Source organism: Salmo trutta, chromosome 38, assembly GCF_901001165.1.
Source record: "Salmo trutta chromosome 38, fSalTru1.1, whole genome shotgun sequence".
In the NCBI taxonomy this organism is placed as follows: Eukaryota; Metazoa; Chordata; class Actinopteri; order Salmoniformes; family Salmonidae; genus Salmo; species Salmo trutta.
Genome location: NC_042994.1, coordinates 21,371,074 through 21,443,162, shown reverse-complemented (window position 1 = coordinate 21,443,162; position 72,089 = coordinate 21,371,074). Strand labels below are relative to the sequence as shown.

At 42.9% G+C, this 72,089-nt stretch overlaps 3 protein-coding genes across 3 annotated transcripts; all 3 read left to right on the top strand.

The window, feature by feature from the left end:
- The first annotated feature begins 7,402 nt into the window (after positions 1-7,402).
- On the top strand, positions 7,403-16,237 carry LOC115178809 (TOG array regulator of axonemal microtubules protein 1-like). Its single transcript, XM_029740139.1, has 7 exons — positions 7,403-7,490; positions 7,880-8,612; positions 8,811-8,916; positions 9,068-9,303; positions 14,894-15,052; positions 15,753-15,884; positions 16,217-16,237. The coding sequence occupies exons 2-7, from the start codon at positions 8,416-8,418 to the stop codon at positions 16,224-16,226; spliced, it is 840 nt and encodes a 279-aa protein (XP_029595999.1). The 5' UTR covers positions 7,403-7,490; positions 7,880-8,415; the 3' UTR covers positions 16,227-16,237.
- Positions 16,238-40,719: 24,482 nt separating this feature from the next.
- LOC115178014 (uncharacterized) lies at positions 40,720-42,462 on the top strand. Its single transcript, XM_029739024.1, has 3 exons — positions 40,720-41,018; positions 41,206-41,757; positions 42,241-42,462. The coding sequence occupies exons 1-3, from the start codon at positions 40,878-40,880 to the stop codon at positions 42,460-42,462; spliced, it is 915 nt and encodes a 304-aa protein (XP_029594884.1). The 5' UTR covers positions 40,720-40,877.
- An 8,054-nt stretch (positions 42,463-50,516) lies between these two features.
- LOC115178650 (G2/M phase-specific E3 ubiquitin-protein ligase-like) lies at positions 50,517-51,416 on the top strand. Its single transcript, XM_029739901.1, has 2 exons — positions 50,517-50,849; positions 50,947-51,416. Exons 1-2 carry the CDS (start codon positions 50,645-50,647, stop codon positions 51,213-51,215), a joined length of 474 nt encoding a protein of 157 aa, XP_029595761.1. The 5' UTR covers positions 50,517-50,644; the 3' UTR covers positions 51,216-51,416.
- Positions 51,417-72,089: the final 20,673 nt, after the last annotated feature.

Here is a 72,089-nt window from a genome sequence, read left to right as displayed (position 1 = left end):
TTGTGTTACAGTCTGAATTCAAAATTGATTAAATATATGTTTTTCTCTCACCCAGCTACACACAGTACACCATAATGAAAAAGTGAAAACATATATTAGGAAATGTTTGCAAATGTATTGAACATTTAATACTGAAATATCTAATTTACATAAGTATTCACACCCTTGAGTCAATACTTTGTACAAACACCTTTGGCAGTGATTACAGCTGTGAGTCTTTCTGGGTAAAGTCTCTAAGAGCTTTCCACACCTGGATTGTGCAACATTTGCCCATTATTCGTTTCAATATTCTTCAAGCTCTATACCAGGCAGTGTCAGAGGAAGGCCTTAAAAATTGTCGAAGGCTCCAGCCACCCAAGTCATAGACTGTTCTCTCTGCTACTGCACAGCAAGCGGTCCCGGAGTGCCAAAAGGCTCCTTAACAGCTTCTACCCCTAAGCCATAGCACTGCTGAACAGTTAATCAAATGGTTACCCGGACTATTTGCATTGACCCCCTTATTTTATTCATATTTGTTCTTATTTTCTGCACTGACTCTCTTCCACAGGCTCGATATACACTCACTGGACTCTAACCATACACTTACATATACTACACTGACACTCCAAAACACACACACAAAATGGTTTAAGGGCAACAAAGTCAAGGTGTTGGAATGGCCATCACAAAGCCCTGACCTCAATCCTATAGGGCAGAACTGAAAAAGCGTGAGCGAGCAACGAGGCCTACAAACCTGACTCAGTTACACCAGCTCTGTCAGGAGGAATGGGCCAAAATTCACCAAACTAATTGTGGGAAACTTGTGGAAGGCTACCCGAAACGTTTGACCCAAGTTAAACAATTTAAAGGCAATGCTACCAAATACTAATTGAGTGTATGTACACTTCTGACCCACTGGGAATGTGATGAAAGAAATACAAGCTGAAATAAATCAATCTCTCTACTATTATTCTGACATTTCACATTCTTAACATAAAGTGGTGATCCTAACTAACCTAAGACAGGGGATTTTTACTAGGATTAAATTTCAGGAATTGTGAAAAACGGAGTTTAAATGTATTTGACTAAGGTGTATGTAAACTTCCGACTTCAACTGTATACGGTATATATATATATATATAAACTCAGCAAAAAAAGAAACGTCCTCTCATTGTCAACTGCGTTTATTTTCAGCAAACTTAACATTTGTAAATATTTGTATGAACATAACAAGATTCAACAACTGAGACATAAACTGAACCAGTTCCACAGAAATGTGACTAACAGAAATGGAATAATGGAAATTGAATAATGTGTCCCTGAACAAAGGGGGGGTCAAAATCAAAAGTAACAGTCAGTATCTGGTGTGGCCACCAACTGCATTAAGTACTGCAGTGCATCTCCTCCTCATGGACTGCACCATATTTGCCAGTTCTTGCTGTGAGATGTTACCCCACTCTTCCACCAAGGCACCTGCAAGTTCCCGGACATTTCTGGGGGGATTGGCCCTAGCTCTCACACTCCGATCCAACAGGTCCCAGACGTGCTCAATGGGATTGAGATCCGGGCTCTTCGCTGACCATGGCAGAACACTGATATTCCTGTCTTGCAGGAAATCATGCACAGAACGAGCAGTATGGCTGGTGGCATTGTCATGCTGGAGGGTCATGTCAGGATGAGCCTGCAGGAAGTGTACCACATGAGGGAGGAGGATGTCTTCCCTGTAATACACAGCGTTGAGACTGCCTGCAATGACAACACCTCCAAATCGATCCCGCTTCAGAGTACAGGCCTCGGTGTAACGTTCATTCCTTCGACGATAAACGTGAATCCGACCATCACCCCTGGTGAGACAAAACCGCGACTCGTCAGTGAAGAGCACTTTTTGGCAGTCCTGTCTGGTCCAGCGATGTTTGGTGAGGACCTGCCTTACAACAGGCCTACAAGCACTCAGTCCAGCCTCTCTCAGCCTATTGCGGACAGTCTGAGCACTGATGGAGGGATTGTGCGTTCCTGGTGTAACTCGGGCAGTTGTTGTTGCCATCCTGTACCTGTCCCGCAGGTGTGATGTTTGGATGTACCGATCCTGTGCAGGTGTTGTTACACGTGGTCTGCCACTGCGAGGATTTTTAAATGTATTTTATTTATTTCACCTTTATTTAACCAGGTAGGCAAGTTGAGAACAAGTTCTCATTTACAATTGCGACCTGGCCAAGATAAAGCAAAGCAGTTCCACAACATACAACAACACAGAGTTACACATGTAGTAAAACCAACATACCGTCAATAATACAGTAGAAAAATAAGTCTATCTATATACAATGTGAGCAAATGAGGTGAGAGAAGGGAGGTAAAGGCAAAAAAGGCCATGGTGGCAAAGTAAATACAATATAGCAAGTAAAACACTGGAATGGTAGATTTGTAGTAGAGGAAAGTGCAAAGTAGAAATAAATAATGGGGTGCAAAGGAGCAAAATAAATCAAATAAATAAATACAGCAGGGGAAGAGGTTGTTGTTTGGGCTAAATTATAGATGAGCTATGTACAGGTGCAGTGATCTGTGAGCTACTCTGACAGCTGGTGCTTAAAGCTAGTGAGGGAGATAAGTGTTTCCAGTTTCAGAGATTTTTGTAGTTTGTTCCAGTCATTGGCAACAGAGAACTGAAAGGAGAAATGGCCAAAGGAGGAATTGGCTCCGGGGGTGACCAGAGATATAACTGCTGGAGCGCGTGCTACAGGTGGGTGCTGCTATGGTGACCAGTGAGCGGAGATAAGGGGGGACTTTACCTAGCAGGGTCTTGTAGATGACCTGGATCCAGTGGGTTTGGCGACGATTATGAAGCGAAGCCCAGCCAACGAGAGCGTACAGGTCGCAGTGGTGGGTAGTATATGGGGCTTTGGTGACAAAACGGATGGCACTGTGATAGACTGCATCCAGTTTTTTGAGTAGGGTATTGGAGGCTGTTTTGTAAATGACATCGCCGAAGTCGAGGTTTGGTAGGATGGTCAGTTTTACGAGGGTATGTTTGGCAGCATGAGTGAAGGATGCTTTGTTGCGAAATAGGAAGCCAATTCTAGATTTAACTTTGGATTGGAGATGTTTGATGTGAGTCTGGAAGGTGTCGGGTCGCGTCAATTCAAATCTGATATTACAACAAAATAGTTAGCAAAGAGTAACTCCTGTTTTCTTTGTACTTTAATTAATGCAAACACTTGAATGGAAAATATGATGTTCGTATATACGGTCTCACTGTAACACCACGCAGGGCAAAACAGCGAAGAGAACGTCACATCCTTTGTTCTCCCTTATATACTCTGACAGAGATAGTTCCTGCTCACTGCTGGCCTGTCAGAGGGAGGATGAGCATGGTTTAAACTTACTCATCCTATCGTTGGCGTGCAGGCTGGTCCCAACCTCGTGACGCACTTCCTGTTGCCGGGTGTAGTTATTGTCTTTAGCAGTTGACTTATCTATAGTTTATATACTTAATATTGTATCATAGCTTCCCTGGTATATTATATAGGTTATGCAAACAAATAGCCAGTTCAATCCTAACAAAGGAGAGTTTACAGTCTAACCAGACACCTAGGTATTTGTAGTTGTCGACATATTCTAAGTCAGAACCGTCCAGAGTAGTGATGCTGGACAGGCGGGCAGGTGCAGGCAGCGATCGGTTGAAGAGCATGCATTTAGTTTTACTTGTATTTAGGAGCAGTTGGAGGCCACAGAAGGAGAGTTGTATGGCATTGAAGCTCGTCTGGAGGGTTGTTAATACCATATATATTTTTTTTTATCCAGATTTTTATTTCTTCATTTTCGTGACCCAAAATTGGTGACTCGGTCATGCCGAACTAGCGACATTCTGAACTGGCCTAAAAAAAAAACATTTTAAAACCATTTTCAAAAAACATTTCAGATTTTTATTTTTGTCACCCAAAAACGATGACTCCGATCATGCCGAAATAGCGACATTTAATTAAACCATTTTCAAAAAAAAGTGCAGATTTTTTTTTTTTTTTCGTGACACAAAAACGGTGACTCCGGTCATGCCGAACTAGAGACATTCTGGAAAGGCCTAAAATAACATTTTAAAACCATTTTCACAAAAAAGTACAGATTTTTATTTTTATTTTTGTGATCCAAAAACGGTGACTCCGGTCATGCCTAACTAGCGACATTCTGGACAGGCCTAAAAAAATATTTTAAAACCATTTTCAAAAAAGAAATCCAGATTTTTATTTCTTGATTTTCGTGACCCAAAATTGGTGACTCAGGTCATGCCGAACTAGAAACATTCTGGAAAGGCCTAAAATAACGTTTTAAAACCATTTTTACAAAAAAGTGCAGATATTTATTTTTATTTTTGTGATCCAAAAACGGTGACTCCGGTCATGCCGAACTAGCGACATTCTGGACAGGCCTAAAAAAAGATTTTAATGCCATTTTCAAAAAAAGTGCTCATATTTCCCCTTCATATTCATGACACAAAAACGGTGACTCCGGTCATGCCGAAATAGCGACATTCTGGAAAGGCCTAAAATAACATTTTAAAACCATTTTCACAAAAAAAGGCAGATATTTTTTTTTTCATTTTTGTGACACAAAAACGGTGACTTCGGTCATGCCGAACTAGCGACATTCTGGAAAGGCCTAAAATATAGTTTTAAAACCATTTTCACAAAAAGTGCAGCTTTTTATTTTTGTGATCCAAAAACGGTGACTCCGGTCATGCCGAACTACCGACATTCTGGAAAGGCCTAAAATAACATTTTAAAACCATTTTCACAGGTGCGGGCAGTGATCGGTTGAAGAGCATGCATTTCGTTTTACTTGCATTTAAGAGCAGTTGGAGGCCACGGAAGGAAAGTTGTATGGCATTGAAGCTCGTCTGAAGGTTAGTTAACACAGTGTCCAAAGAAGGGCCAGAAGTATACAGAATGGTGTCGTCTGCGTAGAGGTGGATCAGAGACTCACCAGCAGCAAGAGCGACATCATTGATGTATACATAGAAAAGAGTTGGCCCAAGAATTGAACCCTGTGCCACCCCCATAGAGACTGCCAGAGGTCCGGACAACACCCTCCGATTTGACACACTGAACTCTATCAGAGAAGTAGTTGGTGAACCAGGCGATGGAATCATTTGAGAAACCAAGGCTATTGAGTCTGCCGATGAGGATGTGGTGATTGACAGAGTCGAAAGCTTTGGCCAGGTCAATGAATACGGCAGCACAGTATTGTTTCTTATCGATGGCGGTTACGATATCGTTTAGTACCTTGAGCATGGCTGAGGTGCACACATGACCAGCTCTGAAACCAGATTGCATAGCGGAGAAGGTGCGGTGGGATTCAAAATGGTCGGTAATCTGTTTGTTGACTTGGCTTTCGAAGACCTTAGAAAGGCAGGGTAGGATGGATATAGGTCTGTAGCATTTTGGGTCAAGAGATTCCCCTTCTTTGAAGAGGGGGATGACAGAAGCAGTTTTCCAATCTATGGGAATCTCAGACGACACGAGAGGTTGAACAGGCTAGTAATAGGGGTTGCAATAATTTCGGCAGATAATTTTAGAAAGAAAGGGTCCAGATTGTCTAGCCCGGCTGATTTGTAGGGGTCCAGATTTTGCAGCTCTTTCAGAACATCAGCTGAATGGATTTGGGAGAAGGAGAAATGGGGAAGGCTTGGGCAAGTAGCTGTGGGGGGTGCAGTGCTGTTGACTGCAGTAGGGGTAGCCAGGTGGAAAGCATGGCCAGCTGTAGAAAAATGCTTATTGAAATTCTCAATTATAGTGTGTTTATCGGTGGTGACAGAGTTTCCTATCCTCAGTGCAGTGGGCAGTTGGGAGGAGGTGTTCTTATTCTCCATGGACTTTACAATGTCCCAGAACTTTTTTGAATTTGTGTAACATGAAGCAAATTTCTGCTGAGGATGATCAGCTGTCCGTCCTGTCTCCCTGTTGCGCTGTCTTAGGCGTCTCACAGTACGGACATTTCAATTTATTGCCCTGGCCACATCTGCAGTCCTCATGCCTCCTTGCAGCATGCCTAAGACACGTTCACGCAGATGAGCAAGGACCATGAGCATCTTTCTTTTGGTGTTTTTCAGAGTCAGTAGAAAGGCCTGTTTGGTGTCCTAACTTTTCATAACTGTGACCTTAATTGCTTACCGTCTGTAAGCTGTTAGTGTCTTAATGACCGTTCCACAGGTGCATGTTCAATAATTGTTTATGGTTCATTGAACAAGCATGGGAAACAGTGTTTAAACCCTTCACAATGAAGATCTGTGAAGTTACATGGATTTTTACGAATTATCTTTGAAAGACAGGGTCCTAAAAAAGGGACGTTTCCTTTTTTGCTGAGTTTATATATATATATATATATATATATATATATATATATATATATATATACACACATATTTATGATTTTATATGGGAATCAAAAAGTTTCATGAATGTTCACCATGTGCTGATGTGCTCAGCACTGTCAACAGACCCCATTATGACATCACAATGTAATGGAATCCTTGCCATGATATCATTGCTGGTTCCATCTGACAAGCAAAATATCATTTCCACTCATTTCATGATAGATCTCTCACAGAGATAGGTTAAGTTCTTATTTTGATAGTGTTAATATTTATCATCAATGGCTTATCGAGGAAGAAAATCAAGTGAGTTTGACAAACTCCAGAAGGAGAACTCTCAGATGAAGAGCGTCATCAAAAACTTGAGGAAGCAAAACATGGCTTTAAACCAACAGGATGACCAGGACAAGTTTTCAAGTTTTGTAAGGCTCATCAGTTTTTCAAAAATATCACTGTGTTTATTTTGTGGTTTCATCGACATACAGTAGGCCTATATCCATAACATCTTTAGCTTAAAAGCTTTATATGACACACTGTAGAAACTATTTTGACTACTTCACTTCTGCTATTCATTTCATACTATACCATTGTGATCCAGGGCTATCAGGAGAGCTACCCAACCCCAGAGGGCCATCGTGGCTTCATCAGTGATGCCAGACTTCTGCAGATGCAGAGAGCTGAGAGAGAGGCCATGGAAGCAAAGCAAAGAAAGATAAGTGCTATCCATGAGAATTATGTCCGGACTGCTCTCATCGGGGTTGGCAGCACCTTCGCGCACCACTTCGTCCCCTCTATTCAGTGCATTCCGCGGCCGAAAGCTCCACCGAGGCCTTTGCCACGAAGGCTTGAACACATAGCTCTGGCCCCACTGAAGAACGTGGTGGGGGTGGACGGAGCCCAAGTTCGACCCGGATCTCACTCTCTGGAGTCCATCCAGGTGAATAAGTCATTCAGCAGCAGTAGCGTGCGGCCTGTTCCCGTCCCTCCCACTGGAGCTCCCTCCAAGAGGGGCAAGAAGAAGAAGGGCAGGCGGGGAGTCAAAGCCCTGAAAGTCCAGTTGGACCAGGGCTGTGCTGACAACAACAGACCCATTGACCTGATGGAGGAGGTGAGGGACATCGAGGCTCACCTGAAGGAGGAGGCCTGGAAGGTAGGATGGACTTTGAATTTATTGTAAATGTGAAAATTTGTGAAAACACAAGTGTAGACCTTACTGTGAAACCAACAGTGCAGTTCAAGAAGAGTTAGGAAAATATTTAACAAATAAACTAATGTAAACAATAATAATAATAAAAGTAACACAATGACATAACAATAACGAGGCTATATACAGGGGGTATCGGTACCGAGTCAGTGTGCGGGGGTACAGGTTAGTTGAGGGGGTACAGTGTGCGGGGGTACAGGTTAGAAAGGATACTCTCTTTGACGGCATGATATAATAGATCCTAGAATACAGGATCTCTGTGTATTAGTTTATGTATATACTAGTTCTATATGCATTTCTATGATGGGAGCAATCTTTTCTGGTCTACGCCAAAGGTGGTACATGAGGTGAAGGCCATGGGCAGGAGAAGTTTGGGCTCGGCCATGTCCATGGGGGAAATAGCCACCAGCTCTCTGGGAAGCCTGAGCTCAGTGGATATGAACACCCCTGCGGAGCTCCGTGACTACTTGGATGTTGGGACCCCGGTAAAGTCGCGTGACAGCCCACCCAGGCCTGCTCCCCCTCCTACCAAGCCCAGGAGCAAACTGCCTCGGCCTACAAGGTTCCTTAGCCTTCAAAAGGCTGCCACCGGCTCAGGTCAGTCCCTCTCATGTACTCACACTAATTTAAATTAGACAGGGAGATGAAGCTAGGTAGACTGATAGTAGGAAGGGAAGGGACACAAATGGCTTTAGCCCAGGGCTAAGACATTTTTCCACACTTGCTTTGCCTGTTGCACAGTGAGATAACCTTTGCTCAAGGCGAATTAGACCCTGCTTCTGAGCAGGGTGAGCACCAAAAAATGTGTGCTAAATTTAAAATGATATCATAATGAACTAAGATGTTCTAGTGTTAAAAGCTACAAACAGATATGGAAATGAGTAAATACATAAATACAGTTCACAGAGAGATAGATGTCTGCTGTCAACCCATAGACAAGAAGGCAGCCAGTGAGCCAAAGGGCCAAATAAAGAAAAGTCAGGACCAGGCCAGATTGCAGCCCCTGTCCAACCCAGAGCAGGCCCTGACTAAGACCTTCAAGCTGCTCCACTCTGCCTCTGATGACTGGTGAGCATTCACTGTAGACAAGACCAATGGAGCTAGGCTAAAGGAAGCACAGTGTAGTGTCCTTGGAAATGTAGATTTGAGCTACAGAGCGTAGAAACTTCTGAAATTAAGAGACCAGAGTCCTAATTGATGAACATCATTATAATGTTTTTGGAAAATGTTGTGGAAATTGCTTACGTTTCTTTCACTGAATTGCAGGGAGAAGAAGATCGAGGGCTTGACCTCTGTCCGTGTGATGGCTCAGAACCACATGGACATACTGATGCCTAAACTCCATGATATCTGCCTTGCCATTATAAATGAGGTGGCTGTATTCATTCACTGCCCTATTCATTCATCTGCACCAATCTGCTACATTTGGAGAACAAGTCAAATTATTGTGTCACGTTTCTGATGTTCGTGGGTCGTACTGCTCAACATTAATAGCTGGTCCTGTGCATGTTATTATGATTCAGGTGAAGAACCTGCGCTCTGCAGTGTCCTGTGCTGCCATGGCCACACTGGGTGACATGTACGTCCACCTCCAGAGGGCCATGGACAGTGAGGTGGAGGGGACGGCACGCGTGCTGCTGCACAAAGCCAGCGAGGCCAACACCTTCATCCGGCAGGGCGCCAACTGTGCCCTGGGTCACATGGTGCAGAGCTGCACCCCTACCCGTGTCATGAATGCCCTGCTGGTCGGTGGGCTGAGGTAAAGAGGGAGAGGGGTCAATTAACACTCACTAAGGGGTAGATCCGGACTTCCACAAATGTTCACTTTGTCTCACATTGAAAGTTTGACTCGAGTGGAAGTTAGGATTCACTCCAAACAGACCTGAACTTTCTGGTGCAAAATGGTCACTGCTCGCTTAGGTATACCACACATTAGATTAGATTCAACTTTACTGTCATAGTACAAGTACAGTACAACGAAATGCAGTTAGCATCTGACCAGAAGTGCAAATAAAAGAGTGCAAAAAATGTACAAGTAAAACAATTAAGTACAATGTATGTTATTAAGTGGGATGTATAAATGTGCAATGAAGGCAAATGGCAAGTACAAATGGCAAGTCTAAATGTGCAATGAAGGCAAGTATTAGGGCCGGGACAATGCCAGTATCGCAATATATTTTCAATGGCAAAAATGAAAACACAAAGCAGATCTCACTCTTTGGTCCTTTAAAAACCTGCTGTATAAATCCGCTTCGTGTTTTGGATACTGGTATCGTCCCGGACCTAATTAGCAGTGGATGTATGTCATCTCTACACAAGAACATTTGTTAACACTTTATATGAAAGTGATGCTCCAGAGCAGGGCCGGCTCTAGCCTCTTTAGCCTCTTGGGGAGGTTTGGTTGGGAGGCCCCCACACCAAGCGGGCCCCCAAAAATTATGGCACCCCTCTTGACGGCGGAGAGAAACATGTGCATATTAAAGTTAATTTCCTGTAATTCGACACTACAGTAAATGGTGACCCCGATGTGATATATCTTACAGATACTTTGGACTAAATTTGAGTTTATTCTATTCTATTATTCTATTGGGGCAGCAGGTAGCCTAGTGGTTAGCGCATTGGACTTGTAACCAAAAGGTTGCAAGATCGAATCCCCGAGCTGACAAGGTAAAAATCTGTCGTTCTGCCCCTGAACAAGGCAGTTAACCCACTGTTCCTAGTCCGTTATTGAAAATAAGAGTTTGTTCTTAACTGACTTGCCACATGCAGGCAGAACAGCAGAAACAGGGTCAGCAGCACGACCAGGTGGACTAGGGACGGGGACAGCCAGGAGTCGTCAGGCCAGATAGTCCTGAGGCATGGTCCTAGGGCTCAGGTCTTCCGAGAGGGGAGAGCGAGAAAGATAGGAGAATTAGAGGGAGCATTTATATGATCACACAGGACACCAGATAAGACAGGAGAATTACACCGGATTATAACATAATGACCCTAGCCCCACGTTCAAAGGCACTTAAATATTGTCTTGCCCATTCACCCTCTGAATGGCACACATACACAATCCATGTCCATATTGTCTGTCACGACTTCCGCCGAGGTCGGTCCCTCTCCTTGTTCGGGCGGCGTTCGGCGGTCTACGTCACCGACCTTCTAGCCATCGCCGATCTACTTTTCATTTTCAAATCAAATCAAATCAAATTTTCCATTTGTTTTGTCCTTGTCTTACACACCTGATTTAGCCTTCCCTGTAGCTCAGTTGGTAGAGCATGGTGTTTGCAACACCAGGGTTGTGGGTTCAATTCCCACGGGGGGCCAGCACAGGAAGAAATAAAAAATAAAAAAATGTATGCATTCACTACTGTAAGTCGCTCTGGATAACAGCGTCTGCTAAATGACGTAAATGTAATTTCATTCCCCCAATTACTTGTTCATTATTTAATCCTCTGTTCCTCCATGTTTGTTTGTGAGTGATTGTTTGTTTGTAATACGGTCCGTTATTGTGGCCTCGAATTATTGCGTTGTATTTGTGAATATTTGAGTAAATTATGTTTATTACTCATATCTGCTGTCCTGCGCCTGACTCCTCTACACCAGCTACACAAAGGCAATATTACATTGTCTCAAAACTTTAAAATCCTTATTTAACCTGTCACCTCCCCTTCATTTATACTGATTGAAGTGGATTTAACAAGTGACATCAATAATTGGATTCACCTGGTCAGTCTGTCATGGAAAGAGAAGACGTTCTTAATGTTTTGTATACTCAGTGTATTGACATGCATAAGAAAAAATACGAGAGAATGTTAATTCTATAGCTTGCTGTGCTTTTACTCGGGAAAAACTAATAGCAACACAGCAAACTACTGATGAACTTCCCAGAGGAAATCAGAGCGCAGCATAGAGCAATTGGAAGCAGAACTTCAAGCATATGAAAAAGAGCATGATCAGACTAGGTCATTTCTACATGATGCGCAGCGAGATTTGTTAGAACAGAGCACAAATAGGCTCCAACGCGACATGTCTGACTGAGATGCAGATAGCTGCAAAGTCAGTCCCACCTAGGGTGTGGCCATGCCAGAGTATGTGAGCGGAGTGAGGAGTGGAGCTTGCCCTATTTGACTGGATCGTGGAGCAAGTTTCCCAGAGGCTGGAGCTTCGACTTTCTCGCCCCCTTCAATTTCGCTCCAGTAGTGCTCCAGTAGCACTCATTTTACAAGCTCAGGGCATGCCCGGCCCAACATGCATTTGTAGTCTACTTGTGTGCTGCTATAGCACCTTGCTTTAGCTACTGTCATCTAATATTCTAAATATCTTCATAAAGAAGCTGATAAAACACACAGGTGAAAAATCAAGGAGACTTACAAAGATGAGGAGGACCAAGAGCAAGAGAGGGAGTGCGGTTATGTAGTGTCCACAACTAAAGAATGAAAAGACAGGTATCCCGAAAGCATGTACTTACTACGTGTACATGCTAACAGAAAGGAACGAGGTGGGTAGCTAGGTAGGTGTCATTTTAGCGCATTATTTATAAACAAAAAATTATCTCTAAAAAGTTCAGTTAATTTTCCTTCTATTATCTACACAATAGGCCATCATTGATGGCATGTTAACTAACTCTATTACCTCTTTCAAGGAGCGTTCTGTTTTGATAGGGATATTTGACCTAAAATCCTTTAGGCCTACCTACAGAACAAAATAAAAATAACTACGCATCCCTGCCCAGCCGGGCATTAGTGGCCCAAACGGTGTTTAGCATCCCAAGTGGCTCTGCAAGAGCTGAGAGCGTATTCTCTGCGGCTGGCCTGCTCTCCAGGCACAATCACATGAGCCTGAAGCTACAGACTCTGGCCAAACTCGTGTTTCTAAAAATGAATTCAAAGGCACTGTAGACTGAGCCTAATGAGGCATTTTTATTTAATTTGTATTTCATTCTAAGTAAGTCAATCAGCATGTATGTGCAATTGATAGACTATAACGATTTAATACAACAAAATGCTGTTTAAATGCTGAGCTTACACGGAACCCAAACTGCCTGCGCGCGTGCGCCATAGTGTTGACAGTACCAAAATACAACAACTCATTTACAAAAAACACTGCAGCACAAACAAGTTACAACGTGAAATCGCCACTATCCCATTCATACCTTAGAGGACCAAACTACATCTCCCATAATGCAACGCCCGTACTGTTAGCTCCCAGTCTGCATCACAGAAAGGCACGCTAGCTAGCAACAGCAGCACTTTTAGCACTCTGTAAACTATATTAATAACAACAATAAAACTCACAGTTACATGTTTCTATAGTCTCACATTCCCTTATAACAACAATATCTACAGCATTAACCTTGGGATGTTTTATTTATTTCACGATATGGACTTCTACAAAGGAGTCATATCAAGACACACCTTTCTCTCTGGGTTTTCTCGGACTGATAAGAACGGCAGCTACGGGTAGCACCAGGGTGTTAGTAGGTGATGCATGCACCCAGATGAAATAAAATACATTAACAAAACCCGAAGATGTTAACATCATTCAGCTACTGTAACTGCCTACCTAACATCAACAGGCAGCACCAGTAGCGCAACAATTAAAAATAGACACCAAAAGTAAAGTTCCTGGCGATCAAAGCGATCTGACTCCCCCCTTCTGTCTGAACTTGGAATATTCCTGTTCGCGGGCTTTGGCTCTCAACCTGGTTGTTCTGTTCTGCGTTGTGTACTATTCTAATTATTTGAAGTTTGATGGAATAACCATTTTAACTCAACTACAAATACATTTCGTATCAGGCTACACGTCTGACTCCTGACCTATTTAGAGTGTTTATATGCTGTTTAATACGACATGTAGCCTATTTGAAATTATGAGTGCTTCTTAGTCACCTTTTCCTGTTGTTTACAAAAAAATACTTCAATATTTCAAAACCAAATGGTAGGTTATACGCCCCAGCTTTCAGCCAATCAGCATTCAGGGCTCGAACCACCCGGTTTATAATTTCAATTATCTCGCCAACCCCCTCATCACCACTCTGGGTAGCAGAGTTTCAGTTGTGTTTACATCTGTAGGTCTGATATCTGATTGGAAGTTCACTTTTATAGTAGCATATTGGTTAACAACTCACATTGTTTTATTTTAACAACTCAGAGGCTTTTAAGAGTCTTAGATTCATTGTATCTCTCTTTTTCTTTGTTCCTGACCTGCGCTAGTGAGATACGCTCTCTCTCTCTCCACCCCAGCGACTCTTGGGGCATGGCCTTTCAGGCTATGACTTCTCTCTCTCTCTCTCCCTCTCTGATCATGCATAAGGTATTGCATTGTAATGTTTGTTAATGCCTTGTATATGATTTCATAATGTTAAATACCTTTCCACTCTCAGTCCAATTCTTGCTAGTCAATGTCAACTCATTGCCTAATGCTTGCTTGCATATTTTAAGGATCTTTATAGCATAAAAGATAAACATTTTAATGTATAAATAGTTATATATCAAATACTACCACACTACAAAGTCAATCAATTTAATATACACCATCACAAATATTCACATGTTTTCATTTAGGCAGGTCTTAAGAAACATTATGATATTAAACCTCTACGGGATCAGTGTCCCCCCCGCGGGACGGTTGAGCTAATGTAGGCAAATGTGATTAGCATGAGGTTGTAAGTAACAAAAACATTTCCCAGGACAGATATGGGCAGAAAGCTTAAATTCTTGTTAATTTAACTGCACTGTCCAATTTATAGTAGGTATTACAGTGAAAGAATATCAATCTATTGTTTGCACAATGTATTGATAAACCAATTAGGCACATTTGGGCAGTCTTGATACAACATTTTGAACAGATACACAATGGTTCATTGGATCAGTCTAAGATTTGCACTGACACTGCTGCCATCTAGTGACCAAAATCGAAATTGTGCCTGGGCTGGAATATAAATACATTTATAAATATGTATATTTATAGGCAATGAGTTGACATTGTCTAGCAAGAATTGGACTGAGAGTGGAAAGGTATTTAACATTATGAAATCATATACAAGGCACTATGATCAAATACCTTATTAACTATCTGATAAATCATGAACAAATCATTTAAAATAGCGTTTATAAATGTGTAAATAACTATTTATAGATTTCTCATTGACATTTACAAATGTAGGAATAATGATTAACAAATGGTAATTGAACTCTTCACAAACAGTTTATAAATGGTATATTAAGGGACTTTAATATAAAGTCTTACTGAACATTTTGATCCATCGATGAGACTTCATCAATACAATCCATTATCATTCGTCTCCTAACTCATGTATCTCTATGACATGTAACTGATGTGCTCTGTTTTTCCTTCCTCAGCCACCGTAATGCTGCGGTGAGGAGCTGCACTGCTCAGCACCTGGAGAGACTGGCTGAGGTCATGGGGATGGCTCGTCTCCTGTCGGGGAAGAAAGACCTCACTGACCGTTTCTTGATTGCCGTCAGTAAACTGGCTGTGGACCCTGCACAGGAAGTCAGGTGGGATGTTCCTCCTGTAAAGTCGCTTGCTTAAACATAATGGCCGGCCTTAATTTAGGCCGTGATTCAATCCATGGCTCGCTATAGCACTAGATCGCCGACAATGCAGCTTGTAAAGGTAATTTACTCTTGAGTCGACATCTGCAGCGTTTACCACGAATACAAATTGAAATTGCCTTTAAAAGCCACATTGTCGGCTGTCTACATCATCTATGCTAAAGGGTGTCATGGATTGAATTGCGGATTTTAGGTATTCCAAAACAACCACAGGTTCTCTTGGAGGGGAATAGTAATTGAAAACAAATAGGAAAAATTATAAACACAAATAAGTGCTACATGGCATAGGAAAATCCAACTCCAGGCACACTGTTCTTCTCCCATCGCCAACTAGCGACCTCCTGTGGTGACCAATGCACGCTGACACGGTCGCCAGGTGTATGGTGTTTTCTCCGACACATTGATGCAGCTGGCTTCCAGGTTAAGCGGGCTTTGTGTCAAGAAGTAGTACGGCTTGGCTGGGTTGTGTTTCGCAGGACGCACGGCTCTCGACCCTTTTGCATATTCGACCTAATGTATGTCTTATTTTGATGGGATATTTTTTCTCAGGTTGCCATCAATTGATTACTGTTTTTAATCACAGACAGCAGAAATGATTTGATATGTTGCACGTTTAAGATGATATTAAAATCTTTGTCCACAGGCATCATAGTCGCAATATCTTGAGAAACATGGCCACCAATGGCGACTTTGCTAAAATGTGGGACAAATTCGCTCCGAGGAAAGAGCGAGAATCCTTGAGGGAGGTCATCTCAAAGGTTAACCTCAAAGAAAGGTACATTCTCTCTGAATGATTAGAAGAAGTATGACAAATGAACTGATATGATTACAGAACTCCAATCCCGCTGGGCACAGACATCAGTTCAATGTCTAGTTTTGATTTAAATTTGGAAAATCAACCAATGTGAAATTAACCAAAAATGTTGGTTAAAAGTTGGGTGAAAAAAATCTAATTGTGTTTTCCACATTGATTTACCGTCATCACATAGATTTTTTTGGTTGTTGAAATGAGGTGGAAACAACGTTTATTCAACCAGTTTTGGCCCAATGGGATGAATTTAATATACTGTAAGATTATATCTTTCTCTCTTTTCTCTTTTTCAACAGGAATATCTGAATAATCCCCAAATTGACTATATGTTTGTATCTAAATATTTGCACATTTCCCAACTTGACTATTATCCCCTCCAGTCCCCAAACTCCAATATTTTCGCTCATTCTAAGAAATTTGACACTATCATCCAAACCCCATGTAAATGCATCTTTAAGCTGCATCGACTCCCTGTCCAAGTCCTGAATTCACTATAAGGCAATATGAACCACATTCAAAGCACTAAATGACCTTTCCTCGAAGCTCCTATCTGATCTACCAGCTCAATAGTGGTCTACTGAAACCATACTCACCATCTCAGGGGGTGCTCAGATCATCAACCACTGACCTCCACACCATCCTCAAAACCAGCAGTCCTCTTTTGGAGGCAGATTGGTCAGTGCTCCTGCATGGCACCAACATTGTGGATTTTCATCCAATGCTTCTGGACTATGAGAACATTCTTTGGACAATAAAATTAGGTAAAATGGAAGCTGGCTACAGTCTCAGTTTTATCCTCCAAGACAGTGTGAGGATGTGTAACAACAATACCTGTAGTTTAATTTCATGATCAGGGCCAGATTACCGAATGGGCATGCATGGCACCTGCCCTGTGGGCCCCGACCTCCAGGGAATATCATCATAACATCCAAAACTAAAAGTATAGTGGATGTATATTACAGTACGTGGACGTTTTACAATTCGTGAGCTCGTTTCATAATTTGTAGCCATGTTTAATATAAATTTGTGCTCATTTTGTAGAAATTCGTGAGCATTTAAAAACATTTAGTGGGGATGTTTTATATCAATTTGCTTACTGATGCTCTTCCATGCCGTCTCGAGGAGGGGTGCGTCACTTGAGTGGGTTGAGTCACTGACGTGATCCTTCAGTCTGGGTTGGTGCCCCCCCTTGGGTTGTGCCGTGGCGGAGATCTTTGTGGACTATACTCGGCCCTGTCTCAGGATGGTAAGTTGGTGGTTGAAGCTATCCCTCTAGTGGTGTGGGGGCTGTGCTTTGGCAAAGTGGGTAGGGTTATATCCTGCCTGTTTGGCCCTGTCCGGGGGTATCGTCGGATGGGGCCACAGTGTCTCCTGACCTCTCCTGTCTCAGCCTCCAGTATTTATGCTGCAGTAGTTTATGTGTCGGGGAGCTAGGGTCAGTCTGTTATATCTGGAGTATTTCTCCTGTCTTTTCCGGTGTCCTGTGTGAATTTAAGTATGCTCTCTCTAATTCTTTCTTTCTTTTTCTCTCTCTCTCTCTTTCTCTCTCTCTTTCTCTCTCTCTCTCTCTCTCTCTCTCTCTCTCTCTCTCTCTCTCTCGGATGACCTGAGCCCTAGGACCATGCCTCAGGACTACCTTGCCTGATGACTCCATGCTGACCCCTGTCCACCTGGCTGTGCTGCTGCTCCAGTTTCAACTGTTCTGCCTGTGGCTATGGAACCCTGACCTGTTCACCGGACGTGCTACCTGTCCCAGACCTGCTGTTTTCAAATCTCCAGAGACAGCAGGAGCGGTAGAGATACTCTGAATGAACGGCTATGAAAAGCCAACTGACATTTACTCCTGAGGTTCTGACCTGTTGCACCCTCGGCAACCACTGTGATTATTATTATTTGACCCTGCTGGCCATCTATGAACATTTGAACATCTTGGCCATGTTCTGTTATAATCTCCACCCGGCACAGCCAGAAGAGGACTGGTCACCCCTCATAGCCTGGTTCCTCTCTAGGTTTCTTCCTAGGTTCTGGCCTTTCTAGGGAGTTGTTCCTAGCCACCGTGCTTCTACACCTGCATTGCTTGCTGTTTGGGGTTTTAGGCTGGGTTTCTGTACAGTACTTTGAGATATCAGCTGATGTAAGAAGGGCTTTATAAATAAATTTGATTTGAAATTTGATTTGATATATGCTCCTTAAAACCAATGAGGAGATGGCACGTGGGTATATGCTCCTAAAAACAAATGAGGAGATGGAAGATACAGGACTTGCCACAAATAGAACCAAGTTGTATTTTAGCACCTGGCTAAGCAGATGCTTGCGCGCGTGCAATGATTGAATAACATGTATGTGTTCATTTATTTTGCAACTGGTCTGGTCAGCATGTCAGAGATAGACAGGACTCCAGTCATGTCATACTGCAAAACACCACTAGATGCCAGACATACCATTTGCATAGATGGGAATAACCAAGAATTCATGTGAAATCCATTCATGAGAATATTTAAAGAAAGGGAAAGGGGGATAGCTAGTTAGAGCACAAGTGGAAAAGGGTAGTCACTGGTGGGGACAAAAATAATGTTTGCTTCTTTCCGCCACACATTACAACAGTGGTTGTTGTATTTTCTGTTCTGTTTGATTATCACAGGATTTGGGCTTTGTTGCCCTTGTTTACAGTGACCTAAATAATGCTCAAGTAAAAGATGGTGCCTCACAACCACGACCACCCAGAATTTATACCATTGGTTTCTACATCCAGCTTCTAATGGTGCATTTCCATACAGGATTTACCCCAGTATTTTACACATGGATCTGGTAGACCTGCTCTCATTTGGGGCCAAGGCAATGCTCTGTGTTCTTTTCAGCTGTTTTTTACATAACAATGGCTATCTGTGAACTTTAACACCTTCTCACAAAGCAACAGACTTGAATGATGCAGAGATTGTTGATGCCGTCACCATAAGTCATTAGAGCTGACATTAACATAAAACCCTGGTTGAAACCCTGGAGTGTGGGTAAGTCTATATACCGCTAGAGGGAGCCACATCCCAACATGTGATCCTGGATCCACAAATCTATCAGCAAGTGTCAACATTTCTGCAAGGTCTCAGTCTCACATCAGAGTTAGACGTTCATCCATGTTTCTCAAACTTCAAATTTCAAAGTTGTTCCAAATGTTAAATCTCAAAGTGTTTAAGGTTAAATTTACGGATTAACTCCGGATTTTAAGGTTAAGTTTAGGCATTAACTCCGAAATCTTAAGGTTAGGCATTAACTCCAAATGGTTAAGGTAAGGGGTAAGGTTTGGGATAGGCTTATAACAAAACTATCAAAAATGACTTTCTATCGCTGGATTCAACCATGAAACCTTTGGAGTCAGAGGCAGATGCTTATCCACATCCACAATGTCCTAGAAAAACCAAAACTTACTTAAAGGTAACAGCGCTCACTGTTGCCCCTAGTGGCCGGTTTTCACGTCATATCCTGACATCCTCAGCCATGGATGGATGTCGAATACTGACTTGTATCACGGGTGATCTGCCTGCAAAACTCTGATTCCATTCCAGTCTGGCTCAGCTCAGCAAATGTAGCAATTGGACATTTGAAAACGTAGAAAATCCAATTCAATGAATTTGTTGTTTCCTGAACTGAGTGAACTCATGAACTGCATTTGACTTCATTTTCAGAGTTAATTGAGTTGAAATGGAATGGAGGCCAACCCTGCTAACCATGGTCCTTCCCTGTAAAGTCTAGAGCTTTCCCATCAAAACCCCAAGCCCCCATCCTTGTCTACAGTGCCTTCAGAAAGTATTCATACACCTTGACTTATTCCACATTTTGTTGTGTTACAGTCTGAATTCAAAATGGATTAAATATATGTTTTTTCTCTCACCAAGCTACACACAGTACACCATAATGAAAAAGTGAAAACATATATTAAGAAATGTTTGCAAATGTATTGAGTATTTAATACTGAAATATCTAATTTACATAAGTATTCACACCCTTGAGCCAATACTTTGTACAAGCACCTTTGGCAGCGATTACAGCTGTGAGTCTTTCTGGGTAAGTGTCTAAGAGCTTTCCACACCTGGATTCTGCAACATTTGCTCATTATTCTTTTCAATATTCTTCAAGCTCACTACCAGGCAGTGTCAGAGGAAGGCCCTAAAAATTGTCAAAGGCTCCAGCCACCCAAGTCATAGACTGTTCTCTCTGCTACTGCACAGCAAGCGGTCCCGGAGAGCCAAAAGGCTCCTTAACAGCTTCTACCCCTAAGCCATAGCACTGCTGAACAGTTAATCAAATGGTTACCCGGACTATTTGCATTGACACCCATTTTTTATTAATATTTGTTATTATTATCTGCATTGACTCTCTTGCACAGGCTCGATATACACTCACTGGACTCTAACCCTACACTTACACTGACACTCCAAAACGCACACACACACAAAATAGCTTATGGACAACAAAGTCAAGGTGTTGGAGTGGCCATCACAAAGCCCTGATCTCAATACTATGGAACATTTGTGGGCAGAACTGAAAAAGCTTGTGTGAGCAACGAGGCCTACAAACCTGACTCAGTTACGCCAGCTCTGTCAGGAGGAATGGGCCAAAATTCACCCAACTTATTGTGGGAAGCTTGTGGAAGGCTACTCGAAACGTTTGACCCAAGTTAAACAATTTAAAGGCAATGCTACCAAATACTAATTGAGTGTATGTAAACTTCTGACCCACTGGGAATGTGATGAAAGATATAAAAGCTGAAATAAATCATTCTCTCTACTATTATTCTGACATTTCACATTCTTAAAATAAAGTAGTGATCCTAACTGACCTAAAACAGGGAGTTTTTACTAGGATTAAATGAATTGTGAAAAACTGAGTTTAAAAGTATTTGGCTAAGGTGTATGTTAACTTCCGACTTCAACTGTATATTTCCACTATAGGAAACAATGGGACGATTTTTTGTTGTTGTTTATGTTACAACGTGGGCAGGTCTCATTGCCAACAATAGCGAAGCAGGCATTGTGATGTAGAACAATGGGCTGGGAATAGAACATTCGGAAAGCGAGTTGGTGCCACGGTGCTCAATAGAACTAATAGGAGCTGGCAGGGTGAAAAATGCCCTAAAATAAGGCCTGTTTTTTGTGATTATTTAAAAACTACGGCAAACAGCTGGGATATGGTAATATTGTGAAACTAGGCTCCACGGCGGATGCAATGGTATTCCTCCAAAGCTCCATTGTCCTGAGTCTGCACAACTCTGCCAGGACCTAGGATCAAGGGAGATACTAAAGTGTTTTAGTACTATATCTCTTGACACAATGATGAAAATAATCATGGCCTCCAAACCCTCAAGCTGCATACTGGACCCTATTCCAACTAAACTACTGAAAGAGCTGCTTCCTGTGCTTGGCCCTCCTATGTTGAACATAATAAACGGCTCTCTATCCACCGGATGTGTACCAAGCTCACTAAATGTGGCAGTAATAAAGCCTCTCTTGAAAAAGCCGAATCTTGACCCAGAAATTATAAAAAAACTATCGGCCTATATCAAATCTTCCATTCCTCTCAAAAATTTTAGAAAAAGTTGTTGCACAGCAACTCACTGCCTTCCTGAAAACAAACAATGTATACGAAACGCTTCAGTCTGGTTTTAGACCCCATCATAGCACCGAGACTGCACTTGTGAAGGTGGTAAATGACCTTTTAATGACGTCAGACCGAGGCTCTGCATCTGTCCTCGTGCTCCTAGATCTTAGTGCCACTTTTGATACCATCGATCACCACATTCTTTTGGAGAGATTGGAAACCCAAATTGGTCTACATGGACAAGTTCTGGCCTGGTTTAGATCTTATCTGTCGGAAAGATATCAGTTTGTCTCTGTGAATGGTTTGTCCTCTGACAAATCAATTGTACATTTCGGGGTTCCTCAAGGTTCCGTTTTAGGACCACTATTGTTTTCACTATATATTTTACCTCTTGGGGATGTCATTCGAAAACATAATGTTAAATTTCACTGCTATGCGGATGACACACAGCTGTACATTTCAATGAAACATGGTGAAGCCCCAAAATTGCCCTCGCTAGAAGCCTGTGTTTCAGACATAAGGAAGTGGATGGCTGCAAACGTTCTACTTTTAAACTCGGACAAAACAGAGATGCTTGTTCTAGGTCCCAAGAAACAAAGAGATCTTCTGTTGAATCTGACAATTAATCTGGATGGTTGTACAGTCGTCTCAAATAAAACTGTGAAGGACCTCGGCGTTACTCTGGACCCTGATCTCTCTTTTGAAGAACATATCAAGACTGTCACAAGGACAGCTTTTTTCCATCTACGTAACATTGCAAAAATAGTCTGGCCCAGGAGTGTGAAGGTGAACGGAAAGGCTGGAGCAACGAACCGCCCTTGCTGTCTCTGCCTTGACGGTTCCCCTCTTTCCACTGGGATTCTCTGCCTCTAACCCTATTACAGGGGCTGAGTCACTGGCTTACTGGTGTTCTTCCATGCTGTCCATGGGAGGGGTGCGTCACTGACGTGGTCTTCCTGTCTGGGTTGGCGCCCCCCCTTGGGTTGTGCCATGGCGGAGATCTTTGTGGGCTATACTCGGCCTTGTCTTAGGACGGTTAGTTGGTGGTTGTAGACATCCCTCTAGTAGTGTGGGGACTGTGCTTTGGCAAAGTGGGTGGGGTTATATCCTGCCTGTTTGGCCCTGTCCGGGGGTATCATCGGATGGTGCCACAGTGTCTTCTGATCCCTCCTGTCTCAGCCTCCAGTATTTATGCTGCAGTAGTTTATGTGTCGGGGGGCTAGGGTCAGTCTGTTACATCTGGAGTATTTCTCTTGTCTTATCCGGTGTCCTGTGTGAATTTAAATATGCTCTCTCTAATTCTCTCTTTCTCTCTTTCTTTCTTTCTCTCGGAGGACCTGAGCCCTAGGACCATGCCTCAGGACTACCTGGCATGATGACTCCTTGTTGTCCCCAGTCCACCTGGCCATGCTGCTGCTCCAGTTTCAACTGTTCTGCCTGCGGCTATGGAACCCTGACCTGTTCACCGGACGTGCTTGTTGCACCCTCGACAACTACTATGATTATTATTATTTGACCATGCTGGTCATTTATGAACATTTTAACATCTTGACCATGTTCTGTTATAATATCCACCCGGCACAGCCAGAAGAGGACTGGCCACCCCTCATAGCCTGGTTCCTCTCTAGGTTTCTTCCTAGGTTTTTGGCCTTTCTAGGGAGTTTTTCCTAGGGAGTTTTTCCTAGCCACCGTGCTTCTTTCACATGCATTGCTTGCTGTTTGGGGTTTTAGGCTGGGTTTCTGTACAGCACTTTGAGATTTCAGCTGATGTACGAAGGGCTATATAAATACATTTGATTTGAAAAATTTGATTTGAATGGACCATTTTTTTATCAGAAAAAAGCATTGTTAAAAATGTCATGAGTCCAGCCTAACTGGAGCATCTAGGCTAGTCACTTCCCAGGGAAAGGATGGTCTTCAGTCGGCCTGTTGTCCACGAAGTGATAGGAACACACATAGGGTCGGTTTGGTGGTTTCTTCAAGTTCAATGCTTTGAGCCAAAGCCGAAGAGACTCCTCATCCATAGGAGGTTGGTGCAAATCAAAAACGTTTGGTGGTCAAAACCGTCCTGCTCCATGAACAGCTTCCGTTTCTGCCAGTTGTTGTGGCATCCCCTTACCGAACATTAAATGCCAGTTTTGCATGAATACATGTTTGGGAAGTTATGCGAGTTAGTTAGCTAGCTGCGAACTTCTGGCTGGAAGTGCTTAACCGGAAAAAATATATAAACAGACCCTGCCCATATTTCCATTGAAAACGGGACAGAACCAAACCAATCAGTTCTAAGTATATAGTTGGTGAAGGCATTCACAGTCGACCGCTCAGACGGGTGAGGGCATTCCAGACACCCATTTTTTACTTGGTCCTTCTAGAAGGATTTAGTGACCAACAGTTTTTTACATGGTCCGTAATTTCTCCGGATTTAGCTACCAATAGATTTTCCAGATAACCAAGATACATGTAATACCATTGTTTGAACTAGGTATTGAGTTTATTCTTGTAAAAAACAAATATTGAGTTTATTTTTTATAATTAATTGGTATTATATTTAAAAAGTGATTGATTTGCTCCTAACTTGTAATGTTGTTAATGCTTTTCTTTTTGAATAAATATGTATTTAATGTAAAAGTGAATAGTTGGGTTTACTTTGAAGTTTAAGTTTTGACCAATAAGGTCGCTTGTTAAGCTGTGGCCAATGGGAGAGTGGACCTGGTTAATGGAAGCTTGGGAAAAAAGAGAGGGAAAGAGACGTTGAGAAGACGATGGTCGTTTTACATTAGGACCGTTGGTGAAGAAAATTATAAAAGAAGACGACAAAACTAGAACAAAACCCATACCTACTAAGACATGAAGGGAAATAACGATTTTATTTTATAAGAGAGTTGTTATAATTTTGTTAAAACTTAGTAAAGACTGAAGCTACCGTCTCATTGTGGAGGTTTTTGACAGCCTTGAGGTTAGCTTAGCATCGTGTAACACCGAGAGATAATTGCTTGGGAAAGCATAACAGTTCATGTTCCCATGGTATATCGGTTACGGCTAAGGAGTACTGTCTGCCTTGTAGCGGTGCTTGCTGTGGATTTTGTGAGGAAACCTGCAAGGAACTGCCATACTTCCCTGAAGGAATATCTACAAGTAGTGAGTAATCACAACGTGAGGTGCTTCTGGACTTTATGTGTGTCGTCGTTTTTTATTTATTTTTATTTTTTAGCTCCAACGCGCGTGTAACCGATGTGAAATGGCTAGTTAGTTAGCGGTGGTGCGCGCTAATAGCATTTCAATCAGTAACGTCACTCGCTCTGATACTTGAAGTAGGGTTTCCCCTTGCGTTGCAAGGGCCGTGGCTCTTGTGGCGCGATAGGTAACTATGCTTCGGTGGGTGTCAGTTGTTGATGTGTGTAAGGGTCCCTGGTTCGAGCCCGGGTTGGGGTGAAGAGAGGGACGGACCCTACACCCTGTTACACGCGCAAACGGGTTATTAAGCAAGCTTTAAATAATTTGGACATGGGTTGTGTAATAAATATATTCTTTATGTCTCTTGATACTAATGCGATATTGCCTAAACACTGCCAGTAACCTTACACAATCATTATACCAAGATAACATCTTGCAGAACAGTCAATCCTAACCACCCACACACACACACAATGCCTGGTTGTGGGGCCGCTCAAGGACAGGTGTACGGGAGGGGCTGGTAGCAGAAACTGTCTTAACTGTAGCATAAAAACAGGCACTGTCCTTGGGTGTCTGACTCTCGGGTACACACATGAAGATAAGCTAGAAGTAGTGTAGGCTGAGTAGACTCCTGACACACACACACACACACATCCCTGAGGGCTGGGTTTCAAGAACAAAGAACACTGTCAAGAGCCAATGAGAAGTCGACATTAGTCGGGGTCGGGACCGCCCTCAACACTCATCGACCAGTCAGGAGAGCGAATTTACCAGACTCAACTTACGTCATTTCATTATTGTTACACTGTATAAAATGTAAACACAACATGTTTTCGGGGCTCTCTTCTGCTGACTCCTTAAGAGGTGACAGAACGAGTCCGTGCACGCTACGCCAAATATCTTTATCTTAATAAAGCTGCCTTACGATAATTGAATCCACCCTGTCCGGCGTCTTGACTTGGTCTCCTTCTCAAGTAACTGATCATCAACAAAACTTGGTAGCAGAGGATGGTTTCATACTTCTGAATTCGGTCCATAGATGGTTGATGTGAGAGGGGACAAGTCCAGGACAATCTCGTGAGGACGGGTGACCTGTCCGCAGGAGCCATCGGCGATTCTGCTTGCCCCGGGAAACTGATCAACGAGCTCGACTAAAAAAGGTAAGCAGAGCCTGTTAAAACGAAATCTGCAGATTGTATTATAGTCTTATCCAAATTTTGATCAGTAGTACTGGGTGTGAGTATGAATTGTTGTTAAATTTAATGCAAATTGTATTACTCTGTTAAGGCTGATTACAAAGATATTTGACGGGATAGAGTGATCCTGTGTGGATCTGTGAGCCTGTCTGGCATAATAGTGAAGATACCGTGAGCCTGTGATCATGGCAATACCGAGAGAATATTGAGATACCGTGAGCCTGTGATCATGGCAATACCGAGAGAATATTGAGATACCGTGAGCCTGTGATCATGGCAATACCGAGAGAATATTGAGAGCCTGTGTGGCGATCCTGTGTGGGTCAAGGAGTCTGTGATCATGACTTTTCCCGGATAACTGATAGCCTGTGAACATGGCACAACATTGATAGTGACGACTGCTAACTAGAGAAGGCCTCCTGAACTGGCTGACCAGGAGGGAACACTCAGCATAAGTGGGTCGGTTAAAGTAGATATAACTCAAACAATAATAATCCTGTTAAAATTATTTAGTTTCGTCCCGGAGATCTGGAATTTATTCTGGTTCCGGTTTAAGACTTCATTTAGGGAATGATTGGAGTAGCAAGTAGCTAGATAAGCCGATTTTGGTCGGAAGTCCCGAAATTGTATTGTGATAACGTGTTTAGTTTCGTCCCGGAGATCTAGAAATAGTTCCGGTTTAAGACTTTGTTTAGGGAGGGATTCGTGCGCCTCCAGGGCGCCTGGAATCTGTTTCCGGCCCTGTTTTGAGAGCGTTTTGTTTGTACGTACCCCGAAGGCGCGAAGCGATACCAATAGTTTGGGTTTCAGCCCGGGTGTGCGATCTGTCTGTCTATAGAACTGAGTAAGGGTTTGATGTGTAAGTACCGAGGAGGACCTAAATAACATTGAACACCAAATTGAGGTAATCACCGGGGAGTTGGTATTGACCGGGTTAATGTTTTAGCCTATTCAGAATATTAGTCCTAATATTTCAAAATAACTTTGTTTACGAGGGTGGGGCACCAGAGGTAAGACAAGACTGTGCCGGCACCGTGAATACATCGTTGGTCTTGACCAACGACGGGCTAAGTATACAAAGGATAGTGGGTAATTCATAACTAAATATGGCGTCTATTCCGCCGACCAAACTTAAATTCAGTGAATATTTGGAACAAAAAATACAGGATAGAGTGGGAGGAGAAGAACAGTATAAAGCAATTAGAAAAGTATGGGAGGAAGTGAAACTGACATGGACACAGGCGGGCTATTTTAGCGGGGGAGCCCCCGCTAAAAGCCAGCTGATAGTGATGGAAGAAGGGTTGAAGGAGGCAGTGCAGAAAGGAATAGCAGGGGAAGTGGAAGACAACAGGAGGCATATGTTTAAGAAACAAGGAACTAAAAACAGAGAAAAGGCAGAAGCAGAATTGAGAATAGGAGTTAGGGCTATAGAGGAGACTAGAAGGGCGCTTCCATATAAAAAAAAACAGATATGCTTACCCAGTACCCAATGCCTGTTTCCAAGACATTAGTATAGATTACACAGACATGGGAGCAGATAACGTGGTGGGAGGAAAAAGGTACCTGTTAGTAATGGTAGACAGGTTCTCTAGGTGGGTAGAGGCAATACCAACGGCACGGGAAGATGCCAAATCAGTTCAATAAACACCTGAGACAGGTGGAGGAAAGGTTTGGAATTGTACACAAATTCGGGTCAGTGTACAGGCCACAATCTCAGGGCCTAGCGGAACTTGCAAATCAAAATCTTAAGGCTAAGATTGCTAAGGTATGTGCAGGTTCGAAGCTAACCTGGGTGGAAGCCCTACCACTGGCACTGATGGCCATGAGGGCCTCGCCAGGGGCGGGGACCCATCTCTCTCCCCATGAGATAATGACGGGGAGAGTCATGCCTGGCCCACCAAGGGAGGGAGGTCATATGCCCCCTCTTGATGTGCTGAGAATAGGAATGTCTGACTATGTGAGAACTGACAGAACTTTCTGTAGCTCTCTCTGCGCAGGTCCGGAAGGTCCAAGAGGGGGAGCTGTCGGGAGACTCGCCACCACTGAAGGTAAAAGTTGGGGACTGGGTGAGGGTCAAAGTCCACAAGAGAAAGTGGCTAGAACCCAGGTGGACTGGACCGTACGAAGTGAAGGAAGTTACTTCACACTCTGTCCAGGTCAAAGGTAAATCAGGCGCGCCTTGGCACCACCTTACACACTGCACTCCGGCCCCAACCCCTTCCAGAACTTTGACTGAAACCAGGGCCGATTTGCGCGCCCTAAAATTCGATTCCAACCACTGAAACCTTAGTTGGGGAAAATGGGACCACAGCTCCCGTTTCCACGACCTAAGGCGCCACGCCCAGGGTCGGGTTATCTCCCTCCCTGGGAGAGGCTGGGGATATCAGCTCCCCTGTTTGTTATTTTCATAATCATTGCCGGAGTATCCTTAGGAACTCTCACTGGTGGGGATTTGAACATTGCATGGAAAAATATTAAGTTAGTAAAGTGAATTGCAGGTGGAGTTAATTTTATTTTTACAGGGACGGTGCACATTAAACACAGTTGTGTATAATGGCAGGGTATTCCTAGCAAACAGAATGGGCCGGTTTGCAGACAAACTGAAGGGTTTAAGGTTTTAAGCAATCTTGGGTTAAATTAGTCAAGTAGTATGTTAAAGTAGGGGAGTTTAATAGGTTTGAAGTACAGTATTGTATCCAAGGGTAGCGCATGTTCAATTAAGTTTAAAACTAATGACCGGGGGGAGTATAATGGAATTATAAAGTATTTTTAGGTTTTGTTTGTAGTTAACGTTTGGGTTTTTGAATCGGTGTAGTATGAGGAAATGCTGACCAAGTGGTTATTTTATGGAAAATGGAGCGCTTAACTGTCTTTGGAAAAATCCTAGGGACAGGATATCTTAAAGGGGTATACACACATGGCATTTTGGAAGTTTTGTTTTCTGAGTTTTAATAAACACACGAAAAATTTTGATAAGGGATGTTCTGGGAACCTGGGATACAAATGTAGATAAAGTTCTTAGCTTTAATTTGTTTAATGTAGTAAGAAACACGGTTCTGAAAGGGTGGAATGACTTTTTAACCCCTCTGGTGACTTTTCCTGTGTGGTCTGATCAGCCACATTGAAAAGCCATTTGGATGGTGAATTTAAGGGCATTGGTGATATTGATTTTAAGGGAATTTGTAGAACTGATAATTATGATGAGTTAAAGTTCTTAGACACAATTGACAATTTGAACCAATGAGAAGACTAAAAGGGCAAAGCCTTAGACTAAGAGTAGGCTTCTTTAATTCTATTTTCCTAGAACAATAAGGGAAAAATATTTTTTCTGGGTGGAGTAAATCAGATGAGTTATTTTGATCTGATTATGTGATTTGAAAATATTTTGACCAGTAGCAGGGGTATTTTTTTACATGATGTAGATACATTTATTTTCCCTTAGGAAGTCAGCTGTTGTTGAATTCAGTATAAGAGATTTAACACAACAAGGCTGTGGAATTGATATATTAGTATTACTATATTTTGTTGTGAATAAGTTTAATAATGGTAGACTTATGTCAACAGGACAGGGATACATGACATCTGTAGGTGATCCAGGATTATTGAGGGTATCGAGATACATTTTAGTAGATATGCAATATCTAGACAGGTTGATTTTTCTAAAGTTCAGGAGTGCAACCAAGGAGGCAATGAGACATTTAGTCAATATTTGGAAACAACCCAGATTTGATACTTTCTGTTATGAGAAAAAGCTGGAGACAGATAGAAGGGCAGACAGAGAGATCCTCCCCTGCACTGCTGAAACCTTGAGAGTTGGGGGCCAGCAGGAGTAGATAGGAAGAGAATTTGGTTCACTTAGCTTTAGGATATTAATTCATGGAGAGACTATCGGCTCCATTGGCAGGCATGCATTTTAGGTTTGATTTTAAGTTTATGTTTGGTAAATTCGCTAGGAGGAGATATGATCATTTTGTTGAAAGTAATTGTTACCCTAACTAAAAGAGCAATGAAAGCTTAGTTGGTTTCAGGTGTTAGACACTGAACCATTGCCCAGACACTTTTCTGCACTGTAGGCCGAAATAGTAGCATTGACTAGAACTGGTGAGATAAGAAAGGAGAGAAAAGTTACTATTAATATAGACAAGCACATAGACATTTAAAACCATACAAAACAGCACAGATACATCTTAAAGAAGATAAAACACTTGACAGAGAATTGTTACAGAATAGCTGAGGATGAAGGCCCCAGGGAGAATTGGACATGTGGAAAATAAAAGGGGGCAATCCTACAAGAGAAGGGCTGACATAAGGATAATTTGTTTAGATATGCAGCAATATTGATACATGGCTTGAGCCATGTATAAATAGGGGGAGTATGGTAGAGCAGACGATAGAACAGGTAGGATAATTACTTAAACAAAAACATTTTTTGTAGAATACCCATTCCAACATTTGGAAATTGACTTATTGAACTATTCCAAATTGAGGGGAAGAAGGGGTGTTTCACAATAACAGATAAGTATAGCAAATGGGTAGAAGCGTTCCCAACTTACTTGGTGGACATGATTATGGTAGCTAGAATATTAGGTCAAGATATTATCCCTAGAGTTGGTTTACTGGGATCTCTCTCTTCAAATGATGGATGACATTTTAGCTAATCAGGTAGAGCCTATAGAATGACAGAGTTAGAGATACCAGAACAGGTACACATAGAAGTTGAAGAAATACTAGCAGAACACATGAGAAGGCTGTTTGTTAACCAAACCCGTATGTCCAAGATTTTGTGTCCAACAGGTTAATTACAGGAGAAGGTGATACACTCAATCCAACCAGGAGACTGGGTGTGGATCCAGTCCCTGAGGAGAAAAAAACTGGAAGCAGTCCCGTTGGGAAGGCCCATACCAGGTTCTGTTAAACCACTGCCTTTGCCATTAGAAAAGCTGAGAGAGTCACTTGGGTCCACGTTATCCACTGCAAGAAGGTATGTACACATATCCACTGCTGATCACACACAGAGTTAGGAGAAGAACCGATACCAATAGGGTCCGGGGGTTACCTCCTTAACGAAGATTTCCTATCCCGACCGTTCATCACTGTGTGTGCTCATAGAGGTGTGAGTATGGGGTGGTACCTAGCAGAGAGACTAAGGGCAGGAGAGGGTTGGCGGTTTTTGGGAAGAGTAGAGACTCTGAGCTGCATCATAGTCTAATCTTTCTGATACATTCAGATCCACCACCTTCTGGTACTAATCATACGATACCGTTGTCATTGAGAAGAAGTAGAAGATAAACTATATAATACACTGATGAGTGACATACAGAATAAGGCATTAAAGAAAATCAAGATGTAGAATTTAAGGTAAACATTAAACAATTTCCTGGGGAAGCAGACAACTGTACAGGAATTGGGGTTGGCCAGATTGAAGTACTCAGCCAACCCACCTCGGTTCACCTAAATTCCGGATGAATACCAGTGTTATAGATACAAGAATGGCACCGAGAACTTAGATGATTATAATGGCTGAAAGTAATCGTGAATGTGACTGACTTAGGTTTGAAAGATGAATAGGAAATGTTTAACCTCACAGCACCTATAACTGATGAAGGGTGGGCTAGTACCAGCAAAGGCCGCATACGACGGAAATTACCACAAAGGGTGGTTAGGACCTTGCGCCCTGGGGTTATTGGTCCAACCAGTTCGAGTTAGTCATCAGAGGCCAGTTATAGGAGGCTAAAGTAGGGACAGGAGGAGTTTTGACCAGGATGGGAGTAGCTTTGTCTAGATGGATGCTATTGGCATCCTCAGGAAAGTTCCAGATGAATACAAAGCTATGAATCAAATATGTGAAGTTTTTAACCCTACATTATTTTGGTGGTTGACAACAAATAAAAATGTGGATGGGATTAATGACATATTTTATAATCAACAGAGATTCATGAATGAAAACGGGGATGCAGTAAAGAGGTTCTCTGACCAATTATCCGCCACCCCCCTCATGACCTGGTAAAATAGACTGACTCTCGATATGTTATTGGCAAAGGAGGATGGTGTAGGTACAGAAGTGACCCCAGAGGACACTGAATCCAGCTCTGGGCAATGATCATTGGTTTACTGTTGAGGAAGCAGAACCTACTTACATATTTCAAGACTAGATGTGTCACGTCTCTTGTGAGACGTGAAGAGGGGGACTCACAAAATTTGTCTTTGACAAATTTGTGTTTTACTCCAACCTTGTGTAATCAGTTCGTGTAATGTTATTCTTCCGGGTGTGAAGGTTTTAAGTTCCTGGGTGACTGGTACCCAGCACATGTTAGGTGTAGCCGGAAGTTGTCACGTCTTTTAGACGTGAAGAGGGGGACTAAAAATGTGCTTCTGCAAATTTACTTTTAAACTTGTTTGGTGGTCACGTCTCTTTGGAGACGTGAAGAGGGGGATTTGTAATAAATATATTCTTTATGTCTCTTGATACTAATGCGATATTGCCTAAACACTGCCAGTAACCTTACACAATCATTATACCAAGATAACATCTTGCAGAACAGTCAATCCTAACCACCCACACACACACACAATGCCTGGTTGTGGGGCCGCTCAAGGACAGGTGTACGGGAGGGGCTGGTAGCAGAAACTGTCTTAACTGTAGCATAAAAACAGGCACTGTCCTTGGGTGTCTGACTCTCGGGTACACACATGAAGATAAGCTAGAAGTAGTGTAGGCTGAGTAGACTCCTGACACACACACACACACACATCCCTGAGGGCTGGGTTTCAAGAACAAAGAACACTGTCAAGAGCCAATGAGAAGTCGACATTAGTCGGGGACGGGACCGCCCTCAACACTCATCGACCAGTCAGGAGAGCGAATCTACCAGACTCAACCTACGTCATTTCATTATTGTTACACTGTATAAAATGTAAACACAACATGTTTTCGGGGCTCTCTTCTGCTGACTCCTTAAGAGGTGACAGAACGAGTCCGTGCACGCTACGCCAAATATCTTTATCTTAATAAAGCTGCCTTACGATAATTGAATCCACCCTGTCCGGCGTCTTGACTTGGTCTCCTTCTCAAGTAACTGATCATCAACAGTTGTGCATGACTCATTGGTGTTTATTATTTTTTATTATATTTTTGATGTTGTGCTGAGAAAATGTAATCATACACATATTGAACCATATGTATGTTGCCTTGGTGGAGTCATACTGTTTCAGTATGCATGGGCTTGCCTATCCTGATACAATATCAGAAACATATAATCATTTCATCTGAAGTTAATACCCTGTCGTCACCCTAGACAGTTTACAATAGGAATTCTTATTGGAGATGTCCTTCTCATCCCATGCTGTGGAGATACTCTACATAAGTTAATATTGTGAGAGTCATATTCGAGCCTGGTGAGAGGGTTACATACAGTATAGCCCAGTGGTTCCGAACCAGGGGTACTCATATTCTATTCTTATTTACAATAAAAGTTACCACAAAATTACCCCGACGGGGTCGTATTAGATTGTGTAGAAATGCAGGAAATGAGCTTTAGATTCCCCCAAAAAACGTAGGGAGGACCCCCAGACCTCCCACCACTTATAAAACCAAAGGCCTGCCCCTGGTAATCCATCTGGCCCTGCAGCCTTGTGGAGTTGTTAAGATACACTTTATAGCTGCCTGGTGCTTTTCTCAGAACCTGGAAGTGCCTAATACTGGAAGCGCCTGATATCTCGTGATAGCTTCAGATGTCGGTGTTGAGCAAGAAGAGAGTGGTCCAAAGAAGGGAGAGGTCCATAGAGTAAGGTCGGTTAAGTAAGTCAGGCAGGCAGACAGTTGAAGACTCGATGTGTCTCTTCGGTCTAATCGTACAAAACCCTTCCCATAGAAGATAACATTTCCTGATAGGTCTGTGCCTGAGAGAGAGACGTTCCGTATATGTAATCTGTAATGTATGTTGCGTGAGACAAGCAACTTGATCACATTTGTAGAGACAAAGTCAGTAGGTATCTGAATTGGAGCTTACATTTTCATGGGTTGCCACTCCATCACGTGGTCGAGTCGTTGCCATTGTTATCAACGTTCTACAGCCACATTGATGTCCAAAAGTAAATGACTTTGAATGGGAGCTATGACCGTTTCGCCTAAAATACACTATAGTGGCTTCGAAATACGATGACATTGCTAAAGTAGGCAAATATTTAGTAGGAAACGACTGCCATTATCATCATGTCATCGAATTTACTTTAGACAGATGGCAATGTTGTCATTGGCTAGCAAAGTTTGTAAGAAAAAAATGTGGTGGTCTCCACTCAATCTCTTAGCTAGCAAGCTAACGTTACACTGCAACTAAAGTCAATCTGGAGACCTCAAAATGAAGACGCAAGGTTTTGCTACTAATAAGTTGCCTTCTTTAGATATTGCATCGTGTTTTTAAGCCACAGTAATGCACTTTAGACCAAATCTTCATCAGTGCCTATTGAGGATGTATTGAGTAAATGTTCAGCTGGCTGTCCTGGCAGTCCTAAAACGAACGTTCAAAACAATATTGAAATGAAACGCGCAACACATGTATAGCTCAGTAGTCTCAGAAACCAGAACCAAGTTTTGCATGCATGCTGGCAATCTACTAGATTTTGTTCTGGGGGCAGACCAACCTGGTCTCAGAGCATTTTGTATTATTATATATATTTTTTAATGAACCTTTATTTAACTAGGCAAGTCAGTATGTGTTCTGTATGTAAATCTGAGACACCCCAGTTAGTATGATATTGTGCCTTTCGTATAGTATGTATTCATTTCTGGTTGTCCATCACCCATTTTGTATATGCTACAATTCGTATTATGTCCCAAATTTGCGAAACGTACAATATGTTACATATTTGGTACACATATTATTTGTTAAGAATTTGTGAAACGTAAAATATGCAACAAATTCTACCTAGGTGGATAGCGTTAGCTACCTGGTTGGCATTAGCTAGGCTAGGGGTTTGGGTTAAGGTTAGGGTTGAGAGTTAGGTTTAAATGGGAAGGGTTAGCTAAAAGGGTTAAGTTTATGTTTAGGGGAAGGATTAGCTAACGTGCTAAGTATTTGCAAAGTAGCATAAAAGTAGTAAGTAGCTAAAATGCTAAAGTTGTCCGTGATGAGATTTGAACTCGCAACCTTTGGGTTGCTAGACGTTCACATTATATGCCCACCTATCTACCCTGACCAACCACTGTACTTTCATTTTTGCCATAAGTAACCATTTGTCTTATTAACTATACGAAACATATACTAAATGGAGGTTTGGATTTCCATACAGAATAATACGAAATGCTCTGAGACCAGGTTGGGCAAACATAGTCATACTGTGTGTGTGTGTGTGTGTGCTATTACCAAATTCTTTAGACTTCACAGAGCAGCCTTGTATCAATCGGGAGTAGGCTAACTTTCTGGACTTTAGTGTTTCTTCAATATTTGCTTTTTAGAGTCACGGTTGGTCCAAGAGTAACACAAATGTTGAATTAAGCATACAGACCTAACGCTAAATCACTAGCTGTTCAGGCAGGGATTCAATTTATAGCGCAGCACACTGGAAAGCTGACGATGCAGCGCAGCGTTTAAATGAATTTTCCTCGATGTACGCAGAGATCGAGTTAGCAATATATTCTGCAGATGAATGCTCAATCGGAAACGACGTTTAGATGTCAAGCGTGTTTAAGGGGATTGAATCCCAGCCTAAATCCACATTTGCCTGAAACATGAGATAAGGACTAAGTTTGCCTAACCCCTAGTCGGAACAGTCCTTCTGAGATACTGTATCTACCACTATGCTAGAGTTATCTGCAGTCGGATTCATTGTGTAAATACAATTCATTTAACCTGTTTAGGATAGGGGGCAGTATTTTCACGGCCGGATAAAAAACGTACCCGATTTAATCTGGTTATTACTCCTGCCCAGAAACTAGAATATGCATACAATTATTTTATTTGGATTGAAAACGCCCTAAAGTTTCTTAAACTGTTTGAATGGTGTCTGTGAGTATAACATAACTCATATGGCAGGCCAAAACCTGAGAAGATATCATACAGGAAGTGCCCCCTCTGACCATTTCTTGGCCTTCTATAGCCTCTTTATGGAAAATAGAGGATCTCTGCTGTAACGTGACATTTTCTAAGGCTCCCATAGGCTCTCAGAAGGCGCCAGAATGGGGAATGATGACTCTGCAGTCCCTGGGCGAAAAACAGTAGGGGATTTGGAAAGTGGTCGATCTGAGAACAATGACACGGGTGCGCGCGTGCATGTGACGACTCCATTTTACTTCTTTCAGTCTTTGAACGGATACAATGTCTCCCGGTTGGAATATTATCGCTATTTTATGAGAAAAATCGCATAAAATTGATTTTAAACAGCGTTTGACATGCTTCGAAGTACGGTAATGGAATATTTTGCATTTTTTTGTCACGATACCCGCCGGCGCGTCACCCTTCGGATAGTGTCTTGAACGCAAGAACAGAACGCAGCTATTTGGATATAACTATGGATTATTTGGAACCAAAACAACATTGGGTGTTGAAGTAGAAGTCCTGGGAGTGTATTCTGACGAAGAACAGCAAAGGTAATCCAATTTTTCTTATAGTAAATCTCAGTTTGGTGGGTGTCAAAATAGCTAGCCATGATGGCCGTGCTATCTACTCAGAATATTGCAAAATGTGCTTTCACCGAAAAGCTATTTTAAAATCGGACACCGCGATTGCATAAAGGACTTCTGTATCTATAATACTAAAAATAATTTGTTTTTTGTGAACGTTTATCGTGAGTAATTTTGTAAATTCACCGGAAGTTTTCGGTGGGTATGCTAGTTCTGAACGTCACATGCTAATGTAAAAATCTGTTTTTTGAGATAAATATGAACTTGATTGAACAAAACATGCATGCATGTATTGTATAACATAATGTCCATAATGTCTGATGAAGATCATCAAAGGTTAGTGCTGCATTTAGCTGTGGTTTTGGTTTTTGTGACATTATATGCTAGCTTGAAAAATGGGTGTGTGATTATTTCTGGCTGGGTCCTCTCCTGACATAATCTAATGTTTTGCTTTCGTTGTAAAGCCTTTTTGAAATCGGGCTATGTGGTTAGATAAAGGAGAGTCTTGTCTTTAAAATGGTGTAAAAAAAGTAATATGTTTGAAAAATGGAAGTTTTCGAGGAGTTTGAATTTCGCGCCACGCTCTATCATTGGATATTGGCGAGGCGTTCTGCTAGTGGAACATCTAGATCTAAGAGGTTTTAAGGTTACATTTACGGATTAACTCCGGATTTTAAGGTTAGGGTTAAGTTTAGGCATTAACTCCAAATGGTTAAGGTAAGGGGTAAGGTTTGGGATAGGCTTATAACAAAACTATCAAAAATGACTTTATCGCTGGATTCAACCATGAAACCTTTGGAGTCAGAGGCAGATGCTTATCCACATCCACAATGTCCTAGAAAAACCAAAACTTACTTAACCTCTCTAGGGCAGGTGGCACCAAATCGTCCCACCTACGTAACAGCCAGTTGAATCCTGTAGCGCGATTTTCAAATACCTTAGAAATGCTATTACTTCAATTTCTCAAACATATGACTATTTTACAGCTATTTAAAGACAAGACTCTCGTTAATCTAACCACACTGTCCGATTTCAAAAAGGCTTTACAACGAAAGCAAAACAGTAGATTATGTCAGCAGAGTAACCAGCCAGAAATAATCAGACACCCATTTTTCAAGCTAGCATATAATGTCACAAAAACCCAGAAGATAGCTAAATGCAGCACTAACCTTTGATGATCTTCATCAGATGACACACCTAGGACATTATGTTATACAATACATGCATGTTTTGTTCAATCAAGTTCATATTTATATCATTTGAAAACGTAGAAAATCCAATTCAATGATATTGTTGTTTCCTGAACTGAGTGAACTCATGAACTGCATTTGACTTCATTTTCAGAGTTAATTGAGTTGAAATGGAATGAAGGCCAACCCTGCTAACCATGGTCCTTTCCTGTAAAGTCTAGAGCTTTCCCATCAAAACCCCAAGCCCCCATCCTTGTCTACAGTGCCTTCAGAAAGTATTCATACACCTTGACTTATTCCACATTTTGTTGTGTTACAGTCTGAATTCAAAATGGATTAAATATATGTTTTTTCTCTCACCCAGCTACACACAGTACACCATAATGAAAAAGTGAAAACATATATTAAGACATGTTTGCAAATGTATTGAACATTTAATACAGAAATATCTAATTTACATAACTATTCACACCCTTGAGTCAATACTTTGTACAAACACCTTTGGCAGCGATTACAGCTGTGAGTCTTTCTGGGTAAAGTCTCTAAGAGCTTTCCACACCTGGATTGTGCAACATTTGCCCATTTTTCGTTTCAATATTCTTCAAGCTCTATACCAGGCAGTGTCAGAGGAAGGCCCTAAAAATTGTCGAAGGCTCCAGCCACCCAAGTCATAGACTGTTCTCTCTGCTACTGCACAGCAAGCGGTCCCGGAGTGCCAAAAGGCTCCTTAACAGCTTCTACCCCTAAGCCATAGCACTGCTGAACAGTTCATCAAATGGTTACCCGGACTATTTGCATTGACCCCCTTATTTTATTCATATTTGTTCTTATTTTCTGCACTGACTCTCTTCCATAGGCTCGATATACACTCACTGGACTCTAACCATACACTTACACATACTACACTGACACTCCAAAACACACACACAAAATGGTTTAAGGGCAACAAAGTCAAGGTGTTGGAATGGCCATCACAAAGCCCTGACCTCAATCCTATAGGGCAGAACTGAAAAAGCGTGAGCGAGCAACGAGGCCTACAAACCTGACTCAGTTACACCAGCTCTGTCAGGAGGAATGGGCCAAAATTCACCAAACTAATTGTGGGAAACTTGTGGAAGGCTACCCGAAACGTTTGACCCAAGTTAAACAATTTAAAGGCAATGCTACCAAATACTAATTGAGTGTATGTACACTTCTGACCCACTGGGAATGTGATGAAAGAAATACAAGCTGAAATAAATCAATCTCTCTACTATTATTCTGACATTTCACATTCTTAACATAAAGTGGTGATCCTAACTAACCTAAGACAGGGGATTTTTACTAGGATTAAATTTCAGGAATTGTGAAAAACGGAGTTTAAATGTATTTGGCTAAGGTGTATGTAAACTTCCGACTTCAACTGTATATGGTGTGTATATATATATATATATATATGAACTCAGCAAAAAAAGAAACGTCCTCTCATTGTCAACTGCGTTTATTTTCAGCAAACTTAACATGTGTAATATTTGTATGAACATAACAAGATTCAACAACTGAGACATAAACTGAACCAGTTCCACAGAAATGGAATAATGGAAATTGAATAATGTGTCCCTGAACAAAGGGGGGGTCAAAATCAAAAGTAACAGTCAGTATCTGGTGTGGCCACCAACTGCATTAAGTACTGCAGTGCATCTCCTCCTCATGGACTACACCAGATTTGCCAGTTCTTGCTGTGAGATGTTACCCCACTCTTCCACCAAGGCACCTGCAAGTTCCCGGACATTTCTGGGGAGAATGGCCCTAGCTCTCACCCTCCGATCCAACAGGTCCCAGACGTGCTCAACGGGATTGAGATCCGGGCTCTTTGCTAACCATGGCAGAACACTGATATTCCTGTCTTGTAGGAAATAATGCACAGAACGAGCAGTATGGCTGGTGGCATTGTCACGCTGGAGGGTCATGTCAGGATGAGCCTGCAGGAAGTGTACCACATGAGGGAGGAGGATGTCTTCCCTGTAATACACAGCGTTGAGACTGCCTGCAATGACAACAAGCTCAGTCATATGATGCTGTGACACACCGCCCCAGACCACGACGGACCGTCCACCTCCAAATTGATCCCGCTCCAGAGTACAGGCCTCGGTGTAACGCTCATTCCTTCGACGATAAACGTGAATCTGACCATCACCCCTGGTGACACAAAATCACGACTCGTCAATGAAGAGCACTTTTTGGCAGTCCTGTCTGGTCCAGCGACTGTGGGTTTGTGCCCATAGGCGACGCTGTTGCCGGTGATGTCTGGTGAGAACCTGCCTTACAACAGGCCTACAAGCCCTCAGTCCAGCCTCTCACAGCCTATTGCGGACAGTCTGAGCACTGATAGAGGGATTGTGCGTTCCTGGTGTAACTCGGGCAGTTGTTGTTGCCATCCTGTACCTGTCCCGCAGGTGTGATGTTTGCATGTACCGATCCTGTGCAGGTGTTGTTACACGTGGTCTGCCACTGCGAGTATGATCAGCTGTCCGTCCTGTCTCCCTGTTGCGCTGTCTTAGGCGTCTCACAGTACGGACATTGCAATTTATTGCCATGGCCACATCTGCAGTCCTCATGCCTCCTTGCAGCATGCCTAAGGCACGTTCACGCAGATGAGCAGGGACCCTGGGCATCTCTCTTTTGGTGTTTTTCAGAGTCAGTAGAAAGGCCTGTTTGGTGTCCTAAGTTTTCATAACTGTGACCTTAATTGCCTACCGTCTGTAAGCTGTTAGTGTCTTAATGACTGTTCCACAGGTGCATGTTCAATAATTGTTTATGGTTCATTGAACAAGCATGGGAAACAGTGTTTAAACCCTTTACAATGAAGATCTGTGAAGTTACATGGATTTTTACGAATTATCTGTGGAAGACAGTGTCCTAAAAAAGGGACGTTTCTTTTTTGCTGAGTTTATATATATATATTATTTACAAATTCATCAAACATTTATGATTTTATATGGGAATCAAAAAGCTTTCATGGATGTTCACCATGTGCTCAGTGCTGTCAACAGACCCCATTATGACATCACAATGTAATGGAATCCTTGCTATGATATCATTGCTGGTTCCATCTGACAAGCAAAATTTCATTTCCACTCATTTCATGATAGTTCTCTCACAGAGATAGGTTAAGTTCTTATTTTGAGAGTGTTAACATTTATTATCAATGGCTTATCGAGGAAGAAAATCAAGTGAGTTTGACAAACTCCAGAAGGAGAACTCTCAGATGAAGAGCGTCATCGAAAACTTGAGGAAGCAAAACATGGCTTTAAACCAACAGGATGACCAGGACAAGTTTTCAAGTTTTGTAAGGCTCATCAGTATTTCAAACGTTTTTCAAAAATATCACTGTGTTTATTTTGTGGTTTCATAGACATACAGTAGGCCTACATCCATAACATCTTTAGCTTAAAAGCTTTATATGACACACTGTAGAAACTATTTTGACTACTTCACTTCTGCTATTCATTTCATACTATACCATTGTGATCCAGGGCTATCAGGAGAGCTACCCAATCCCAGAGGGCCATCGTGGCTTCATCAGTGATGCCAGACTTCTGCAGATGCAGAGAGCTGAGAGAGAGGCCATGGAAGCAAAGCAAAGAAAGATAAGTGCTATCCATGAGAATTATGTCCGGACTGCTCTCATCGGGGTTGGCAGCACCTTCGCGCACCACTTCGTCCCCTCTATTCAGTGCATTCCGCGGCCGAAAGCTCCACCGAGGCCTTTGCCACGAAGGCTTGAACACATAGCTCTGGCCCCACTGAAGAACATGGTGGGGGTGGACGGAGCCCAAGTTCGACCTGGATCTCACTCTCTGGAGTCCATCCAGGTGAATAAGTCATTCAGCAGCAGTAGCGTGCGGCCTGTTCCCGTCCCTCCCACTGGAGCTCCCTCCAAGAGGGGCAAGAAGAAGAAGGGCAGGCGGGGAGTCAAAGCCCTGAAAGTCCAGTTGGACCAGGGCTGTGCTGACAACAACGGACCCATTGACCTGATGGAGGAGGTGAGGGACATCGAGGCTCACCTGAAGGAGGAGGCCTGGAAGGTAGGATGGACTTTGAATTTATTGTAAATGTGAAAATTTGTAGTTCAGAATTATACTTGGACTTATAAATTCCCAAAACAGATAGTGGTTCCATGTCTTAAAATCAAATCTAACTTTATTTGTCACATGTGCCAAACACAACAAGTGTAGACCTTACCGTGAAACCAACAGTGCAGTTCAAGAAGAGTTAAGAAAATATTTACCAAATAAACTAATGTAAACAATAATAATAAAAAAAGTAGCACAATGACATAACAATAACGAGGCTATATACAGGGGGTATCGGTACCAAGTCAGTGTGCGGGGGTACAGGTTAGTTTAGGGGGTACAGTGTGCGGGGGTACAGGTTAGAAAGGATACTCTCTTTGACGGCATGATAGAGTAGATCCTAGAATACAGCATCTCTCTGTGTATTAGTTTATGTATATACTAGTTCTATATGTATTTCTATGATGGGAGCATTTTTTCTGGTCTACGCCAAAGGTGGTACATGAGGTGAAGGCCATGGGCAGAAGTTTGGGCTCGGCCATGTCCATGGGGGAAATAGCCACCAGCTCTCTGGGAAGCCTGAGCTCAGTGGATATGAACACCCCTGTGGAGCTCCGTGACTACTTGGATGTCGGGGCCCCGGTCAAGTCGCGTGACAGCCCACCCAGGCTGGATCCCCTCCTACCAAGCCCAGGAGCAAACTGCCTCAGCCTATAAGGTTCCTTAGCCTTCAAAAGGCTGCCACCGGCTCAGGTCAGTCCCTCTCATGTACTCACACTAATTTAAATTAGACAGGGAGATGAAGCTAGGTAGATCGATAGAAAGACAGTAGGAAGGGAAGAGACACAAATGGCTTTAGCTCAGGACTAAGACATTTTCCCATCTTGCTTTGCCTGTTGCACAGTGAGAAAACCGTTGCTCAAGGCTAATTAGACCCTGCTTCTGAGCAGGGTGAGCACTAAAAAAATATGTGCTAAATTTAAAATGATATATTACTAACTAAGATGTTCTAGTGTTAAAAGCTACAAACAGATATGGAAATGAGTAAATACATACATAAATACATACAGTTCACAGAGAGATAGATGTCTGCTGTCAACCCATAGACAAGAAGGCAGCCAGTGAGCCAAAGGGCCAAATAAAGAAGAGTCAGGACCAGGCCAGGTTGCAGCCCCTGTCCAACCCAGAGCAGGCCCTGACTAAGACCTTCAAGCTGCTCCACTCTGCCTCTGATGACTGGTGAGCATTCACTGTAGACAAGACCAATGGAGCTAGGCTAAAGGAAGCACAGTGTAGTGTCCTTGGAAATGTAGATTTGAGCTACAGAGCGTAGAAACTTCTGAAATTAAGAGACCAGAGTCCTAATTGATGAACATCATTATAATGTTTTTGGAAAATGTTGTGGAAATTGCTTACGTTTCTTTCACTGAATTGCAGGGAGAAGAAGATCGAGGGCTTGACCTCTCTCCGTGTGATGGCTCAGAACCACATGGACATACTGATGCCTAAACTCCATGATATCTGCCTTGCCATTATAAATGAGGTAGCTGTATTCATTCACTGCCCTATTCATTCATCTGCACAAATCTGCTACATTTGGAGAACAAGTCAAATTATTGTGTCATGTTTCTGATGTTCGTGGGTTGTACTGCTCAACATTAATAGCTGGTCCTGTGCATGTTATTATGATTCAGGTGAAGAACCTGCGCTCTGCAGTGTTCTGTGCTGCCATGGCCACACTGGGTGACATGTACGTCCACCTCCAGAGGGCCATGGACAGTGAGGTGGAGGGGACGGCACGCGTGCTGCTGCACAAAGCCAGCGAGGCCAACACCTTCATTCGGCAGGGCGCCAACTGTGCCCTGGGTCACATGGTGCAGAGCTGCACCCCTACCCGTGTCATGAATGCCCTGCTGGTCGGTGGGCTGAGGTAAAGAGGGAGAGGGGTCAATTAACGCTCACTAAGGGGTAGATCAGGACTTCCACAAATGTTTACTTTGTCTCACATTGAAAGTTTGACTCGAGTGGAAGTTAGGATTCACTCCAAACAGCCCTGATGTGACAATGCTATAGATAATTGATATGTAGTGAACCTTCTGGTGCAAAATGGTCACTGCTCGCTTAGGTATACCACACATTAGATTAGATTCAACTGTATTGTCATTGAACAAGTACAAGTACAGTACAACGACATGCAGTTAGCATCTGACCAGAAGTGCAAATAAAAGAGTGCAAAAAATGTACAAGTAAAACAGTTAAGTACAATGTATGTTATTAAGTGGGATGTATAAATGTGCAATGAAGGCAAACGGCAAGTACAAATGGCAAGTCTAAATGTGCAATGAAGGCAGGGTTACAGTAGCTGGAAAGAAACTTTTCTTGAGCTTGCTAGTGTGGAAATGTAGAGACTTGTCCTGCCTTCCTGATGGTAGGAGGGCAAACCGTTTGTGGCATGGATGTGAAGGGTCCCTGATGATGCCGCTTGCGCTGGAGATCTACGATGGCAGGGAGCTGGGCACCAGTGATGTGCTGGGTGGTTTTCACCACCCATTGCAGGGCCTTCTGGTCAGCCACAGAGCACCCGCCAAACCACACTGTGGAGCATATAGTCAGATTGCTCTCGACCGTGCAGCGGTAAAAGTTCACCAGGATCTTGGGAGACAGGCAGGCCTTCTTCAGCCTCCTCAAAGAGTACAGGCGCTGCTGCGCCTTTTTGACCAGGGTTGAGGTGTTGAGGGTCCAGGAGAGGTCATCGGAGATGTAGATACCCAGGAATTTGAAGCTGGGCACACGCTCCACTTCAGTGCCATCAATGAGAACTGGGGCGTGGTTGCAGCTTTTAGACTTCCTGTATCCAATCCACTATGAGCTCCTTGGTTTTCTTTGCATTGAGGGCCAGGTTGTTGTCAGCGCACCATGCTTGACCTCCTCCCTGTAGGCTGACTCGTCATTGTCACTGATCAGACCTACCACCGTGTTTTCGTCTGCGAACTTGACGATGGTGTTGATACCGTGTACAGGAACTCAGTCGTAGGTGAAGAGGGAGTACAGGAAGGGGCTCAGCACGCAACCCTGTGGCACACCAGTGTTCATGTTCAGGGTTGAGGTGGTGAAGTTGTCTAACCTGACAGACTGGGATCTGTTGGTCAGGAAGTCCAAAGTCCAGTTACAGAGAGAGGGGCTGATCCCTAGGTCATGGAGTTTGGTGACCAGCTTAGAGGGAATGACCGTATTGAGCTAAAGTCTATGAACAGCATTCCCACATAGGTGTTGGTTTTGTCAGGGAAGAGTTTAAAGCTGTGGAGATGGCGTCCTCTGCAGACCTGTTCGGTCGGTAGGCAAACTGGTGGGGATCCAGTGTTGGAGGGAGGCAGGACTTAAGGTAGGCCAAAACCAGTCTTTCGAAGCACTTCATGATCGTGGGGGTGAGTGCAACAGGTCGGAGGTGATTCAGGCTTGATGTGGTCGACTGCTGCGGCACTGGCACAAGGATTGCGTTCTTGAAGCACATGGGGACAACCGCCTGGGCAAGTGACAGATTGAAAATTAGTATTAGGGCCGGGACAATACCAGTATCGCAATATATTTTCAATGGCAAAAATGAAAACACATAGCAGATCTCACTCTTTGGTCCTTTAAAAACCTGCTGTATGTAAAATATTGTGTGATATAGCTTGGAAAAGAAATAAATATTACTCAGGATGACAACATAATGAAATTTGTTTCCAACATTGCGTCTGTTTTCCTAAAGAACTTAAATCCACTTCGTGTTTTGGATACTGGTATCGTCCCGGACCTAATTAGCAGTGGATGTGTGTCATCTCTACACAAGAACATTTGTTAACACTTTATATGAAAGTGATGCTCCAGAGCAGGGCCGGCTCTAGCCTCTTTAGCCTCTTGGGGAGATTTGGTTGGGAGGCCCCCCTACCAAGCGGGCATGCAAAAATTATGGCACCCCTTTTGACGGCGGAGAGAAACATGTGCATATTAAAGTTAATTTCCTGTAATACGACACTACAGTAAATGGTGACCCCAATGTGATATATCTTACAGATACTTTGGACTAAATTTGAGTTTATTCTATTATATTATTCTATTGGGGCAGCAGGTAGCCTAGTGGTTAGCACCAGCTGACAAGGTAAAAATCTGTCGTTCTGCCCCTGTACAAGGCAGTTAACCCATTGGCCGTCATTGAAAATAATAATTTGTTCTTAACTGACTTGCTTAGTTAAATAAAGGTAAAATAAAATTAACATATATATAACGAACATGTGGCCTATGTGATGGCGAATATGCAAGCAATCTATATTTTGGAGTTATGGAAATCGACTCGTATTAATAATTTTATCAAAAAAGGCAAGAATGTTCTCACATTTGATTCGATTAGGGATGAAATTCTTTAGTACTGGCAAAATACACTGAGTATACCAAACATAGGGGGAGGCGGGGGGGGGGGGTCTGCTGAACACGTCAGGGTTCTATGGCCGCTGGCAGAACAGCAGAAACAGGGTTAGCAGCACGACCAGGTGGACTAGGGACGGGGACAGCCAAGAGTCGTCAGGCCAGATAGTTCTGAGGCATGGTCCTAGGGCTCAGGTCCTCCGAGAGGGTAGAGGGAGAGAGATGGAGAATTAGAGGGAGCATATATAAGATCACACAGGACACCAGATAAGACAGGAGAATTACACCGGATATAACAGAATAACCCTAGCCCCCCGTTCAAAGGCACTTAAATATTGTCTTGCCCATTCACCCTCTGAATGGCACACATACACAATCCATGTCCATATTGTCTCAAATCTTAAAAATCCTTATTTAACCTGCCACCTCCCCTTAATTTATACTGATTGAAGTGGATTTAACAAGTGACATCAATAATTGGATTCACCTGGTCAGTCTGTCATGGAAAGAGGTGTTCTTAATGTTTTGTATACTCAGTGTATTGACATGCATAAGAAAAAATACAAGATAATGTTAATTCTAAAGCTTGCTGTGTTTTTACTTGGGGGAAATACTAATAGCAACACAGCAAACTACTGATGAACTTCCGAAAGGACATCAGAGCGCAGCATAGAGCAATTGCAAGCAGAACTTCAAGCATACGAAAAAGAGCATGATCTGACTAGGTCATTTCTACATGATGCGCAGCGAGATTTGTTAGAACAGAGCACAAATAGGCTCCAAAGCGACATGTCTGACTGAGATACAGATAGCTGCACAGTCAGTCCCACCTAGGGTGTGAGCGGCCATGCCAGAGTATGTGAGCGGAGTGAGGAGTGGAGCTTGCCCTATTTGACTGAAGCGTGGAGCGAGTTTCCCAGAGGCTGGAGCTTCGGCGCACAATTGGCCCAGCGTCGTCCGGGTAAGGGAGGGCTTGGCCGGCAGGTATACCCCTGGTCTCATCGTGCACTCGTGACTCCAGTGGCAGGCTGGGTGCAGTGCACGCTGACCAGGTGTACGGTGTTTCCTCTGACACATTGGTGCAGCTGGCTTCCAGGTTGGATGTGCATTGTGTCAAGAAGCAGTGCGGCTAGGTTGGGTTGTGTTTCGGAGGACGCATGGCTCTCGACCTTTGCCTCTCCCAAGTCCATACGGGAGTTGCAGCGATGAGACAAGACTGTAACTACTACCAATTGGATACCATGAAATTGGAGAAAAAAAAGAGAAGTCAAAGAGAGGACAGACTTTTCCCAATTGAGAATATTCCCTTGTAACAAGAGGCCCTTGCTCTGCCTTGAGCTAGTCCTACCTGTCACAGATTAAACATGGAATAATTTTTTTTTTATAGTAGGACATTTACATCAATTTTTGATCACTTAAATGAATGGTATTTACACATTGAATCCGACTGCAGATAACTCTAGCATAGTGGTAGATACAGTATCTCAGAAGGACTGTTCCGACTAGGGTTTAGGCAAACTTAGTCCTTATCTAATGTTTCAGGCAAATGTGGATTTAGGCTGGGATTCAATCCCCTGAAACACGCTTGACATCTAAACGTCATTTCTGATTGAGAATCTGCAGAATTTATTGTTAATTCGATCTCTGCGTACATCGAGGAAAATTCATTTAAACGCTGCATCGTCAGCTTTCCAGTGTGCTGCGCTATAAATTGAATCCCTGCCTAGACTGAACAGCTAGTGATTTAGCGTTAGGTTTGTATGCTTAATTCAACATTTGTGTTACTCTTGAACCAACCGTGACTCAAAAAAGCAAATGTTGAAGAAACACTAAATTCCAGAAAGTTAGCCTACTCTATGGAACGCCATTTGGGTCTTTGCGTGTCAAAAAGATACACGTCAAATAACACTATTTGATATGCAAATGTTGGCCAATCACTATATGAAAAACTTCTCATTCATCATCACCAACAAACGACTAAGTCATGTCGAACCTTGAAAACATGAGAGACCGCTTTTTAAGTTTTGCCAGCCAAGTGCAACCACCTTTACAACCACCCCAGGAGGATCGGGTGGTTCAAAGGTAGGATTCATTCTGGTAGGTTAGGTAATACCTGGCAAAAGTCAACATTAACCGGCACAACTACTTGGTAATGTAAGCTAGCTAGATTGCAACGGATAACAATACCGCGGGGTGCGCAAGCATGTGCGGCATCGATTATGCTGAGTGTCATTATTGTACATTTTATTGTAACGTAACAATCGGAATGGCTTTATTTATTACTGTACCTGTATTGATTTCAGTCTCTAGAGGAAATGCGGGAGATACGGCGTCTTCAAGACAAGGCCTACCATCTCTCTCTCGCTGCAGACCAGGAGAAAGTATGTATATGATATAGCTTAGTAAATCTGCTCAGATCACACATCAACGGCATTCCAACAGGAAACACGTTTTCATACACAAAACAGATTCATTCAATACTTATGTTTGCCACAGAAGATGAAACGTCATCGTTTTGAGGAGTGGGAGAGCAGGCGGAGGAAGGTAAGGGATTTCACCTAGTTGATATTATGTAAGGGATAAATGCAGACGTTCTTTACATTACCTTGGAAATAATGGACGACGCAGTAGAACAAGGTGGAGCCGAGTCCCATTTTTGCAAGGTAATGTACAGAAAGAGGGCGTTTATCCTGCTTATACTACAGTTACCAAAGAAAATAATACTAAAGCACACATTTATCGGCAGAAATCCTGCTGCTACTGCTACTGTGCACTGGCTTCTTGCTCCAACCACCACCTCAGCCTCCACCTGTTAGGTTATGTGTTCCTGCCGGGGGCATTGGTATAGCTTATCGCACTCACTGCCTGTAGGCTATTTTATATTGACGCTTTGCTTGGGCAGTGAGCTACCCTGAATGAGCAGAGCCTATATGGCCACGGCTTGTATCATTCATTGCTTAATATACAGTAAAAATGTATTTCTATGTGCCGTTTTCTTTCTGAACTGGTTTTAATGGCCATTCTAGAATTGAAGAATGCTGTGGTATAAATATATTTGTAACTTAATAACAGTAATGCATCTTGTAGTCAATAGAGGAGAGAAGACAGAGGGTGGTCTCTCATCCAGAGAAACCTGATAGAGTGCCCTTTAAGATGAAATACCCAGATGAATCCATTCAGGTTAGTCATTCATTTACTTGTTGATAAACTCAGTACTATAAATGTACATTTCAGTCTGAATTACAATTGTTAATGTTGGTCTTTTGTTATATAGATGTTGTTTGATTATGTGGGGGAGGATGATGCCTGGAGTGAGGGTTTTACCCTCCAGGCAGCAGCGGGCTTCGCAACCCTGAAGAGCACGATTAACTGGTCATTGGAGGACCATGGCATTCGGGAGTCACTAACACTGTATGTGTTGTGGTTGTCTGTGGAGGATGTGCAGGTGACTAGCATGACAATACCTAATAATAATATATTTGATGTTTGTATCAGAATACATTTGAACTACTTGATAGTTATAACCTTTGTGTGGTTGTTTCTGTCCATTTACAGGCAATCCTATCACCTCACCTCTCACCTGCCCCCTCTCCCCACCTCTTGCCAGCCTCCTCTCCTCTCCATTCACCTTCATCACCAACTTTTTCTTCTTTTCACCCCTCACCTTCTAACTCACTTTCTCCTTCTCCCTCACCTTCACCTCCCTCATCTCCATCATCGGACCCAGAGACTTAAGTTAGTTTTTTTAAGAGCATTTGTTTATAGAGAAAATGTAGTATTTAAAATCTTAATGTCAGTGTATTTTCCCTTACGATCAATCCTTATTCCCCCCCCCCCCAGAATGGACATAGGTGCCATTTTACGTACGCTCTGGAGCCGAGTGGACCAGGACCACTGCCCCATCGCCAACATGATAAATGACCACAGGGGCAACGTCCTGAACAGTAGCCTGTATGCATTTCAACGCAAAAACTTTAATGCAGTGGCTAAGATGGACGTTGCCTTTGTGGACGTTGAGTCCAAGGCGGAGGGGGCAGTTGACCAAGGGGGTCCCTCCAGGGAGTATTACAGGCTCCTCATGAGGGACATCAGGGACTCGGCCATCTTCGAGGGTCCGGAAGGAGCTAAACGGCTGTCCCTTGATGTTCATGGTAAGCCTTCTTTTTATCCGTATTAAGGTCTGATTTTAATGTAAAATACAGAATTTAAGCCAAACAATTACTGAAGAGGCTTTTTCAGGTGCTCTGTCCAGGGTGATATATCATAGGGATAACAAAGCTGGAACACAATTGAAATTGTCTTTTTAGCATCACATGAGGGCCTGTATGGAACCATTGGGAAAATTATCAGTGTGTGTGTGGTCCATGGAGGGGTTGGGCCACACTTCTTATCTGTGCGACTCTTCGCAGCAGTGTGTGGGAAGCCTGCACCTCCACTCAGTTTGGAGGAGGTGAGCCACACTACTCTGAGAGCACATTTGGAAAATGTAAGTTTGATGTCCTCCCTAACAGCAACAGGAAATAATAGATCATTATTATCATCGTTCCCGGAAGCTGTCCGTGCGGACTCCATAAAGCCTCCCACTGCCAGGGACCTATGGGACCTGTTTAAAGTAACCTATTCCATACCTGGCGGCAACCGGCGGTGTTTAGAGAACGACACCATCTGCCACTGGTTCAACTGGCTGGCTGAGGTGCAAGGTAAAATAGTAAATTGTTCCAGTTTATCGGTGACTGTATATTATTCAATTTTGTGATTTAAATGTGTATTTTAAATGTTTTACTGTATACTCCTCAGATGGAGAATGTCCTCCTCTAACAGTGGCAATGGTGTTGGAGTTTGCTACTGGGGCAACGGTGGTGCCACCCCTTGGGTTTGAGGACACCCCGACCATCGAATTCCTACACACAGCGCGAGGGCGTCTCGCTGGGCAGCAGAAGAAAAAGTACCCAGAGGCAAACACGTGTGCTGTGACACTAAGGCTCCCTCTTCATAGCACCTACAATGCCTTTAGGGAATTCATGACCTCCGGTATTGTGAATTCCCCACATTTCGGTGTTGCATAAAAACATATTTTTACGATACATAATTGTATCTAGTAGCACTAAACTACAGTAGCAATTGAGTGTTTGAAAATGTAACTGCACATCAACATTTATCTACTTACATCTGTATTGTTTGTACAGTGCATTCGGAACATATTCAGACCCCTTGACTTTTTCCATATTTTATTACGTTACAGCCTTGTTCAAAAATGGATACAATAACTTTTTCCCCTCATCAATCTACACACAATAGCCCATAAATACAAAGCAAAAACAGGCTGACATTTTTGTAAATGTTAAAAAAACGGAAATATTACATTTATCACGCTTTACTCTGTACTTTGCTGAAGCACCTTTGGCAGCGATAACACCATCGAGTCTTCTTGGGTATGACGCTACATTATTTATTTAATACATTTTAGAATATGGCTCTAATGTAACAACATGTGGAAAAAGTCAAGGGGTCTGAATAATTTCCAAATGCACTGTATTTCCATGTTGGCTGTTATTGTTCACTTAATGATGATTAATATTCAATTACACAGTCCATATTGTTTGTCTTGGTGTTGTTAAGGTTGAGTTTTTTTAGAAACACTTTACTGACACTTCACTAATAACCAATATCCTTTGCTGATATTGACTGAAGTACTGCTGCCAACTCATCCAAATCTGACCATTTGATGTCCTACATTAAGAACAAATTAACTTCAGACATCATTTAATTACAACTACATGAAATAAGGCTTCCCATCCATTGCATTAAGCTCCACTTCTGGGAACTGCACCTTCGTAGTGAATTATCTAATTTCAAATGCATTGATCTAAGAACTAGATCCATTAGTCCAATGCTCTCCAACCCTGTTCCCTCCTGTTGGTTTTCAATCCAACCTCAATTGTAACTAACCTGATTAATTTATTAAGCAGGTAATTATTAAAATCAGGTGCACTAGATTAGGGTTGGAGTGAACCTACAAGACAGTAGCTCTCCAGGAATTAGGTTGAGAGCCCTGCACTAGTCCATCTTCAACCACATAATTTCAGCTGCCACAATGTGCCAACAATGTTATGTTACTAACTGTGATAGGTTGCTGTTAATCATAATGATATAAAATGTAACAGGGGCCGAACCACCGAATCCCTATCTTCATAATTTATTTTTTTAACTGTAGGGCGTTCTCCACACAATTATTTATTTGAACAATTTACAAAAGTCCGATTGGGCATTACATAAATTTAAGTTCTGTTTTAATAATGTCCATTCTAAATATTCTGTTGTCCTCCCACAGCAGGCACGCTCTGAAGGCTCCAATCCAGTGCTTGCAGTAGGCCTCTCCTGGGTCGTGTTGCACTGTGTGGAAGACAAATATTGCGTCAGCAGATGGAATATTGTGCTAAAGCGCCATAGCGAAAAATACAGTAACCATAGGCCGTATATCTTAACAGTACCTGACACTCCAAATATGACCAAACAAAATCGGAATGGAGAACTCCTTAACTTTTAAGGCCACCTGTGTCTAAACTTTGGTCCCCATCCGTTTAGAGTTGAGATGTCTGTCGTACCTTTCTAGAGACCAAATCATACAGTGTGTGAAAGAGGAGGAATGTTAGTATTATAAAATGTATAATAGTATTATTATAAAAATGAACTGATTCAAAGGAACGAGTGGCGCTGAAGATATAGCGTCCAATCCCTCATCCCAGTAGGGGAGTATCAGGGGTGTAGTAAGTCAGGTTGGAGTAGGAACGAGTGGCGCTGAAGATATAACTGCCATAACCCTCTGTAGAATGTCAACTCCCAGGCTGCCTTTGGGGCTTTCCAATGGATATATTGTCCGCAACAGTTCCATCTGTGTGTTGCTGATGGTGAACTGGATTTGTGGCACAATCACCCCTTCCGACCAATAAAGAGCTGCGGCACCAGTGGTTGAAGGAGCTGTGGTGGTGGTTGGAGGAGGAGCTGTGGTGGTGGTTGGAGGAGGAGCTGTGGTGGTTGGAGGAGGCGCTGAGGTGGTGGTTGGAGGTGGCGCTGAGGTGGTGGTTGGAGGAGGAGCTGTGGTGGTGGTGGTGGTTGGAGGAGGAGCTGTGGTGGTGGTTGGAGGAGGAGCTGAGGTGGTGGTTGGAGGAGGAGCTGTGGTGGTGGTGGTGGTTGGAGGAGGAGCTGTGGTGGTGGTTGGAGGCGCTGAGGTGGTGGTTGGAGGAGGAGCTGAGGTGGTGGTGGTGGTTGGAGGAGGAGCTGTGGTGGTTGGAGGAGGAGCTGTGGTGGTGGTTGGAGGAGGAGCTGTGGTGGTGGTTGGAGGCGCTGAGGTGGTGGTTGGAGGAGGAGCTGAGGTGGTGGCTTGAGAGCTGATGGTGGTTAAATTTGGGGCGAAGAAATCCCTTACTGCTGTCAGATTGGCCCTCTGCATTGCCATGGAACCCAAGACCGCCGTTGTTCAGTCCTCAGGCCATGGTGGTTCCACTGACTGGCAAACACAGCAATATCTCTGTTCACCCGTGGTAGGAACACAAAGTGCAGTGCCCACAGGTCCACCTCATTGTTGATGTCGATGATCTGCTCCGTCTCCAAGAAGGTCTTGGTAAACGACGGACACTCCATGCTAGACGTCCCCCCACAGCTGCTCTATCCTCAGATTGTGAGTGCTCCTTCCTCTGAGGGCACTTCCCCTCTCACCACCCCTGAATCGCTCCATGAAGGCACAGATACGGTTGTTTTCACCACCCCGGTCACATCTCACCCGGGATGGTACTCCGTAGCTGGTGATTGCTGCTTCGAATGACTCCATGACTGTGGCACTCCTGTTATTGTCAGAGGCCTTCAGAAACACAACAAGTCTGCTGTAACCATCCACAGCAGCATGGATAACAATCCTCCACCTAAAAAACAAGATACATTTGTTATACAAAAACTTATTTTCTCTTTTAGTGACACCATTCTGTTTTTATTATTGATAACATTATTACAGTGCCTTGAGATGAGGTAGTCATTCAAAAATCCTATTAAATGAGTCCATGCAACACCTTATTATGTGACATTTTTATTCCTGAACTTATTTTGGCTTATCATAACAAAGGGGTTGAATACTTATTGACTCAAGACATTTTAGCTTTTCATTTTTAAATTAATTTGTAGAAAATTAAAAAAAAATAATGCCACTTTGATATGATGGGGTATTGGGTGTAGGCCAGTGACAAAGTCTCAATTTAATCCATTTTTTATTCAGTTTGTACCAAAACAAAATGTGGAAAAAGTCAAGGTGTAAATATTTTCTGAAGAGACCATTATAAACAGATAAATCATTATTTTTGTAATCAGGAGGCCTAAGCATATGTACTTATCGGATCAGCTTATGGTTGCCATCAATGTGCCACAAAGAATTTGGGCCTGCAACTCTGTACTGCCTCCGGTGTAGCCGCTGCTGCATGGCCCTCCTCGCAGCTCCCTGGGGGTTGACACGGATGAGACTGTCTGACCCTCTCCCGCTGGACTCCTCTTAAGCGTGCCCTCACAGACTCTGCACCAAGTTCTTCATTCTGCCCTATCAGCTCTTTGATCCTCTCATCCAGCTGAAAGTCTGACAACAGTGAGTAGGACCTGAAAAGCTGAAAATGACTAAATACAAAAAGAAACATCAAACAGGAATGTGATCAAATCTAGAAAGGATGTAGTCATCTCCCTCTTGTGTTACAATTGCTTTATTCAATTACAATAACTTACTTCATGCGCCGCTTGACCACAGAGTGCGACACATTGAGAACATCTGCCATTTGTCTGATGGTCATATGACAATCTATGAGGAACTCAAGCTGCTCGTTGGTGATTTAATACAGCCTTCCCTCCAAAGGCGCTTGATAGGCTACTGAAATAAAAAATACAATAGATAATTACAAAATACACTAGAGGTCGACCGATTAATCGGAATGGCCGATTAATTAAGGCCGATTTCAAGTTTTCATAACAATCGGAAATCGGTATTTTTGGACGCCGATTTTTTTATTTTATTTTTATTTTTAAGAGACCTTTATTTAACTAGGCAAGTTAGTTAAGAACACATTCTTATTTTCAATGACGGCCTAGAAACGGTGGGTTAACTGCCTTGTTCCGGGGCAGAACGACAGATTTTTACCTTGTCAGCTCGGGGATTCACTCTTGCAACCTTACGGTTAACTAGTCCAACGCTCTAACCACATGCTTTACATTGCACTCCACGAGGAGCCTGCCTGTTACGCGAATGCAGTAAGAAGCCAAGGTAAGTTGCTAGCTAGCATTAAACTTATCTTATAAAAAACAAATCAATCAATCATAATCACTAGTTAACTACACATGATTGATGATATTACTAGTTTATCTAGCCTGTCCTGTGTTGCATATAATCGCTTAGGTACACGTTGCTCCAACCATAAACATAAATGCCTTTCTTAAAATCAATACACAAGTATATATTTTTAAACCTGCATATTTAGTTAATATTGCCTGCTAACATGAATTTCTTTTAATCAGGGAAAATGTGTCACTTCTCTTGCAAACAGAGTCAGGGTATATGCAGCAGTTTGGGCCGCCTGGCTCATTGCGAACTGTGAAGACTATTTCTTCCTAACAAAGACAGCCGACTTCGCCAAACGGGGAGGATTTAACAAAAGTGCATTTGCGAAAAAAGCACAATCGTTGCATGACTGTACCTAACCATAAACCTCAATGCCTTTATTATAATCAATACACAGAAGTTTATTTTTTTAAACCTGCATATTTAGCTAAAAGAAATCCAGGTTAGCAGGCAATATTGACCAGGTGAAATTGTGTCATTTTGCGTTCACTGCACGCAGTCAGGGTATATGCAACAGTTTGGGCCGCCAGGCTCGTTGCGAACTAATTTGCAAGGATTTTACGTAATTATGACATAACATTGAAGGTTGTTCATGTAACAGGAATATTTAGACTTAGGGATGCCACCAGTTAGATAAAATACGGAACCGTTCCGTATTGCACTGACAGGAAAAACGTTTTGTTTTCGAGATGATAGTTTCCGGATTCTACCATATTAATGACCTAAGGCTCGTATTTCTGTGTGTTAATATGTTATAATTAAGTCTATGATTTGATATAGCAGTCTGACTGAGCGGTGGTAGGCACCAGCAGGCTCGTAAGCGTTCATTCAAACAGCACTTTTGTGCGTTTGCTAGCAGCACTTCGCAATGCATTACGCTGTTTATGACTTCAAGCCTATCAACTCCCAAGATTAGGCTGGTGTAACCGATGTGAAATGGCCAGCTAGTTAGCCGGGTGCGCGCTAATAGCGTTTCAAATGTCACTCGCTCTGAGACTTGGAGTAGTCGTTTCCCTTCCTCTACATGGGTAACACTGCTTCGAGGGTGGCTGTTGTCAATGTGTTCCTGGTTCGAGCCCAGGTAGGAGCGAGGAGAGGGACGGAAGCTATACTATTACACTGGCAATACTAAAGTGCCTATAAGAACATCCAATAGTCAAAGGTATATGAAATACAAATCGTATAGAGAGAAATAGTCCTATAATTCCTATAATAACCACAACCTAAAACTTCTTACCTGGGAATATTGAAGACTCAAGTTAAAAGGAACCACCAGCTTTCATATGTTCTCATGTTCTGAGCAAGGAACTTAAGCCTTAGCTTTTTTTACATGGCACATTAGTGCACTTTTACTTTCTTCTCCAACACTTTGTTTTTGCATTATTTGAACCAAATTGAACATGTTTCATTATTTATTTGAGGCTAAATTGATTTTATTGATGTATTATATTACCGTAATTTCCGGACTATTAAGCGCACCTGAATATAAGCCGCACCCACTGAATTAAAAAAAATATATTATTTTGAACATAAATAAGCCGCACATGTCTATAAGCCGCAGGTGCCTACCGGTACATTGAAACAAATGAACTTTACACAGGCTTTAACGAAACACGGCTTGTAACAAAAATAAATAGGCTTTAACGAAGCACGGCTTGTAACAAAAATAAATAGGCGTTAACGAAGCACGGCTTGTAACAAAAATAAATAGGCTTTAACGAAACACGGCTTGTAACAAAAAATTTAAAATTAAAAGTAAACAGTAGCCTACCAAGAAATTGGTCACTATCTTCCTTTTCCTGTGCACTGAAACCCTCTCCTTCGGTGTCGGAGTTGAATAGCCTCAGAATAACTTCATCCGATATTGGATCGTTTTCATTGTCGCTCTCGTCACTTTCATCCGGAGGCAAATCCCCCGCTGAGCCCTCTTCAACATGCAGCAGTCCAGCCTTTCGAAACCCGTTGATGATAGTGGAGTTTTTGACAATGCTCCACACTGTCAGGACCCACTGGCAGACTTGACCATAAATTGCTCTTCGCATGCGGCCCGTTTTAGTGAAGGATTTCTCCCCACTTGTCATCCAAGCCTCCCACTGAACATGGAGCGTCACCTTAAATGCACGATTTACACTGATGTCGAGTGGCTGCAAATACTTTGTTGTACCCCCAGGAATCAGGGTGACAAAATGACTACCGTAATCAGAATGATGGGAAGTTTGAGAGCGCTCGATTTAATCTAAACAGTAAAGAAAAAAGATGTTTGACCTTAACCCGTTCGGCAATTTCATTGGTCTAATGAAAGCTTCATGCCGCCAAAAAACTGAGCACGTCACGTCAATAAGTGTTCATTCAGTATTGTTGTAATTGTCATTATTACAAATAAATACATGTAAAAAAAATGGCCGATTTAATCAGCATTGGCTTTTTTTGCTCCTCCAATAATCGGCATCGGTGTTGAAAAATCATAATCGGTCGACCTCTAAAATACACTCCTAAAAACTTTAGGTTAAAAGACTATAAGAGCACCATATAGAATTTAGGAACAGCATTATAGGCCAACCAAATGTTTTTTTTCATTGATTGACTTGACACAGGACACTTACAGGACAAGTAAAATGATACAATCTCAGCCTTTGCCACTCATGCCATACAACAACAAAATATTATACAAATGTAACAACATGCCATCTTTGTAAGTTTCCCGTTGTTGGATGTCATTTGCCTCTTGTAGGAACTCCTCTGCAACAGCAATTAGATTGCTGGCCATCTCTTCACCAATCAAATGACCGCTTGCCCACCGAAGGCTCCGCAACATGGTCTCTAGCCTGAAAAATAGACCGCACACCCAATTGGTCCAGTGACATTTTATTTGTATGTAGTTAACAACGCTTAAAGTGTTATCTTGTCTAAACTGTGCCAACTCTGAGCCTCGGACCAATGAAGACAACCGTGCATTGACAGGCAATGCAGTTTTAACCTCTCTAGGGTCGGCGGGACGAAATCGTCCCACCTACGTAACAGCCAGTGGAATCCTGTGGCGCGTTATTCAAATAGCTTAGAAATGCTATTACTTCAATTTCTCAAACATATGACTATTTTACACCATTTTAAAGACAAGACTCTCGTTAATCTAACCACACTGTCCGATTTCAAAAAGGCTTTACAACGAAAGCAAAACATTAGATTATGTCAGCAGAGTACCCAGCCATAAATAATCAGACACCCATTTTTCAAGCTAGCATATAATGTCACAAAAAACCCAAACCACAGCTAAATGCAGCACTAACCTTTGATGATCTTCATCAGATGACACACCTAGGACATTATGTTATACAATACATGCATGTTTTGTTCAATCAAGTTCATATTTATATCAAAAAACAGCTTTTTACATTAGCATGTGACGTTCAGAACTAGCATACTTCCGGTGAATTTACTAAAAATGTACTAAATTACTCACGATAAACATTCACAAAAAGCATAACAATTATTTTAAGAATTATAGATACAGAACTCCTCTATGCACTCGATATGTCCGATTTTAAAATAGCTTTTCGGTGAAAGCACATTTTGCAATATTCTAAGTAGATAGCCCGGCATCACAGGGCTAGCTATTTAGACACCCAGCAAGTTTAGCACTCACCAAAGTCAGATTTACTATAAGAAAAATGTTATTACCTTTGGTGTTCTTCGTCAGAATGCACTCCCAGGACTTCTACTTCAATAACAAATGTTGGTTTGGTCCCAAATAATCCATAGTTATGTTCAAATATCCTCTGTTTTGTTCGTGCGTTCAAGACACTATCCGAATGGTAAAGAAGGGTGACGAGCACGACGCATTTCGTGACAAAAAAATTCTAAATATTCCATTACCGTACTTCGAAGCATGTCAACCGCTGTTTAAAATCAATTGTTATGCCATTTTCCTCGTAAAAAAAGCGATAATATTCCGACCGGCAAAGCGTGTTTACGTTCAAAGACGAAAGAAAATAAAACATGGGGTCGACTCGTGCACGAGCCTCAGTCTGATGGCCCTCTGACCGGCCACTATCCAAACGCGCTAATGTTTTCAGCCAGAGGCTGGAATTACATCATTCAGCTTTTTCCCGGGTTCTGAGAGCCTATGGGAGCCGTAGGAAGTGTCACGTAACAGCAAAGATCCTCAGTTTTCAATAAACAGAGCCAAGAAGAACAAGAATTTGTCAGACAGGCCACTTCCTGTAAGGAATCTTCTCAGGTTTTTGCCTACCATATGAGTTCTGTTATACTCACAGACACCATTCAAACAGTTTTAGAAACTTTAGGGTGTTTTCTATCCAATGCCAATAATTATATGCATATTCTAGTTACTGGGCAGGAGTAGTAACCAGATTAAATCGGGTACGTTTTTTATCCGGCCGTGCAAATACTGCCCCCTATCCCCAACAGGCTAACTAACGTACTTTAGCTACAAACTATCAATGGCAGGTAGATAGGTAATGTTAGCGTTATTTTATGTAGTTACTTTTTTTTGCAGCTGTTACACCACTCACTCAACACCTACGTTAGCTAGCTAGCTAACATTATGTTAACGTTACCTGGCTATTGATGGTTGAAGTCCATCTTGTCTGCCCGTGAGCAGCAGTCTAGTGCAATCAGAGATGGTAGATTTCCAATTTTCGAGAAATTGGGCAGCCATTATTAACTAGATAGCTAATTTTACCTCGGAAGAACAGAAGTTGAGTGAACGTCTTTCACCAATACCTGAGAATTGGGCAGAGTCCAAACAAACTTTATGCAAATGTTATCATCAGTGACAATCTATGACTCATAGCATACGTATCTGTGAATCATCGTGACATATGAAATACGAGTGAGTGTAATCAATGTGTAATAACTACGTAAAAGAATAATGAACGTGTTAAATTATTGTGACTTGGAGTCATATTCAGGTCCTGATTGGTCAAGAAGCTAATTTGACGCTATTTGACGTATCTTTTTGACACGCAAAGACCCAAACGGCGTTCCATATGGTTGATACAAGGCTGCTCTGTGAGGTCTAATGAATTTGGTAAAAGCACACACACACACACAGTATGACTATGTTTGCCCAACCTGGTCTCAGAGCATTTCGTATTATTCTGTATGGAAATCCAAACCTCCATTTAGTATGATATGTTTCGTATGGTTCATAAGACAAATGGTTACTTAAGGCAAAAATGAAAGTACAGTGGTTGGTCAGGGTAGATAGGTGGGCGTATAATGTCAACGTCTAGCAACCCAAAGGTTGCGAGTTCAAATCTCATCATGGACAACTTTAGCATTTTATCAGCTTTTCAACTACTTACTACTTTTAAGTTCTTTGCAAATACTTAGCATGTTAACTAACCTAAACATAAACTTAACCCTTTTAGCTAACCCTTCCCCTTTAAACCTAACTCCCAACCCTAACCTTAACCCAAACCCCTAGCCTAGCTAATGCCAACCAGGTAGCTAACGCTATCCACCTAGGTAGAATTTGTAGCATATTTTACATTTCACAAATTCTTAACATATAATACATGTACCAGATTTGTAACATATTGTACGTTTTGCAAATTTGGAACATAATACGAACTGTAGCATATCATACAAAATGGGTGATGGACAACCAGAAATGAATACACACTATACGAAAGGTAACATATACTAACTGGGGTGTCTCGGATTTACATACAGAACACATACTGACTTGCCTAGTTAAATAAAGGTTATTTAAAAAATATATATAATAATACAAAATGCTCTGAGACCAGGCTGGTCTGCCCCCAGAACAAAATCTAGTAGATGGCCAGCATGGATGCAAAATTTGGTTCTGGTTTCTGAGACTACTGAACTAGACATGGGTTGCGCGTTTCATCACAATATTGTTTTGAACGTTCGTTTTAGGACGGCCAGCTGAACATTTACTCAATACATTCTCAATAGGCACTGATGAAGATTTGGTCTAAAGTGCATTACTGTGGCTTAAAAACACGATGTAATATCTAAAGAAGACAACTTATTAATAGCAAAAACTTGCGTCTTCATTTTGAGGTCTCCAGATTGACTTTAGTTGCAGTGTAACGTTAGCTAGCTAGCTAAGAGATTGAGTGGAGACCACCACATTTTTTCTTACAAACTTTGCTAGCTAATGACAACATTGCCATCTGTCTAAAGTAAATTCGATGACATGATGATAATGGCAGTCGTTTCCTACTAAATATTTGCCTACTTTAGCAACGTCATCGTATTTCGAAGCCACTATAGTGTATTTTAGGCGAAACGGTTATAGCTCCCATTCAAAGTAATTTACTCTTGGACATCAATGTGGCTGTAGAACGTTGATAACAATGCCAACGACTCGACCACGTGATGGAGTGGCAACCCATGAAAATGTAAGCTCCAATTCAGATACCTACTGACTTTGTCTCTACAAATGTGATCAAGTTGCTTGTCTCACGCAACATACATTACAGATTACATTTACGGAACGTCTCTCTCTCAGGCACAGACCTATCAGGAAATGTTATCTTCTATGGGAAGGGTTTTGTACGATTAGACCGAAGAGACACATTGAGTCTTCAACTGTCTGCCTGACTTACTTAACCGACCTTACTCTATGGACCTCTCCCTTCTTTGGACCACTCTCTTCTTGCTCAACACCGACATCTGAAGCTATCACGAGATATCAGGCGCTTCCAGGTTCTGAGAAAAGCACCAGGCAGCAATAAAGTGTATCTTAAAAACTCCACAAGGCTGCAGGGCCAGATGGATTACCAGGACATGTACTCAGAGACAGGGGCAGGCCTTTGGTTTTAGAAGTGGCGGGAGGTCTGGGGGTCCTCCCTACGAATATTTGGGGCATCTAAAGCTCATTTCTTGCATTTCTACACAATCTAATACGACCCTTTTGTGGTCACTTTTATTGTCAATAAGAATAGAATATGTTCAGGGCCTAAAATTAACACCCACCAACTGCCAAATGCAGGTAGATTTTGGCAGTGTTGGGTAAGATGTCTATTTCACTAGCCACGTTGATGGGTGGTCAGGGCTCCACAGTGCCAGCATTTCACTCACTTGTAAATCAAAGTAGTCAAGTATGATCACATTTATAGTCAAATAAATGCTGCAGTAACTGTATTTCTGCTGTTTTGTTTCATAGCTGGTAAATGAGTCACACAAAGTCAAAGAACTACGAATTCTATATAGCCTATCCCACCTTGCGCTGCAACACTGTCTGGCTGGGGGTTGTGCGCACATGAAGATCTGAGTGAGAGATATATTTTTAGAAGCGCTGCACACAGGAATAAAATACTTGAAACTAAAGTCTACTGGAGGGAGACTTTGTCCTTGTGTTTCTTGGCTATTTACATTGTTTTGTTTACAAGCTACATTGTTTTTCAATGTTTGAGTTTCAACTGCTAAGGAAGAAAAGACAAAGCTGCTACTAGTCAGACTCTCAATCTCATAGGTAGTGGTGGGGAGTCGTCCACTCCCGTTGTCGACTACAATTTTTGGGTGCCAAGCTTGGCGGAATGGACTCCTCGACTCCTAAGACTCAGTATTTTCTGCAACGGAAGAAACTATTTTCCATGGTTTACTTCAACAGCACAAACTCTCACATCTTTCACAAAGAAAGACGGAGTTAGCGATGGAGAGATAGAGATGGGAGGGGCAAAGCCAGGCATGTTGGCCATCAGGCAGGCAGTCAGAAACGTGCATCAGTAATCAAAAGATTTAGGCTATAGGCTTTTGCAATGCTCTATTGTGCAATTTCTTGGCTTGCAATGTCTCGTGCAAGTTCACCAAAGTAAGGGCTATCAATGAGTATGCTGAGCTATTCGACACCCAACAGACCCTGTGGCTCAGTTGGTAGAGCATGGTGTGTGCAATGCCAGGGTTGTGGGTATGATTCCCACGGGGGGCTAGTACAAAAAAAATGCATGAAATGAAATGTATGTGTAGCGTGGTTCGTTCTGCGTTGTGTACTTTTAATCAGGACACTGCCACAACTGGAATTATGATGGTTGAATCATGTTTATTGGTCCTGCACACGAAGAGACAACACACAATAGGTTAGCCCTCGGTGCAGTCACAGCTCTCGGGCACCTTGCTAGCTGAAGGTCCGGCAAAAGAGCGGGAACTGCACACGAAGAGACAACACACAATAGGTTAGCCCTCGGTGCAGTCACAGCTCTCGGGCACCTTGCTAGCTGAAGGTCCGGCAAAAGAGCGGGACCTGCATACATACATTCAGTGCCCATCAGCACACTATACAATACAGTTAAAATTATATACAACATATTCGGAACAAAATAAAAGACATACCTGCACACGAAGAGACAACACACAATAGGTTAGCCCTCGGTGCAGTCACAGCTCTCGGGCACCTGCGTGACCACATAGCAACTCACTCAAACACGGTCCCAAATACTCCCGAGTTACAATAGGTACCCTAATTAGCGAGCTGGTGAAAGTTAACATAAATCTTTATAATTGTTCACATTGTAACAAACCCTATAATTGCGTAACAGCACTTTATGTAACTTTACCACAGTTTTATATTGCCAAATTACGGCGCCAAGGACAACATACCTTGCTAGCTGAAGGTCCGGCAAAAGAGAACGATAACAGGGTCCGCAAGTACGGATAACCCGCGATGGACCAAACCAAAATATACAAACTTTTACAATTAGGTGTATTTACAATATAGATATCAAAAAATGTTTGTACACTGAAAAATAACATTAACTATGCTGCTGTAATTAAATAAAGAAAACACATTGAATTATTATTATTGTTATTAACTTATTAGCATCCCCTCTTGCCCTGGCCTACTTGAACTGTCCTTGCGTGCAACTTGGTGCATAATCTAGGGGAACAACATCACTCTACTACATTCACCCCCACTGTTTTACACTAGATTATAGGCACAAAACACATTACCTCGAAGGTAACAAAGCAAAGAAAAAAAATAATAATTCACACCCACAGAGCGACGGAGTAACCCAGTGTAGTCCCTTAAGTCTAGACCCACAAATGGTCGATCAGCTGGAAAGCTATCCCGCGAAGGATTAGGAAAAATAAGAGGTAGCTAATCCCTTATTCAACCGTATACAAAAAAATGCCAAATACATTTTATGCTGATGAACTACACACAAAGTTACATGAATTGTAAAAAATATTAGACCAACCCACCAATCACTCTAAGACCCAGTTAGGTTACCATATACACACAAAAAAAAATGAAAAGGTAGACAATATCCTACCGTCACTGAGAAACCAAGAACGGTTTCATTTCCTGTGTAAACATAGTTTGGATTAACCTATTCACTGGCTTAATAAATCTACCTAGTCTAGTCCGAACACCCTCACCCAAAAACCTAGCAGGAATGTCACGGACAGCACTAACCGTGCTCAGAGGTCTAACCTCAGGTTGGGGAATACTACAACTCGGCCTATCCGGAGCCAGCACACTTTCAGTTACAGACTCAACACTAGTAGCGTCAGATGACTGATCAGAATCCTGGTAGATTGCCACAGACCACACTGACAAAGCATCTTCAACCAAGTTAACATCTGTCACAGCACCATCCCCACTGAATGGAGTTTCGCCATCAGAACTCTTGTAGGCTTTGGGAATCTCTCTCTGGTCCACTTCTACTGAGCACACCTCACTCAAGGGGACGTCATATGGCCGTTCCACTTCACTTCCATCAACTGGGACTACACCATCTTCTTGGAATATCCTCCCAGAAGACTCAGGAAGGCTTGCTACCCAGTGGACAGTCCTTGCGTCACTCCCATCCATTTTGCTGGACGCTGCAGACATCTCAGAGAACACGTCACCACTCGATAGATATCCGTGACTCTCAGGTTCCTCCCATGAAGGCAAAGGCAGAAAGTTGACTGGCATAATCAGGTTCCTATGCACCGTCTTGATGCGCCCAGTGGTAGGGTGCTGTATACGATATGTGTTCAGTGAGCTGTTCTTCGCAACAACTATGTACACCGCACTGTCCCAGCGATCAGCCAGTTTCTTCTTGCCCCTCTCTCCCTTGTTAGCAAGTAGAACTCTGTCTCCCTTCTCTACCGAATGACCCTTCGACCGTCTGTTGTAGACCTCGGCTTGTCTCTTTTGTTGCTTACTTGCATGCTGCTGAGCCAATGTCATGGCTTCTCTCAGATCCTCACCCAAAGACTGGACATACTTATCCACATCGACCGTGTCCCCATCCAACAGCACACTTTCAAACATAACATCTACTGGCAACCTAGGGGTGCGTCCAAACATCAAGAAGAAGGGTGGAAACCCAGTAGTCTCGTGAACAGTGCAGTTATAGGAGAATGTCAATGTGTTCAACATCTGAGGCCATTTAGCCTTGGACCTAGCTGGCAGAGCTCTAATCATCCCACCCAGCGTGCGATTTAGACGTTCTGCTTGACCGTTCCCCATGGGATGATAAGGTGTGGTGTGGGACTTTCCAACACCAGATAACTGAAGTAATTCTGCAATAAGTGAACTTTCAAAGTTAGCACCCCTGTCAGAATGGATACAATCAGCGAACCCATAAACGCAGAAGAAATTATTCCAGAGAACACGAGCCACAGTCTTAGCAGACTGGTTTGGACACGGATACGCACATGCCAGCTTAGTAAAGTGATCAGTCACTACTAACACATCAATAGACTTGTTGTTTGAATCTTCTGCAGTCCAGAAATCAATACACACAAGTTCCAAAGGTGCCGTTGTCACAATGGAAACAAGTGGAGCTCTTGCTTCAGGCTCAGGTGCTTTACTCAACACGCATCTCTTACAGTGGGCCACGTATTCCTTGACATCCTTTTCCATAGAGTCCCAGTAAAACCGCTGTCTCGTAAGCCACAATGTGCGCTGCTGACCCTGATGACCAGCATCATCATGAACTCCCTTCAACACAAGGCCTCTCAGAGACACAGGTACAACATACTGGAATATTTTCTTCTTACTCACTGGGTGTTTTGAGACACGATACAGAATCCCTAACCGCGTGGTGAGTTTTCCCCACTGTCTTAGAGTATAAACTGTTTCATTAGCTTCAAGGACTCGCTCTCTCCTAGATGGGCGCCGGCCTCTATCTACAAAGAACATGACTCTGCTGATGACAGGATCCAGTGACTGGTTATCATACAGCTCCTTGTGTGTAAAGACAGGTAAAGGGCTCTGACCCATGGACATCAACTTATCAAGGTGCTGCGCATGTGAAATTGCCCTCACCCTGGCACCATCATCCCAACGGCGGTGAGCATGGAGGACAGCAGACACCTCTTCACAGGCAACCCACTGACATCGTCTCCAGCTCTACTTAACTCACTCCCAGGAGCCATAGACGTTCCACAGCCAGCCTCGGGCTGTTCACAGGAGAGGCGGAACATGTCTTGAACATCATCCACTCGAAGACCTCTGGCTTCCTCCAGCAGGACATCATATGGAATTCTTGTCAGTCGGTGCAGAACTGTGGAGCGGACAATTTGCTCTCTGCTCAAAGCATCAGCAAAGACATTCTTGGGACCTGGTATGTACTGGATATCAAAGTCAAAGGGTGCCAGCTTTGCAACAAATCTCTGCTCGCATGCATCAAGTCTCGGCTTTGTAAGAATATATTTGAGTGGATTGTTGTCGGTCCACACAGTAAACTTATGCCCTCGCAGCCAATGGCTGAATTTATCATGAATGGCCCATTTCATGGCTAGAAATTCCAGTCGGTGAGCAGGATACTTGGATTGTGCATGATTAAGAGATTTACTAGCAAAAGCTATTGGCCTGGCTATTGCCGTCCCATCTTGCACTTGGGATAGTACAGCTCCCAAACCACTAGTAGATGCATCCACAGAAAGTAAAAATGGCTGAGAAAAATCTGGATGAGCCAGCAGGGCCTGGTCAACTAGTGCTGATTTCAAAGCTTCAAAAGCGAGTTGACATTCAGCAGTCCAGTCTGCAGCAGTGAGCCTGCGAGAGGGACCAGGCCTTCTCCTACCCTTGCCTCCCCTAGGCTTCTTCTGACCTGTAGTTAGCTGAAACAATGGCCTAGCAACCATGGAACAATTCTCAATGTAGTGCTGATAGTATACTACCATACCAAGAAAAGAACGGATTTTGCTAGGGGACGGAGTGACACCATCAGCCTCCATCATCTCGCTCTCAGTCACGTTCAAAATAGTTTGAACTTTAGCAGGGTCAGTGGCTACACCCTCCTGAGAAATGATGTGACCCAAAAACTTAACAGACCTCCTCAAAAACTTGCACTTAGACGGAGACAGTTTAAGATTGTGCTCCTGCAACCGCTGAAAAACCATCTCAAGTCTCTGCAGACTCTCTTCCTCAGTCTTAGCAAAAACCATCAGATCATCCAAATAACAAAGGAGACTTAGAAAGTTTTGGTCACTAAAAATGGTCAGCATCATTCTCATAAATGTAGCCGGGCTGTTGCAGAGGCCCTGAGGCAACCGATTGTACTCGTGCAGGCCTAAAGGAGAGGAAAAGGCCGTGTATTTCTTATCCTCTTCATGCAGTGGCACGTTATAATACCCTGACGTCAAGTCCATTGTGCTGAAGAAGGCATTACCTCCCAGCGCGGCCAATACATCAGCCTGATGAGGCAGGGGATGAGCGTCCTTTACAGTGCGGGCATTTAACCACCTAAAGTCAGTACATAGGCGCAAGTCCCCATTCTTTTTCCATACCAGCACCAATGGTGAGGCATACTCACTGCTGGATTTTCTGACAATTTCCTTTTCCTCCATATCATCCAGTGTTTCCCTGAGTTTTTGGTAATGAGCTGGAGAAAGCCTACGATAAGGTAATCGAAATGGGCGGTCATCAGTCAGCCGTATGCGATGGCAGAACCCCTTTGCCTCACCACAATCTAGGCTATGTCTAGAGAACACTGTGTCATACTTCCCAATTAAATTGACAAGTTTATCCTTCCAGAACTGTGAAACTGGACACTCCTCAACAGACAGGCCTTGAAGTCCAAGATTGCTCAGTGTACTGTTGCCATGAACTAAACTGCCACCAACTGAACTCTTAGCTGTCAGACTGCCGTGTGAGCTGTCACATTGAACTTTAGCCACGTTCTGGTAAGCTGCTTGCTGCTTGACATCATCAAAATCCTCTAATGCAATGCAAGGATACACATCCCCCACTTTAGCATTTCGTCTCAGGGTAACTGGTGATGTTGTTGGATTCACTATCTTCACAGGTAGCCATCCATCCCCCCACAGAGGCGTAACTACTCTCCCCACTAGTATGTGTCGATTCACACAACGAGACGTGCTGGGCTCGACAACAACAGTACTGCCCACAGAGAGTTTTGTCTTTGGGGGTAGGCGGCCCCACACTAGATGCTCACTCATGGGTTGGAGTGTTACTGCTCTCTTCAACTTAATGGTGCCTACTTTATCTGGGATAGAGTCTCCTCTCCATCTCTCCAGATTTGACAGGAGACGCAGGAAGTGGCTGTCATCGCACTGGCTAGAGGAACCTGGTGTACCCACCACCCGCCAGTAGCTGTCATTTGATTTGAACTGTCTAATCAAAGACTTCAACACATTAGTGCCCACAATGAGTTAATCAACCTGCCCATCTACAATAAGCACTGGGACTACATAGCTGAAACCATAAAGCTGAATTTTTAAATCACACATGCCCACTGGGCTAGTTTGCTTCCCACCACAACCCACCAGGATAATATCTGAAGGAGCTAGAAAGTTCCCCTCTACCACTCCTGCCTCCCTCAACCGAGGTACAATATCTGCGGTCAGAGTAGTAGCCATGGACCCACTATCTAACATCCCCTTCAGCTCAACTTTATCCTGTACTAGCACGGAGGTGTAAAACAAACTGTCATTCTGCGTAATTCTCATTGTGTTCTGAAAAATTACTGTGTTGTTCTTGGGTACTGACTCACAAAAGTAAGAATAAACAGATTGGATATCATCATCAGTGGAGGAAAAATAAGACTGCCCCACATTGCCCTCCTCAGAATGGAGGCATTCTAGTTTTCCTGAGATCTGCCAGTCTGTCCACATCCAGGGCTCTGTCGCTGCCCAGCCTCACTACAGTCAAAGCTCATGTGGCCCGGAGAGAAGCACTTGAAGCACAGCTGGTGCATCTGACAGTGAGCTTTGGTCCAGTGATTAGTGCTTCCACAGACGGCGCACTCACGCTGACGTTTGTGGAACTGTTTACGGGGCCCTCTGTTCACAGACTGAGTATTGCTGACCAGAGCCTTCTCTAACAAAGTCAAAACCTTCTCTAATGTCTCACCCTCAGATATAGATGGTGCCTGGTCTGGTTCACGGCCACCTTGAGAAAAGGATAACACCTTAGGTCTGTTCACAGGACCCACTCCCCCCTGTGGGGAGTCAAAGACGGCAGCCACCTGCTGTGAAAGTTGTGTTCTACATGCTTTACGTTCCCTTAACAGTTCATCCAACTGATCCTGTACCTCACTGGCTGTCCAGTCACGAATGGGTTTGCTCTTGAACACTTGGGCCAACTCTCTATCAGGACAGTTGCGTACAAACATGACTGCCAACTCTGAGCACTCATTGGGTAGGGTCCTGCCCTCACTCACAAGGTACTGTTTGGCTGCCTCTGCAGCTTTGTTAAGCCTAATCCAGAAATCTATTGGACCCTCATTAGCATATGGTTTGATTGAATAGAAATCAGCTAATGGCATACCTGAGCAGACAGTATCCCCAAAGTGTTGCTTGAGAACACTGAACACCGCCTTAACATCTGTGACAACAGGGTTGTTACGCATCCAGACTTTGGTCACATCCCGTGCCCTCCCCATGAGCCTAGACATCACCTCCCCAACATTCTCAGACCCAGTGTAACCCCTCTTCTCTAAGTAGACTCCCATTAACTCCTCCCACTCCAGGACAGAGTACTTATCTGAGCCATCACCCCTAAAGAAAGGTGGAGGACTAACATCGGACTTCACAACCAGATTCAGCTTGGACGCATCAATAAAGGTTGACCCACACTGCTCAGGCAGGGGAACCTGCTGGGGTTGGTGAGGGGGACAGGCAGGAGAAAGACTTGAAACCCCAGACTGCAGTAAACTCGCTCTGATGGATTCACCTATCTCTGAACCAATCTGCTTAATAATGTCACTAAGCTGACTCGGAGGCGTCCCATTATCACTGAGGACTGTGGATGATGGTACATCAAAAGACAGAGGTGGGATACCCTGGTCAGGTGGAACAAACAGCCTACCCCTCCCAGCGCTTGCAAACTCAGGACTAGCAAACGCTCTACTCCCAGGAGCTGACTGTACACTTGGTGTAAATGCAAGGACACCCCTCCCTCTACCCACACTAAAATCCCCAGCATAACTCAATCTATGGACTTGAGAATCTACCATGGCTCAACAGGGCACTAAAATACCAGGTAATTTACTGCAATCAAATACCCCCAAAAAATGCAATATACAAATTCATCAAAAACATACAAATAAGCACGAATACCTGTATCTAATGAATATGCTACACTCACATTCACTGTTTACAGTATATCTTAGTTTACAGCAAACCATCAACAAATGCGCATGCGCAGGTCGTGCGCCTCAGCCACATGCAAAGCTCCCGGGGGTCGGCTCGAGCTGACCAGTCGGCAGGTCACGGCACCAGTTTGTAGCGTGGTTCGTTCTGCGTTGTGTACTTTTAATCAGGACACTGCCACAACTGGAATTATGATGGTTGAATCATGTTTATTGGTCCTGCACACGAAGAGACAACACACAATAGGTTAGCCCTCGGTGCAGTCACAGCTCTCGGGCACCTTGCTAGCTGAAGGTCCGGCAAAAGAGCGGGAACTGCACACGAAGAGACAACACACAATAGGTTAGCCCTCGGTGCAGTCACAGCTCTCGGGCACCTTGCTAGCTGAAGGTCCGGCAAAAGAGCGGGAACTGCATACATACATTCAGTGCCCATCAGCACACTATACAATACAGTTAAAATTATATACAACATATTCGGAACAAAATAAAAGACATACCTGCACACGAAGAGACAACACACAATAGGTTAGCCCTCGGTGCAGTCACAGCTCTCGGGCACCTGCGTGACCACATAGCAACTCACTCAAACACGGTCCCAAATACTCCCGAGTTACAATAGGTACCCTAATTAGCGAGCTGGTGAAAGTTAACATAAATCTTTATAATTGTTCACATTGTAACAAACCCTATAATTGCGTAACAGCACTTTATGTAACTTTACCACAGTTTTATATTGCCAAATTACGGCGCCAAGGACAACATACCTTGCTAGCTGAAGGTCCGGCAAAAGAGAACGATAACAGGGTCCACAAGTACGGATAACCCGCGATGGACCAAACCAAAATATACATACTTTTACAATTAGGTGTATTTACAATATAGATATCAAAAAATGTTTGTACACTGAAAAATAACATTAACTATGCTGCTGTAATTAAATAAAGAAAACACATTGAATTATTATTATTGTTATTAACTTATTAGCATCCCCTCTTGCCCTGGCCTACTTGAACTGTCCTTGC

What these genes read in the sequence shown, in the direction of transcription:
- LOC115178809 (XM_029740139.1), top strand. Translation starts at nt 8,416, where the DNA reads ATGGAAATGAGTAAATACATAAATACAGTTCACAGAGAGATAGATGTC. An exon ending in GCCTTGCCATTATAAATGAG is followed by an intron (nt 8,917 to 9,067) that starts GTGGCTGTATTC and finishes ATTATGATTCAG; the next exon opens with GTGAAGAACCTGCGCTCTGC. An exon ending in CTGCTGGTCGGTGGGCTGAG is followed by an intron (nt 9,304 to 14,893) that starts GTAAAGAGGGAG and finishes TTCCTTCCTCAG; the next exon opens with CCACCGTAATGCTGCGGTGA.
- LOC115178014 (XM_029739024.1), top strand. Translation starts at nt 40,878, where the DNA reads ATGGCTTATCGAGGAAGAAAATCAAGTGAGTTTGACAAACTCCAGAAG. An exon ending in AGGACAAGTTTTCAAGTTTT is followed by an intron (nt 41,019 to 41,205) that starts GTAAGGCTCATC and finishes ATTGTGATCCAG; the next exon opens with GGCTATCAGGAGAGCTACCC. An exon ending in TGAAGGAGGAGGCCTGGAAG is followed by an intron (nt 41,758 to 42,240) that starts GTAGGATGGACT and finishes TCTACGCCAAAG; the next exon opens with GTGGTACATGAGGTGAAGGC.
- LOC115178650 (XM_029739901.1), top strand. Translation starts at nt 50,645, where the DNA reads ATGTCCTCCCTAACAGCAACAGGAAATAATAGATCATTATTATCATCG. An exon ending in CTGGCTGGCTGAGGTGCAAG is followed by an intron (nt 50,850 to 50,946) that starts GTAAAATAGTAA and finishes TATACTCCTCAG; the next exon opens with ATGGAGAATGTCCTCCTCTA.